Below are 62,143 nucleotides of genomic sequence, written 5' to 3'. Positions count from 1 at the left end.
ACCAATATTTGTTGTTTAGCTTATCTATGTTTTTTTTTTTTTTTGTGTGTGTGGGGGGGGGGAGGCGGAGAAGGTACATTTTCTTGTGCAACATTCTTCGGTTTACATTCTGTTTGCGGTTTGCTATTGTTGTTAGGTAATTTGCAAGACTCTGCGTTGAGGATCATCTTAAATTAATGCTGAGAATATTCCTGACACTACTTGATGTGAAAGAAACAAAGGATCGCGGGTTAAAATTTGGCATTGTACTATATAATAAGCTAGTGACAGAGATAGTGATATTAGTGGCAGTAGTGATAGTAATAATAATAAAATCCATTTTAACCTAAGAGAAAGGAAGACAGGAAGCAACGAAAGATAGGAATAAAGAAAGGAATGAAGAAAATTCAAAGAAAATAAAAGTAAAAAAAATTAAGAGAAGAAGGAAAAAGGGTAGAAAAGAAGGGAAATGAGTGAAAGGAAGGAAGGAAGGAAGGAAGCAACAAAATATAGGAATGAAGAAAGGAAAAAAACGAAGAAAAAAAGTTTAAGGAAACAAAAAGGAAGTAAGAAATTGAAGAGAAGGGAAAAAGGTAGGAAAGGAGGAAAATGAGAGAGAGAGAGAGAGAGAGAGAGAGAGAGAGAGAGAGAGAGAGAGAGAGAGAGAGAGAGTCTTGACCCCTGACCTGTCTTGGATCTATTCATGAAGCATCTCTCTCCTACCCTGAACCCGTGTATTAATTAATGAGATCAAGGTCGATATATATATATATATATATATATATATATATATATATATATATATATATATATATATATATATATATATATATATATATATATATATATATATATATATTATAATTGTCTTTGTTACTATGAGCCGGTTCTTGAGGACGAAAAGAGCGCGTCCCCGTCGCCTAGCTCTTTGTCTCACTTTGAACCTCGAAACTTTCAATCAAGTGGTCTCTTTTGTTTCTGAACCTGTTTCTTTGGGTTGAAAAGTATGTTTTAGTTATGTTTTTAGTTTACCCTGAACACTTTCTTGGGGGTGGGGTGGGTGGTGGGGGGGCTAGAGCGAGACTTGGTTGTGATTAGCGTCTGGTGAAAGAAAAGAAAAAGGCAGGAGGATACATGTGTTGTCTTATATTGGTATATTTTCGTGACGTAGAGACCACCAGGTTCCATAATATTCTCATACATTTCTGGGGTTACACACCCACATTTGCTACGGCTTTAGTAGAAGTTGTGGGTATTTCCATGGGTAGTTTTATGTGGATAGTGATGGTTTGACAAGTCCTCTGCATCTCTGATATGAAAAAAAAAAACATTCATGAGAACCCGACTAATCTCCTTTGTGGCCTTTGAAAAGTTGTTGTGAGAGGCGAAAGCGTCTAAGAATATATGTAGATACAGAGATTCGAGAATGATGTAACCATATTCTTCCCTGAACCTCTTTTCCTGGGATCGAGAGGTCTGAGTGCCGTGTGCTGTGCTCTTGGCCTCTTCTCGAGATGAAGAGCGAGGAAGAAAAGTATGCGGTCTCTTTGTCACGCCCTGAACCCATGTATATACGTTTAGCTATTCTTGGATGGAGGCGGTGTGTGTGTGTGTGTGTGTGTGTGTTGTGCTTGTGGTTATGTGCTGGGCGGGGCTGGGCAAGGGAGGAGGCCCGAGTTGCGTCATGTGTCGGCAAGTGAGAATTAAGAGGGGTAGTGGAGGGAGAAGAGGAGGGTAAGGAGGAGGAGGAACCAACAAGCCCGCAGCTCTCCTCTTGCCACCCTCATCTTTGCTTATTTCCTATTTTTTGTATGTTTATCCCACCTTGCCTTTGTTTGGGGGATTCCTCTGATGGTGCAAGGCGCGTATGACTACCCCTTCATTGGACGGAGGTGGAGTTTCTTTTATCATTTAGCAGAGAGAGATGGTTCGGGGAAGGGGGGGACCACGTGGCCGCCTTTGTGAAGGAGGAGGTACCTTCGAAGTGGACGCCCGAGATATCACTTGTTTTTCCTACTGTGTGTGTTTGTGTGTGTGTGTTTCAACTGCACGTGTCAGCTTGCCTGTTTGGGGGTTTGCGCCTCGGGATATGTTCACACAGGTAATTTTTCCACTCTCTCTCTCTCTCTCTCTCTCTCTCTCTCTCTCTCTCTCTCTAACAACGAGGCATGGGAATATATTGGTCAGGAAGGAATGTTAGCGTGGCCCCACAAGCCCCACTTATAGGCTAGGTGGCGACAGGTGTGTGTGCGGAGACAGCTGTGTGGCGCCAGATGATATGGTGGTTGACGAACGGGGAGTGGAGGTGGCTGAGATGGCAGCACTGGCGCCGCCCTGCTCTGCTCCACCAACACAAAGTCAATTGTTCCTCCTCCTCCACCACCACCACCCGCTTGCTCCACCATGACCACAGCACCGCCGCCTCTGTCAGTCTCCTCCTCTTCCTTCATCGATCGATCGTTGAGGGCACCAAGTTTCTTGCACATCAGCTGTCAAGTCATCGTGAAAGTTGTGCTTCATACAAAGAAACGCGAGTTTGTACTCCGTGTTTCCTTACGTAACCACCCCTGCGCGTCTCCACCCACGTGTTTGGTAGTTGTGTAGGGTTTCTGTTTTCCTATGTTGTCGGCACGGGGTTATTTTGGCGGGAAGTCCTGTGCTAGGTGCAGTCCCGCCTCCCATAGTCACGTGGCTGGCTTTGTTTGTAAACACGTCCGCCCGCGCTCCTCCGTCCGCCCCGCGCGAGGGCGAGTGCTCAGGCCACCACGGCTGACATTCTTATCACTGAGGCGGCCCTTATATACATTTTCCCACGCTGAATCATCGAATTAGGATGTATTTGGTGATATGTTGAGTCGGTAGATAGCAGCAGATGTCGTGTACAAATGAACATTATATCGGTTTCTTTGTCGCGATGGCGTGAGGCAGAGAAAGGCAGAGCGTGGTGGCCTGGCGGACTTCCAAGGCCGGATTTAGCCTCGAGCGGAGTTCGTGGGCCCGAGGCAAAAAATATCTGTATATGCTCGGTGCTCGCTGAGTGGCCTCGGGACGGAGGGTGAACCTTGTGTAAGGTGCTGAACCGATCACTGCTGGTTTTCCACACCCGGTGGCGACACGTGTGTGTGTGTGTGTGTGTGTATGTGTGTGTTAGGGAAGAAAATTAAAAATTCCCAGATAGAAGGAACATCCCACCAAGCTATATTTTCTTTCCTTTATGAAGGCTCCCGAACCCACCCTCGTGTAGATGGGGAGTAATACTGGGTTATGTAATAGTTATGTTATGAACTAGCCTCTCACTTTATCGGTCTAACCCGCAGAATAATGTGCAGGATTCTTAGCTCGCCTCACCTTTCTCTTCTATTGGTGTTTTCTGCCTTCACTAATGATGCTACTACTTGCTAACTCATCCTTTTTTTTCTTAACCTACTACCCATTATTCAGTTTTAGCGGAGAATTCATTTGCTCATCGAAATTCAAAAGATAAACATACATTGTCAATTATATAACTCAGGCATCACGCATTAATACAAACGATATTCATGGAGAGAGAGAGAGAGAATCATTACATCGCCATCACATTATCTCTCTCTCTCTCTCTCTCTCTCTCTCTCTCTCTCACACACACACACACACACACACACACACACACACACACACTTGCTTAATGGAGAGTAAAGTAAAATAATAATAAATAATTGAAAAAAAAAAGAGGAAGCATGGCGTTTGGGTCTTAAATTTAGCTCAAGGTGAGACAATTCTTTCTTTGTTTATTATTTATTGATGTGTTTGTATTGGAGCCATATCCGAGAGAGAGAGAGAGAGAGAGAGAGAGAGAGAGAGAGAGAGAGAGAGCGCACATTGTTGGTCAGGAATGCCACACGAACCATATGATGCAAGCTTCTGATTGTTCCTCTAAAGAATGTAAACAAGGGCTGAGCCGCTGCCCGAGAGAGAGAGAGAGAGAGAGAGAGAGAGAGAGACTCGGGTATGTATTCTTTGTAAAGGGCTTTCTCTCTCTCTCTCTCTCTCTCTCTCTCTCTCTCTCTCTCTCTCTCTAGCTGACAGTGTAAGGTCAAAGTCCGTCAGAAATAGTATTTTATTTTTGTGCTATTTGTTGAACGGTGCCAGCTCTCTCTCTCTCTCTCTCTCTCTCTCTCTCTCTCTCTCTCTGTCACGTGTATACGCCTTCGATCCCTGCTCCTTTTTCCGCCCCCTGCATCTCTCCTCTCATCTCCTCCGAGCTCAAAGCCATTAGCACAAGACTTTTTCTTCCTATCCCTTGCCTTACATAAATCATTTACCTTCTTGAGTATTGAATGTTTTTCGGCGAGTGATTTGGTGTCAGAGGCATCTTCGTATTAATCTTTCCTTCACCTTACTTTCGGAAACTATACATACGGGAAGTAACTCGGCTTGGTCTCGAAAAGCCAGCCATATTAGAACCAGTCATTGACCAGTTGTTCTTCCCATCCATAGATTCATATGTCCTCTTTTGAACTCGCGGTATGCGTATTTGCTTCACAACATTAATTTGTGCCATTCATCTTTTCCCCTATTTGTAAACATGTCGCAAATCTCCTTTCTGCAAGAGCAAGAGTCATAAATATCGTGGTAGACACTATAAATAGAATTCGCCAGTGCTACACACGAGCTGGGGCCATTCACCAGGCCCCTCGAGAGCCTAACGGTGATACAGGCAGCAAAACATAAATGAATAAATAAAGTAAAATAAATCACCAGCACCACCACAGCCGTGAACTTAATGGCAGCACAGGACATCAATGAGGTTTCCTACACACACACACACACACACACACACACACACACACCTTTCTTTCCTTCCGCTTCCCAATCCTGTACACACACACCTATCCAGCCGCTTCCCAATCCTGTACACACACACACACACACACACACACACACACACGATAAGTAACAAAGAAACGGGAACACGAAAAGAAGAAAACAAACCAAAACGAAAGTATAAGAGAAAGTATATAAACGGAAGTACTAATGGGGGAAAATACATGAATGATACTGTATAATGAGAAAAGAAAGTGACACACACACACACACACACACACACACACACACACACCGCCCACCCCGTCCTTGGGCACGTGTGGTACATTTACTCGTACCCTGCCTGCTGCACGATCAATAGGAGGGGGAGTGTGGGAGGGCAGGGCTAGAGGGGGAACTCCTAACGCCACCCCTCCACCTCCTCATCTTCCTCCTACTCCTCATCGAGCGCGGGAACTACAACCCCCCTCGTTCTCCGCCTCTTCCTTCCCTCCCTTCCTCCTCCTCCGCTTTCTCCTCTCCTTCCCTTCCTCCTTCCTTCCTCCTCCCTCCCCTGACTCACTTTTCCCACGTTGCCACACAAATTCCTCCTCCTCCTCCTCACCTTCCTTTCTTTCCTGTTTTCTCCCTCTCCTTTTTTTTTTTTTTTAGCTTTATTCTGCTTTGTGTGTTTCTGTTCTTTGTTCTCTCTCTCTCTCTCTCTCTCTCTCTCTCTCTCTCTCTCTCTCTCTCTCTCTCTCTCTCTCTCTCTCTCTGTGTGTGTGTGTGTGTTCTTCATACTTTCAATTGTCTTTTTTTTTCCCCTCCTTCCTGCTCATCTTACTTCTTCCTCTTCCTGCATATTATTCGTCCCTCCTTCCCTTCCTTTCCTCCCTCTCTCCGCTTCCTCTCTCCTGTTCCTCCTCCACTTCCTGTGTAGCTTCCCAAACACCTTCAATAGTGAGGTCCAAAAAGGAAGGGTTTTTTTGTCCTTGTGAGAATTTGTTGTTGTTGTTGTTGGTGGTGGTGGTGATGGAGATGGTGGTGGTGGTGGTGGTGGTGATTTTATTCTACTCCGTTTTTTTTTTGTTTTGTTTTCTTGTGTTGTCTTTTCTTATTATTATCATCATTACCACTACCACAACCACTACTACTACTACTACTACTACTACTGCTACTGCTACCATTGCTACTACTACTACTACTACTACTATTACTACTACTAATACTAATACTAATACTACTATTACTACTACTGCTACCACTGCTACTACTACTACTACTACTACTACTACTACTACTACTACTACTACTACCATTGCTACTACTACTACTACTACTACTACTACTACTACTACTACTGCTGCTGCTGCTGCTACCAGAACACCGTAACACACACACACAACACACCGCACAAAGAAGAATCTCTCTCTCTCTCTCTCTCTCTCTCTCTCTCTCTCTCTCTCTCTCTCCGCCCCCACGATGGGTACGCTCAGGTCAATACCCTCTCAAGGCCACGTGGAGGGGGGGGGAAAGGGTAGGCTTGGCAAGGATAGGAAGAGTAACAAAGATGGGGTGGGGTGGAGGGAGGGGAGTGTATTGAGGAAGGCTGTAAGTAATGGGGTGAAGGAACCCATATCAGCGGGGAAGTTGAACAAGGGTAGGAAGGGTAACAAAGATGGGGTGGGGTGGAGGGAGGGGAGTGTATTAAGGAAGGTTGTAAGTAGTGGGGTGAAGGAACCTATATCAAGGGGGAAGGGGGAGGTTTCAAAAGGGTAGGAAGGGTAACAAAGGTGGGGTGGGGTGGGGTGGGAGAAGGGGAATGTGTAGGTAATGGGGTGAAGGAACCTATATCAAGGGGGAGGTTGGACAAGACAAGTAAGGATAACAAAGGTGGAGTGGGGTGGAGGGAGGGGTGTGTATTGAGGAAGGCTGTTAGTAATGGGGTGAAGGAAGCCATATCAGCGGGGAGGTTTGACAAGGGTGGGAAGGGTAACAAAGGTGGGGTGGGGTGGAGGGAGGGGAGTGTATTGAGGAAGGTTGTAAGTAATGGGGTGAAGGAAGCTATATCAAGGGGAGGTTTGACAAGGGTAGGAAGGGTAACAAAGATGGGGTGGGGTGGAGGGAGGGGAGTGTATTGCGGAAGGCTGTAAGTAATGGGGTGAAGGAACCTATATCAAGGGGAGGTTTGACAAGGGTGGGAAGGGTAACAAAGGGGGGGTGGGGTGGAGGGAGGGGAGTGTATTGCGGCAGGTTGTAAGTAATGGGGTGAAGGAACCTAGATCATCGGGGCGGTTGGACAAGGGTGGGGGGTAACAAAGGTGGGGTGGGGTGGAGGGAGGAGTGTATTGAGGAAGGTTGTAAGTAATGGGGTGAAGGAAGCTATATCAAGGGAGGTTTGACAAGGGTAGGAAGGGTAACAAAGATGGGGTGGGGTGGAGGGAGGGGAGTGTATTGAGGAAGGTTGTAAGTAATGGGGTGAAGGAACCTATATCATGGGGCGGTGTGTCAAGGGTAGGAAGGGTAACAAAGGTGGGGTGGGGTGGAGGGAGGGGTGTGTATTGAGGAAGGCTGTAAGTAATGGGGTGAAGGAACCCATATCAGCGGGGAGGTTTGACAAGGGTAGGAAGGGTAACAAAGGTGGGGTGGGGTGGAGGGAGGGGAGTGTATTGCGGAAGGTTGTAAGTAATGGGGTGAAGGAACCTATATCAGCGGGGAGGTTGGACAAGGGTGGGGGGGGTGGAGGGAGGGGAGTGTATTGAGGAAGGTTGTAAGTAGTGGGGTGAAGGAACCTATATCAAGGGGGAAGGGGGAGGTTTCACAAGGGTAGGAAGGGTAACAAAGGTGGGGTGGGGTGGAGGGAGGGGAGTGTATTAAGTAAGGCTGCAAGTAATGGGGTGAAGGAACCTATATCAGCGGGGAGGTTGGACAAGGGTGGGAAGGGTAACAAAGGTGGGGTAGGGTGGAGGGAGGGGAGTGTATTGAGGAAGGTTGTAAGTATTGGGGTGAAGGAACCTTGACCTACCATACAACTATACATTCCTACTTACTTCTCTCACCTGTATACCTTCCTTCTCCACCTGCGAGGGATGGTAGAGCCCTAACATAACCTAAGATAATCTAACTTAGCCTAAGCTAACCTAACCTAAGCTAACCTAACCTAACCAAACCAAACCTAACCTAACCTAACCTAAGCTAACCTAACCTAACCTAAGCTAACCTAACATAATCAAACCTAACCTAACCAAACCTAACCTAACCTAACCTAACATAATCAAACCTAACCTAACCAAACCAAACCTAATCTATCCCAATCCAACCTAACATAACAAAACATAATCATACCTAACCCAACCCAACCAAACCTAACGTAACCAAACATAACATAACCAAACATACCCATACTTAACCCAACCCTACCCAACCTAACCTAACCTAACCAGACCTAACCCAATCCAACCCAACCTAACCTAACCTTACCTAACCAAACCTAACCTAACCCGACCTAACCTAACCAAGCCTAACCTAATCAAACCTAACCTGACTTAACATAACCCGTGACTTTTCGCTTAGGAACTGAAAATAACATAAATACCAATGGTCCTCCTTCCATAATTGTAATACTTAGTCATATTTGTTGAGGTGGCTTAAAGAAAAATAAGAGTAACATTATTATTTTACGGTGTGTAGGAAATTATATAAACTACTATTGAGTTAACACATTTAGAAAGAATATTTAGGATGGGGTGAGGATGGAAGCAATATGAGTGATGTTAATGTAGGTAATGAAGGTAGGTAGGTAGGTAGGTCAGGTAAAGGCGCCTAGCTATGGCTCGGAAACTAACCATGAGGTGTTCTGGAAATACTCTCAAGGTGATTCCCACTCAAAATTACAACGTTTTGACGATTAGCGGACTTTTTTTCCTCACTTGTTCTCAATATTACTATTTGTTAATGACCTTTCTTTTGGCCAGCCCTTTACTGCCCTCTTTTAATGGAGCAGCGATTTGCGGAAACCATCGATCTATCTATAAGTTTTTTGTGCAGAGAGGCGTACTTCTGGAATTTTACCGGCCCCGATCGAGGTTATAGGCCTTCCTAAGGGAGGGATAGCCTACCCTTGGGGCGCGGCAAGCAAGGATAAAGGAAGCAAGGTAAAGAAAATGGACAAAGGAAGATTCGCTTATCCTTGGCCGCAATCAAGGCTAAAAGAAGATTCCTTATCCTTGGCCGCAATCAAGGCTAAAAGAAGATTCCTTATCCTTGGCCGCAATCAAGGCTAAAAGAAGATTCCTTATCCTTGGCTGCAAGAATGTGTCTGTCATCACGCGGGTTGTCTCAAGGCAACAGCACATTGCTAAAATATACGCGAGGGGCCTACCGCCACATAGCAGAGAGATAGGGAATACATGGTAGGGTGACTGATTGTAGGGTGATAAAGGGTTCTGGAGGAAGAAATAGGTGGGGAGGTGTAGAGTACAGAGTGGTGGTGGGTGATGAGAGGCTGGGGATGAAGGGAAGAGTGTGATGGACGGTGTGAATCAGAAAAAATGCAGCTTTGATAAGATGTACTCAGAGCATTGCATTCATCGGTGTCAGATCCAAAACTGTCGTACGTACCCACACCAGTAACGATAGTCAATTTAAGTCAAAGTTAAACCCAATATTTATAGATGTTTTTATTTATTTATTATTATTATTTTCTTGCAATAGTCATATGTCAAATCAGAAAATACAATGTGCTGAGTAACGTTGATGTGGATGGGGTGATAAATGGGGTGCTTGAAGGATGAGGGGGGCGACGGGGAGGTTGTTGTGTGGAGAGGAGGGGAGGAAGATGGGGAGGTTGTTGTGTGGAGAGGTGGGGAGGAAGATGGGGAGGGGTTGTGATGAGAAGAGGGGTGGGGAGCAATGTTGCCAGATTGTCGTACTCTGCCTTTTATCTTTGCCGATTTCACACCCAAAAACTGCTTTCCTCACTCAAATAACTGCCTTTAAATATGGTTATCGTTTAAATGGTTGATTATTGGTGCTTCTTGGCAAGCGTTATGGGCCAGAAACCGGTAAATACGCTGCTGAGTACGATAATTTGGTAACTGTGGTGGGGAGGGAATCGGGAGGGTGCCGGAAAGTCATTCATGCAAAGGACACGAGTTTTAAGACAGCAAAGGACAGTGACACCCACGAGAGAGAGAGAGAGAGAGAGAGAGGAAGGGGGTGTGAAGTTATGTAATGCCTAATTTTCTTCACTTAAAATTTCTAACAACACTTGAGTGGCAAGCTTATGTAAACAGATTCTCTCTCTCTCTCTCTCTCTCTCTCTCTCTCACACACACACACACACACACACACACATAACACACACGAAGGCAAGGCAGAGGTGTAGTAGAAATGGCAAAAGTAGAAAATAGGAAAGAAAAACATATTTTGTGAACCTTGAACAATCAGACCCGGCCCTGAACCAAGGAAGATTTTGCCTTGATACCAGTCTAATGATCATTGCATTCTGAGTGTGTGCTGCTCCTGTAGGGTATGACGCAAGATATCCATGAGCAACTTTGTAAGCAGTGATATGATCCATGACCCTCTCGCGTATCCGTGGTACAGTGGTTAACGTTCCCAGCTACGAATCCGCGGTCCGGTTCGAATCCCGGCCATGTCAGTCGGCGCACATCCCACCCAGCTGTTCATTCGCCCTTTTTGACCAACGAAAAAAATATATTTAATACCTAAGGAAATTAAATTGTAGTTATCCGGATGCCACAGTGACCATGTCCCGGGGTAATGGGTTCTCAGTCATCACAGGCTCAAGGACCATTGTGACGAGATGAACACCGATGCCATGTGCAGCTCATTATGTCCCCATATTTACCTTCCTTTATGCAAAGTCCCTTTGCCTTTATGAACAAAGCAGCTTACCGTAGGGAAGAGCGGTGATGATTCGGACAGGGGGATTGGTCCGGACATCGCATTTATTGTAGGACCGAGAGTCGCGAGATCTTCTTGTGTGCATGTACAAAACTTTGTTGCCTTGGACCACGCGGGGGACAACCACGCCCTCAGAGCTGTGCAAAAACTACCGTTAGAGAGACGGGAGGTTGAATTGTTGAACACCTTATCACTGCTCATGCTACTCGTGGCTACTTTATAATGCTGCAGTGCCTCAGTTTGCATCACTGCGGTTATTTATACACGGTTGCGTTTTAGCGAGGAGCAGATCTCTCCAGTATAGAGATTTGAGCTGCAAAGTGACATCTCTGGATAAGGCTAGAACCTCATATCTCACCCAGCCACCCACACACACCCAGGATGCCACATCCAACCTACAAACGGTACTCACTCTCTGTTGAGTGTACAGGGGCACAGGTGACGGATGCCTGCCCATTCGTCTTCACTCCGCCCGGGAATCGAACCTGAGACCTCGCGGTTGTAAGCCGAGCGCGCTACCTACCACGCGAAGGTGTGTTTGTGTGTGTGAGAGAGAGAGAGAGAGAGAGAGAGAGAGAGAGAGAGAGAGAGAGCAGGTTACTTGCATCATGTGTGTGTGTGTGTGTGTGTATTTACAAGAAGGCGTGTTTGTGAAGGTTACTTGCCTCGTGTGTGTGTGTGTGTGTGTGTGTGACACGTGCAGGCTCTAAGCATCGTCGCCATGGTAACCTAAGCCCTTCCCCCTTCCAAGCCGTCCCAAGGAAAAGCTCTCCCCTAACCTCCCCCCTCTCTCTCTCTGAAGGGCCCCAAGTGGATAGGGGTGAGGCAGGCGGGAGTTAGTGAAGGCCAGCGGGATAAAGGGGGGAGGAGCCAGGCCATGCCAGGCGGTGGGGCGAGGGATGGAGGAGGCGAGGGGGGGCAGCAGTGGCGTGATGTAGGGTTGGGGGGGGGGGGGGTCTGTGTTGATTGTGAGGGAGGCCCGCGGTGGGTGGAGGTGTGGTGTGGGGGCTAGCTGTTATTTCCCGAGAACATTCCTTTAAAGTGGGGCTTCTGGACTCCACGACCCCGGGTCCCGCCCACTGCATTCCTGCAACGCTTCTGACAGCAGTGCAGGGACAGTTAAAGCTTTCCTGTGAAGTCTCTAGTAATGGTCAGAGGCTCGTAGGAAATCGTAGGGATATTATTTTCACCATGCAGATGATTATCTACATTCAGTTCCAGGAGTTTGTTCGTTAAGTGCTTGCCTCTATCCTTTTCGCGTCCTTGCTTCACAACGTGTTCCTGAAGCTTATATCGACTTGTGCCGTCCAAGCTCGTAATGCAATTAAGAGCCAGTCAGCGTTTTGACTTTTCATCTCTTTTACCAGTGCTTTTACTGATGAACTCTGAAACAGCCTTCCTTCGCCTGTATTAACTTTTCCCTAGGACAGACTTTCAAGAGGTTGTCAGCATCCTGTCAATATAGATTATTAACTTTAAGCATCTTGCCTCCTGGCCTTGGGCCAGCATGTTCTTATTCTTGTTTTGGTTTTGACCGTAAATGAAAATGGACAATGTGTGAATGAAGGAAATTTCCCGGCTGCCTGGTGCCTGCCTGCGGTAAGTTGACAGGTAGTTATTTTTTTTCCTAGTATCCACACGTGCCGTGTAGTGGCTCGGGCTGACGCAATCCAGTTTCGCGCCTGTGCCAGGTTGTCATGGAGACCCCATTGATTACATAACATAGACCCGTAGTTGTGTGTTGCCTCAACTATTGAAGGCAAACAGTTAGCATTTTCTAATGATCTGTGACATTTTTATATATTGAATCCAAAATAGCCACGGTGGCTGATTGATCGATAGGCGGAGACTTGGCAAGCAGCATGGTTACCTCTCATTGTGTGTTCGTATGTTTGTGTCGACTTGACATTCTTGGAAACGGGGTGGGGGATGGAGAAATTCATTTTCATAACTTATTATTCCCTTATCATTCAGTGCATGATATAAGGCTGACTTTCAGAAATAACTGGTATGTCTTGGTAAGACTGAATGGTGTGTCTGCATGATTTAGTAAGGACATAAATAGCTAAAATAGAGGAAATACAATGCTCGTGGTGCGGCATCACCGACGTAAACATAACACACCCCCGTTAGCCGCCCGCTGATTGGTCGCCGCTGCAGTGCGTCAGCGCCGGCCAATCACGAGGCGCGCCCCGCTGACGTCACGCCCCCCAAGTCTCATGATCAAAACAAGAATCGAGTTAGTAGTGAAAGACGAGGCTGTGAGGTTGGTTCTACGCGCGGATCTTACGTTATTGAAGTGCTCCTACACGCCCACCTCGCCCGCCGCCGTACAGAGGGCCAGTGAAGGGAACAGGAAATCTCTAACAAGACAGAATCGTTACAGTGGCAATGAAATAGAGCAATAGGTGAGAAGTTGGTACTCCTCAATGGCCCTCAAGATACACTTGGGTCCAGCGTTGCCAAACTATCGTACTCTTCGCATTGTATTTTTTCGTAGTTTCCGACCGATAACTACAGCTAAAAACAAAGAAACATCGATGAATAACAGTTTTAACGCTAACTAATTTAATTATCTATCGTTATTTGTGTAGGTTACGAGAGTTTGAGGCTTAAGAATGATGAATCCGATGTCCAGTACAATAGTTTGGCAACGCTGCTTTGGTCCCATACAGCGGTGCCACACGTACGAGACGAGTTTCACCCACCTAACTACAATATTTAGAACTGTTTTGGGTGTCTGTGTTAATGTATTGAGGGAAAAATGCGTCCAGTGCTGTGTGGGTCTTGAGTTTGCTGTGTGTTGGCATGTGTATCTGTGTGCGTGTGTGCGTGTGTTTGAGAAAGTCCCTCATCAAACCAGTTTTTGTCAGTGCAAGTTTGTGAAGGAGAAAAGTACTACGCTGAGCCCTGTGTGTGTGTGTGTGTGTGTGTGTGTACAATAACATCGTCTACTACTACAACCACTACCACCACTTCTACCACAACTGCAACTTTTACTAGTGTTGGCAGTGAGCGCTAAGCGAAGGGAAAGTTGTAGTGGCCCGTTGTTATATAATGGATGAAGGGTTTGTTTGTGTATATTACTACTATGCTACTACTACTAACCCTTCTACTACCACCACCACCCCTACCAATACCACCCCATCACCACCACCACCCCTACCAATACCACCCCACCACCACCACCACCCCTACCAATACCACCCCACCACCACCACCACCACCCCTACCAATACCACCCCATCACCACCACCACCACCCCTACCAATACCACCCCACCACCACCACCACCCCTACCAATACCAATTCACCACCACCACCACCACCCCTACCAATACCACACCACCACCACCACCACCACGACCACCACTACCACAACACCACCACCACCACCCCTACCAATACCACCCCACCACCACCCCTACCAAAACCACCCCCACACCACCCCCACCACCACACCGACCCCCACCACCACCACCACCACCCCTACCACCCCCACCACCACCACCACCAATACCACCCCACCACCACTACCACCACCCCACCATCACCACCCACCACACCACCACCACCACCCCTACCAATACCACCAATCCACCACCAATCCCCACCACCACCACCACCCCTACCAATACCACCCCATCACCACCACCACCACCCCTACCAATACCACCCCACCACCACCCCTACCAATACCACCCCATCACCACCACCACCACTACCAATACCACCCCACCACCACCACCACTACTACTACTACTACTACTACTACTACCACCTCCCTGTACCACCACTACTGCCTCCCCATCAACGCCACCACTACTACTACTTTTATGATAAGTTGACAGTTTTTAAGGAAGGACAAGGTTGGTGTAGTGTTGTTACTGAATACAGAAGCAGGTGATGGTTTACTACCTTGACAAGTGTTGGATTAAGCTTTTATTTTTATTTTTTATTATTATTTTTTTTTTTTGGGGGGGGGGGAGTAGGCTGTATGTGTTAATGGAACCGATTGTTGCTGTTAAATCATAGTATTGTTGTTTGAGTTGGTGTGTGTTTTGTGACCGAGTCTGGGTTTAACTTTCTTTGACCTTTGTTTCCAAGGTTTAAACATATATATACAAGTAAGAATAATAGTTTTTTTTTTTTTTTTTTTTTTGTAATTTTACTGGTTTCTGGGTCTTGTTATTAGAGACAGTCAGGGCAGAACACACACTAATGGGTTTAACTTAGAGGTTGAATAATGATAGGCAAGATTTTGTTTACTATTACAGTGGTATGGATAAGTAAAAGAAAGTTAGTAGTCATTGTGTGTCAAGAATGATAGACACTTTCTGGAAATAGTTGGATATGTTTATGGCTGAGGGGGGAGGAAATATTGTGTTAGGCTTCCAGGGGCTGTGATGTGTGAGCTGACTGGTGCATGGTGTACCATTGACAGAGTCCAAGGTGAACTACTTAATACTGTCACAGCTCAGTGTGTGCACGCTTACATTTGTGGATAGATTCACATACTTGGTTCATGTTGTCAGCCTAAAAATTACTCATGACGCTGACATCAAGAAACAAATCAGTAAGCTCACAGTCACTGGCATCACTTTACTGAAGTCCTTCTGCAGACAAGATATGAAGGTGGAGTTATTCAGAAGTCACTGTTAGTCTCTACTGCAACTCTGTGTGTTCATGGGCCAGGGCTGCCTCCCTGAACCATCTTAGGGCCTGACATAAAGAGGCTTCTTGGGCTACTCAGCTCATTCCAGGTCTTCACCGGGCTCAGGATGGCTATATTGCGGCAACATGCCGTGTACAGTATGAAGACTAGGGTGGAGAGATCTGAGAACTCCTTTGGGAAGGCAGTGGCCGAGTGGTCAGCATGTAGGTGCGGTGTCCCAGAGACCCCGAGTTCAAGCCTGGCCGTCACTGCAACTGACAATTTTCAGTCTTTGTTGAGTGGCCTAAGGTTACTTATATGCTTTCCAGATCATGACCAACCTGGACTCCAGGGTTGGCAAAAACCAATGGTTAAAAAAAAAAAAAAGTTTTTTGGGGGGAGGGTTAAAGCATTTTTTTATTTTTTTTTTTAAACCTTTTTTTTTTTTTTTTTTTGTTTAAACCATGTTTGTTTGTTTTTGTTTTTTTCAGTATGTTTATTCCAGTAATTCTATCCGTATATACATATATGAGTTTGAAAAGGAATTATAGATAGATTTAGAGATGGATTTAGCAAAATATTCATTTGATCTTCATACAATCTGTAAAAGAGGCAAAATGTAGCTTCTCTAACATGCTTTTTCATTGCAATGTCAAAGAGTAGTAAAACATGAATGACCTCTTCTAATTTTCCAGTTGCATGCTACAAAAACAGTTGTAAGAGAGAGAGAGAGAGAGAGAGAGGTGGGTGGGTGGGGAGGTGCTTTCCTGTTTTTTTTATTTTTTTTTTTACAAGTTATCTGCTTTTTAGTGAAGTGGCAAATATATATATATAGATATATATATATATATATATATATATATATATATATATATATATATATATATATATATATATATATGTAATATACCAAAATTATGTTTTCAGTTACTCTTGAGTTACAGCATTTGACTGGAGATTTGGGTTTACCAACTGACGTTTTCTTCCTGGTATTAGTAAAATGACTGTGCATAATAAAAAATAATAAAACCACATATAATTAAAACCACAATACCTGATGAAACTAAAAAAGATTCACAAAAAACACTTTTTTTTTTTTTTTTTTTTTTTTTAACGAGGGGTGTCAAACTCATGGCCCGTGGTATCACGGTACCTTCAATCTTGTCAATGTATTTTCTACCCTTGTTGGCCCCCATGATGGCACTTCAGAGCATGAATTGGCCCTCCAAGGGTTTTGAGTTTGACACCCCTGGTTTAAACCGCCAACCCTGCTGTACATAATTAAAATCTTACATATAGTTAAAACCACAATACTGATGAAACTAACAAAGATACACACAAAAGAAAAAAAATTGTTTTATTAGTTGCTTTAAACCAGTTTTTTTTTTTTTTTTTTTTTTTTTAAACCATTTGTTTAAACCGCCAACCCTGCTGGACTCTATTGAAACTTAAAGTGGATCAAGTAGAACTCCAGGGGACAGCAAGAGCTAAGTGGGAATGGCACCACTTTAAAACACTTGCCTGCACCACTGGAGCTGGGCTGATCAACGGGCCCCGTGATGGAGGTCATCCAACGCTATAAATAGTGTGCACAGATTTTCGCAATAGATACGTACTGTTCATGTCTGGATGTCAGGCAATCAGTCGTGTAAAAATATGAATATGAAAGAAAATGATATGGAACTTTTCAGCATACATCTTAGTGGATGGCAAAGAGACTCAGTAAAGTGCTGGAAACTTTTGCTCTGTCGGTGGAGGGAAGCCTGCACCCTTGTCTAACTATTGTGGTGTTTTGCAGCATTTAACATTACTATACAGTATACTTCCTTTGATTTAGGAATGTGTCTGAGCCCCTTGTGTGTGCTCATGATGGAATGTGCAAATTAGACTCTGGGCGCCATATAGTTATGTAAAGAGTGAAGATGACAAAGTGTTGTGTTGCACTAGAATGTTCAAATCAGCAAGGACGAAACAATATATCATTTTATATATTTCCATCTAAAAAGTATGAGGAACAGAAAAAGCAAGCAGTAGATGATGAACAACAGAAGCGGAAGATGGATAGCAGCAGTCAAGCTAGTTGTATCAGGGACATCAACGTCAGAGAGAAGCTGGGAACCTTCTCCTTATGTCAGATGGAACAGTTCATAGACATACCAACAAGGCTTACTAATAAAATCCACTTCATATCAGCTTGCAGTACACCTCCCTTTTTTCCTTTACAATATCCCTTTATACCTCTCAACTTCCCTAACCTTGAGAGACTTCCTCAGGGCACATCTTTTTACCCTGATGTACCCCCAAGTAGTAGGTTTAGTTAGGTGCGCCGGGGCGGTTCTGATGTATGACTCGCCCAATTTATTTTCAATGTTAAACGTGTATGACATTACATATTTACCTGATTTTACTTTGATTTGGCTAGGCTGTGTTGGCCTAGCAAGTAATTAACCATTTCTGTGTAAAACCTGGCATACAAATCTTCTCTGATACGAAGCATGCACTGCAGAGTCTGTCACAAGGAGAAGGTTCCCATCTACTTGCTGATGTTGATGTTCCTGTTAAAACTTGATGTTTTCCTGTTTTATATGCATTAAAGCAAACTATTATTATTACTTATTTCCAATGTAGTTTTCAGAGTGACTATAGTGTAAGTGTTGGTTTGAGTGACATGTGAAGAATGTAAGCATGACTAACTCCAAACTTTTCCTGTTTAAGGGCCTGAAGAGGAGCTCCTTGCGTGTTTGCAGTTCAGTGGAAATCATCACAAGATGGTGAGTGATATGTGGCTTATGAATTGTTTAAAAGGTTAATTTATTTCATTACTATTAATATTACTATTTTTTTCACAGTATATGAAATATTATTATTTACAATACAGGAAACAGGTCAAGGGCAATATTAAACATTTATAAATCTGCATCATCTCCATGAAAGAGGAGAGAAATAAAAGCCAAGAGACAGTGATTACATTGAGTTCCCAAGACACACAGAACCAAATTTGTCACTCATCTCCATGGAGTCTCCTTTTCTTGAAGCAGCATGTTGCATTTCTCTTAGGTCAGCCTTCAGTAGTTGAATGGAAGTAAGCAACACTCACATGAAAAATTCTCTTGGTGAGGGGAGTAAAGTTGTAATCTAATCAGCATCTTATCAGCAGACAGTTGCATCTACATAAGGAAAACTGGGGCTCAATCATAGTGATCATGAATGGAGGGTCAGAACATTATGCACCAGGCAGTCTTGGGTTGTTGCCGTACATATTTTTTTTCTAGTGAAATGTTAGAGAAGCAGAAGGAGTTGGTGTGACATTGTACTGGGAGGAAGAAGTGGATGGTAATTTTTAGGAAAGTCAAGGTGAAGGAGAGTTACTTTGATGCTGCCCTGAAATGAAAAAGAACACTTGCCTTTTGTCACTCATGTCACCCCTAAAACAGGCAATAATTTACCTCCCTGATAGACTCTGATGTACCATAGTTTTATGTACTTGTGTAAAACACTATTTTTGAAAGAGTTTGTAAGATACAGTTTAGGGGTTGACGTTTGCACGGATATTATTTTCCTTGTAACATGAATATATTCCTCCTTAGAACATTTAGTCTTCAACATGAGACATTTGCCAAAGATGACTTTCACAAGGTTGGCTTAACATGAGTAGTTCATTAAAACTGCTCATATAGGAAAACAGTTGGAAATCATTACTCATGTCACTCCTAAAATTTCCAACAATTTGCTGCCCTGACAGTCTTATGCATAAACCATAACCAGTCAACTTCCCTTGAGCAGTGTGTCAAATGCCAACAGAAGTCATAGTCCTCTGCCCCCTTGATGATAGCCTGTTTTTTGCACGCACTCAGTGGGCTGCCACTGCCCCATAAAATTTGCCACATAGATTTCCAGAAGTAGTATATTTTGTTTATTTTTTGTAGGAGATCAACTCATGGTGGCAGCCAGAGGTGAGTAGCTGCTGCTGCTGCTGCTGAGAGTTGAAGCCAGTCAGCCCCCTCTCATCCTAAACTGTGTGTGTGTGTGTGTGTGTGTGTGTGTGTGTGTGTGTGTGTGTGTGTGTGTGTGTATTTACTTGTATTTACCTATTTGTAGTCAACAGGGCCTGGCTAAACTGTAATAGTCCGCCTCCATATCTACATTCATCCAGCCTTTCCTTCATTTGTTGGACACTGCTCGCCTCCACCACCTCTTCCCACAAGCTGTTCCATGTGTTAACACTTCTATGTGGAAAACTATACTTCTTCAAGTCACTCAAACAGGTTCCTTTATTAAGTTTCTTTCCATGTCCTCTCAACCCCTGCATTCTCGCAGTTGAGAACTGATCATCTCTACCTACCTCATCAAACTTATTTTCCAACTTATACAGCATGATCAGATCTCCTCTCCCTTCTTTGTTCCAGTGTCGTCAAGTCCATCTCCTTCAATCTGTCTTCATACGTCGTATTCGAGAGTTCTGGGACCATTTTAGTTGCAGTTCTTTGTATCCTTTCCAACTTTCTGATAGTCTTCTTTTTGTGAGGCAACCATACAACTGCAGCCTCTTCAAGTTTTGGTCTTACCAATGTTGTTATTATTTTTTTCATCATTTCTTTGTCCATAAAATGCATCATCTTGTAGGTTTCTCCAAATAGCTTGTTTATTTGCGTTTCTGGGGATAGTGTGTCTTGCATTGTTACTCCCAAATCTTTTTCTTCATGTACTACCTTTAAGTTCTCTTCTCCCATCCTGTATGTTTTCTTCGGTCTTTTTTTTTTTACTTTTCCCCATTTCCATAACATGGCATTTGTTTGCATTAAATTCCATCTCCCACAACTGGCTCCATCTGTACACTATCCAGGTCTTCTTGCAGTTCTTCAGTCTTCCTCCATCCTCATTTTTTTATTAACTGTGCATCGTCTGCAAAAAGGCTCATATAACTTTTTATACCCTTCGCTGTCATTTATATATATTATGAACATTATTGGTGCCAGAACTGAGCCTTGAGGAACTCCACTCTCTACTCTCCTCCAATTTGATTTCTCTTCCCTAATCACCGTCCTCATTTCTCTTTCTGTTAAGTAATCCTTCATCCACTTGATAACCTTTCCGCCCATTCCTCCCCACTGCTGTAGTTTCCAGATTAACCTTTTGTGCGGAACCTTTTCCAAAGCTTTTTTCAAATCAAGATATACGCAATCAGCCCACCCTTTTCTCTCTTGCACTACGTCTGTTACTCTTGAGTAGAAACATAGTAAGTTGGTGACATAGATATCCCTTTTCTAAATCCAAACTGTCCATTTATCATGTTTTCATTTTCTAAATGATCAACCCATTGTTTTTTATTATACTTTCACAAATCTTGCACATTACACTTGTCAAAGAGACTGGTCTATAATTTAGTGGTTCAGTTTTGTCTCCACTTTTATAAATTGGTTCACTCTTTCATTCTAAGGGCACTTTTTCCTGTATTTATAGAGCATGCTATTATGTCATAAAGTGGCTCCAATACACTACACTCTTTTAGCACTTGTCCCTAGATTTCATCCGGTCCCATAGCTTTCCTTCCATCTAAGGTTTTCATCAGCTGTATCAGTTCTCCTTTCTCAACCTTTTCATGATTTACTTTCCCTTCATTGCAATTTTCGAGACCCCAGTCATAGTCGGTTTCTTTCGTAAATACTTTATGAGAAATTTTATTTAATATTTCTGCAATTTCTTTGTCCTTTTCATAAAATAATTTTTTTCTTTTAGCCTTTCCACTCCATTTTTTTAACTTCCCATTTACGAATTTATAAAACATTTTTGGTTCTTCTTTACATTTAAAAACTATTCTTCCTTCACATGTAGCTTCCTCCTCTCTCCTCATTTTCACATATTCATTTCTTGCTTTTTTATATTTGTCCCTGTTGTTTTATTTCATCTTTTCTTTGAATTCCTCAATGCCTTATTTCTATTTCTTCTTGCTGTTTCACACCTCCATCCAAAGTATGTTTTCTCTCCTTTAGTTTTATTGTAAGTCAATTAAATTGTTTATCCGGTCCATTTTCTCTCCTCTGCTCGGCCACACAGTCCCAACACCTATTTTTTCCTATCATATGTTACCTTTACTTTACATATGAGAGGAAGAGATAGGTGTTGGGACTGTGTGGCAGAGCAGAGGGGAGAAATGGACCCGCGGGAGCCTCCGCCCAAACAGACTCGACAATTTGGTTGGACTATAGTATGGAACATATATCTCTATTCCTCTGTTGTAAATAGTCATAAAAAAGTAATATTTCTCTTGTATATTAATACTCCTCTTCATATCAGTCCAGTCTAGCCCACCGAAGAAAGTCTTGAGTCCAACATAATTTGCCTTTGCGTAGTGTTTCCTCTTTTCCTTATAAGCCTCATCTCAATATTCACATCCTTCCAAAGTTTTCATCAATAGTTCACGGTCGCTCATTCCTAAGGGGCACTCATGACTGACTCCTTTATCTAACGTTTTTTGTGAAAATTAGGTCAAGTCTTGATGGTTCGTCATCCCCTCTCAGTCTTGTTTCTCCTTGCACCCACTGCGTCATCAAGTTATTTGTTACCAGCTTCAATAGTTTACTTCCCCAAGTATTTTCACCACCCTCAGTTGTATACTCTTCCTATTTCACCTCTTTGCAATTGAAATCTGTTAATATTATCTTTTCATTATTTTTTATTTCGTCTGTCAGTGCCCGTGTTGTATTTTCCAGCATAGCGTTATATCTTACTTCATTCCAACTTTTAGTTTTAGGGGGAACATAGGCTGTTATCATGTTATATTTCTCTCCACCTTTTACCAGTACCTGCACAGCCATCACCTCCACACTGTCATTTCCATATTTCACTTCAGTCACTTTCAAGTTTTGTTTCGTCATTATCATCACTCCTCCTCCCTTTCCTTCTTTCCTGTCTTTTCTCCAAATGTACTTGCTCTTTCCCTCCAGCACAAGTTCCAGTTCTTTTACAAGTTTTGTTTCAACTATACATGTAATATCCAGATCACTCCCTTAAATAATCAATTAGTTCAATTTTCTTTGATACAAGACAATCTATGTTTGTACGCAATATTTAAACCTTTCTTCCCTTCTCCCTTTCTTTCCCTTCCTTCTATCAACACCATTACTCCCTCCTTTCGCCTCCTATCCACCACTTCATCAGTTTTTCGTTCTTCATTCTTCCCTAAAAATTCTTTTCTTATGATCTTTCTTCATTTCTTTTTTTCACTTCATTTATCATTTCCTCTACTTTCATTCTTTCATCCTCTGACATATTTCTCCTCACATATATTTGCTTGTGTTCTTCAGAGTTGTTTAGTTTCCATGACCTATTTAGTATGGTTTCTGTTGCCATTTGGGACCTTAGCTTAATCTTTAATGACCTGTTTTTTCCCTTCTCGTATCTTCCCAATCTAGATATTTCATCTACTTCTTCCTCAAACTTTTCCTCCTCTTCAGTATTCATATTTCTCAATATACTTCTTACCTTACTCCTCTCATAACTCTCCCTCTGGGTCTTCACATTTTTTTTTTTTTTTTTTTTTTTTTTTTTTTTTTTTTATCCCAAACACCATGACACATTTTTTCTTTTCTGCCATGTCCCTCACCATTGTTTCTCTATTTTTTAGTACATTCACAACTTTTTTCTGTGTGTGTGTGTGTGTGTGTGTGTGTGTGTGTGTGTGTGTGTGTGTGTGTGTGTGCATTTACCTAGTTGTGATATACAGGAAATGAACTGAGCTACACTTGTGATGTCCTGTCTCTGAGTCAAACTTAACCCCTTCACTACGGCTGGGCCAAAACAGCGCCCCACGCCGTATCCAGGATCGCCGCGCACGCCAAATTTCAAATGTCGCTATTGAATCTAACAAGTTTTAAGCCATAAACTCAACATAATCATTATGTATTATATATGAAAACATGCAGAATTAAATGGTGCACATAAAGAAACTCATTACGGCTGGGCCAAAACAGCACCCCGCGCCGTATCCGGGTTTACTGTGCAAGCCAAATTTCAAATGTCGCTATTGAATAAAACAAGTTTTCTGCCATAAACTCAACATAATCATCATGTATTATATATGAAAACATGCAGAATTAAATGGTGCACATAAAGAAATGAATTAATTGATAATTTTGAGATGTAACCATATATAATATAGAGACAAAATAACTCGTATATTGGCTAAAGCGAGACAGGACGCAGTATGCGCGTCCTCGGATATGGTACGGGGCACGCAAGGACACAGTATACGCGTCCTCATGTCGAAGGGGTTAAATCAACTTGACTAAACTCATTAAGCTTTTGGATTGAGCAAACTCCTTGTCCAGGCTGTTTCATTGTTCAGTGCATCCATTAGGAAAGTTGTCTATTGGATAGCTTTCAAGCATCTCGTCTTCTCCAACGTCCCTTCATGCCCTCTAGCTCCTCCCTTGTCCCAAACAAATGGATCCTCTCTCTCAACTCTGCCTACTCACTTCACTGTTCTGATCAGTCACGTCACCTCTTTTGTCTTCAAGGATGCCTGCCCAAACTTTTCAAGTCTTTTCCTCTATGTTAAATGTCAGGTTTGTGATCGTCTTACTACTCTTTGTATTCTCTCTTGTTTTTTATTCATGATCCTTCACATGCGTATATTGTAGCCTTGGGTGAATCAGTGACACTATCAGTTTCTTTATCATCTCATCCATATGCCACACTCATGTTAGTCTACAACTGATAAGTCTGTCAGTCTTGTCAGTGTGATTTTCAGGTGACAAATTAGCTTGGATCAACACACTCAGGTCATTCTCCTTCTTTGTTTATTTATTTATTTATTTATTATTATTATTATTATTATTATTTTTAATCTCTTCAGATATTTCAGTGACAATTTAGAAGTGCTGTCACCCATTTTCCACAGCTTGCATTTTTTTGGCTTTGAATTTCATATCCCATTCATGGCTCCTCATCAATCTTGTTCACATCATCTTTCAGCCTCTTACAGTCCTCAGTGTTACTCTTCTCGTGATCTTGGCATTAGCTGTAAACAGACTTGCATAATGTTTGCTCCTTCTATCACGTCATTTATTTAAATCAAACATTACCAGCACTGGCACCAAACTCAATGAAACTCCGCTTGTTACCTCCCTCCACCCTGACCTTATGGCCATTATTACTGTCCTTATCTCTTGATCTCTCAGGAAGCCTTGTCCTCCCCATAGGGCTCCCTTTCTGTCCTTTTATATCCCAAGCTTCCATATTTGTTGCTTGTGTGATGTGTACCTTGCTGAAGGCATTCTCCAGGTCTTTGTACACACAGTCAACCCAACTGCCTCTGCTACAACACTTCACTCGCCCTTGAGTCGGAGCTTGAAAAATTAGTGACATGATTTTCCATTTCCGTATTCAAATTGGCTCTCGTCAAAACTTCCTGTCTCTTCAAGATATTCTATCCATCTGTCTTTCACTATTCTCTCAGTTTTAGTTAGCACTCATTAGGCACTGACTGGTCTACAGTTCAGCTTTTCCTAATTCCGTTCTTTGTAGATTGGCATCACATTAGCCTTCTTTCACTCCTGATGCACCTCCCCCTCTTGCAGTGAACACTACTGTGTGAGTCTTAGCTGCCAGTTGGTCCCCACATTCTTTTGTCATCCAGTTACACACACCGTGAGGCTCAAGGCCCTTCCTTGCTTACATCTTGAGACTCCAGTAGCTTATTCACTTTTTTTTTTTTTTTTTTTCCCTCAGCACTTGAGTTTCTAGTAATTCCTTTCTGCTCTTTAAAATTACTTTGTGTGAAAACAGATTGAAATCTCTTGTTCGTTATTTCAACTTGCATTGCTGCAGCTTCATAGACCCTTCCACTTCCAGTTTGCCTATTCCTTCTTTTTCTTTCAATTTGCTATTGATATACCTAGAGAACAGTTTATGTTCCTCCTTAATCATGTCAATTATTCGTTTTTCTAAATTTTCCTTCCTCTCGGGATTCTTACACATCCATTCTTAGTTCTTTTGTGCTCTTTGTTTGTACTTTCTTTGTTCTGTTGTGGGATCCTGTCTTCAAACATCAGTTTTTTTATCATATTTGCCATAAATTCATGAATAGTTTTAGCTTGAACTACTTTTTGAGTTCATACCAGGTGTTAAGGCATCTATAAGGAAAGCTTTGTTTCTTGATATCTCTCAGGCACCTTGTCTTCCTGAGTTTCTTTCCATGGCCTTGTATTTCTAGTATCCCATATAAACAGGTTGATTACTTCCATTTCCTTCATTGCCCTGTATATCATGCATCTTTTTCTCTCCTCCAAGGTAGGCAGACCCAATTGTTCCAGTCTCTCCCTATGTCCGGTCTCCCAAGCTGGCCCCATTTATATTGCTGCTTTCTTGATTCTTTCTGTTTTCCTAATATTTTTTATCTCTTGTGTGAAGACCACACCACCACTAACTACATATATATAAATATGTGTGTGTGTGTGTGTGTCCCTGGATGGCGAGGGGGCTGGTGCACCCATAAGGGCCTAGAGTTAAGGGTTGTGTCAGTTGTGACTGTGAGTGAGGGCTGAGTGTTTATAATAAGGAGTTAAGGAGTGGTGTGTCCATGTGTGGTGAGGTGGTTGTGTCTTCCACAGAGTGACTTTCTGCTGGAGTTCTGTGACAACATGAACACAGACAACAGGAAGGGTGGCGGCATGCCCATCCCTCGTGGGCCAGGCAACCGGGCCATGCAGACCCACCACTTCCCTGGCCTGTCCAGCAAGGTTCTGCAGATGGAGGACCACGGCCTGATGCCCGGCCAGTCCACCAATCAGCAGTGGGACACTCAGGCTGGCTCTACATCCTCCCTCTACCAGGACACCGGCAGCAGCCTGTCGCCGCTGGGTCCCAACTCCCCATCGCTGTGGCCGCCACACACAATGGACCTGGACATTGACATCAAGATGGAGCCCCTTGAGCCCCTGGACGAGCTGCTGTCCATGGACGACCTGCTTCCAGGCAGTTCCCTGGGCCTGAACCCCACCGAGGATGTCTACCTCGACGATGTCAACCTGGATGACCTTCTGATGCCAGAGCCACTGAACGGGCCGGGCCTCGACCAGCCCCAGTCCCCCAATGCCATGATGGTTGTGGCTCCAGATGAGGTGATGGGGAACCACCGCAGCTTTTCCTCCCCCTCACCAGCACCCCCACCAGTGCAGCGCCACAGCCAACCCATTAAGGCCGAGGGTACATCTCTCTTCTCCCTGCTGGCCTACTCATTCCCTCCCCAGGGAGGGGGCTGGAGGGATCCCCTCCTGACGGCCTCTTCCCTCTCCAGCCAGTCCGCAGGCCCTCACCTGGGCAGCATTGAGGAGTGTCCTACAAGTGATCAGCACCAGCACAGCATGGTGCAGCCCCAACACCAGCAGCAGCAACATCATCAACAACAACAGCAACAAAAGCAACAGCAACAGCAACAGCAGCAGCAGCAGCAGTGTTCACCCCAGGCTTCAGAGCCCACTTCAGCCCTTCAGGAGTTGCTTCTACGCTCCCCCTCAGCCCCAATGTCGCCTCACAGTGTTTCTTCTCCCCAGGGGGCATCTTCACCCCAAGAGCCTCCTTTGGGACAGTCTGTGCCGAGGCCCACCTCCCTCTCGGCTGCCAATCCCCTCCTGTCCGCACGCCTCTCTTCCTCAGCACCGAGCCACAACTTCTCGCTTGAGCAGGCCTGGCAGCGCCGTGAGCCCCGCCAGCACCTGCTCTCCACTGGCTCACTTGCCGAGGAACTTGGCGGCTCGGCATCGTCTCTCAGCACAATGGGTGGCATCCTCTCGCCAAGCGGCCATGACCTGTCCATTGACGAGGGCATCGACTCCACCAAGAGTCAGACAACGAACACTACGACTCAGAATCAGACAATGGTGAGTTAAAAGATCCCTTAAGTCAGGCCAAGTCGATGGTAATTGCTATAGTTCAGGAGCCACGGCCTTTTTCCACATGTTTACCATACTCATTCCAGCAATCGCCAGTATAGTACAGTCATACCTCGGTTTACGAGTTTAATTCGTTCCAGAATTTTGCTCGCACACCAAAACACTCATAAGCCAAAATGAATTTCCCCATTGAAATTAATGTAAATCCCATTAATGCATCCCATTTCTCAAAAAAAATATTTACATAAAAATCATTTTACATGTTATTTTATCCAAAATTAAAGTAATTTTACTAACTAATAGTTATAATAAGTAATATAAAATACAAATCAACATGTTACGGTTGTTACAAGACTTCTGTAACCGCCAATTACGCTCGATGTGTAGGCTTCACACCGTGTTTAGAAGCTGCAGTTTCTATTCTTGAGGCACTGAACTACATTCAACCACCAACGTGAAGCTAACCCGATGTATCGTCCAAGATGGAGGGTGAACAGGAGTCACAGTCCCGTCCAGGAGGTCATACAAGTCGCCGAGGCTGGCACCCCATTCCTGTTGCGAGCATAGTATCCGCCATTCCTGTTTTCTTTGCAGCACCATCCCTTTAATCACCTTTCTTGGGGACATTGTTGAAGTATAAAGAATGCACACTGTAGTGCTGAAAACGCAAAAATCATACGCCAGAGCACAAATGCAGTTGGACACGAGTGCACGGATATTATCTCACGAGTTTACAAAGCGGCTGAGACTTGCTGCTAACATGCCACACTTTCTAAAATACGGAACACATTTTGTTCCAGATTTGGTTGTCTTAATGTTTTTTGGTGAACCACAAAACCAGTTCATAAAATTAAGTTTGTCAAGTGTCGCCCTGAAATACGTGTAAAATACGTGACATAACGCCCCTCCTCCTTCCTTGCCTTCACCAGCAGTGGCTGTCAGTCATGGCATGCTAGAGAAATCCGCCTTAAAAATATGGATTCCTTCTGTATTGGAGAATGGGAGGTTATGCTCCTTATTTTTTTAGCTCAAGATGGCAACCCTAACTGAGACTATTCCCATTGTTTTCCTCTTTGAAGACTTGTCTTGGGGCTAACACGGGAACCCACGCTCATGTCTTTGACTCAAACAAAAATACACGCCAGTCTTCATCGAAAGACTGGCATTGACGTCAGCTGATAGAGTTGGTCTATCAGCATCCTCTCCTCCCGTTCCCTTCATGAAAAGTCACCCAGCAAGGGTCTGTGGTCCTTCTTCGGAGGGATGTACGCCTTTGACCCTCCATATAGACCGTGTCCTCACCCTTGAAGTGGCTATGTTAAAAAAGAAAAAAAATACTCTTACAGACAGGATGTTTGTATACTAAGTCACCGCTCATAAACCAAGACATGTTTTGTGATTTTTTTTGCTCGTAAATCAAAACACTCGTTAACGAAGGCACTCGTAAACTGAGGTTTGACTGTACCTGCCTCGGACTTTTACCACACTTTGTCCAGCACATTTAAGAAAGATAAATTAAAACAAGTTATTTGCACTACACTTCAATAAAGGACACACCATTAGCGGCAATCATGAAGTGGCTGCCCTTTTCCTTTCACTGCAGGAGCTCAAGCATGTCATCTTGCTGCAAATTATGTCCTGATCGATTTTCCTTTCTTTAAAAATCAGGTAATGAAAATATCTAATGTTTAAAAAAAAAAGGATCATAACTGCAAGAAGCTGCTCAGCTGATGCATGTAAACAAAGAGATGCAGGAGGTGGCGGCGGCAATGCAGTGGTCACCATTTTCTTTTAAACTCCGGGTGGTTAGAAATATTATTCTACTGCAAATTATTTAGGTATATGCTTGTTTCCAGTACATCTGTATTTACATGCTAATGTAAGGGCACAGTAAAGCTGCTTAACAGTTCAAGAGGACTATGAACAAATATGCCTGACACGCACACAGCCACCTAGCGGGCGTTGGGGACACTGACCGGGGTCTAAGAGGTGTCGAAGGAGTGGCCAGACTTCTGGATCATTACCCATACTTGGCCAAGCATTTATCTGACAACTGCTAGACATTGCTGGACCCAGATTTTTGCCCCAGACTTGACTGGGCACATGTCTGCCAGTTGCTAACCCAGGATTTTGTCTGTAGAATCTAATATCCAGGAAATCGAGGGTCTAGTGTACAGTTGTCTCTCAAATAGTACGATTTCCAATAGTACAGTTTTGGTTTTATACGGATTGTCGTAGAAGAATTTTTAGGATTTTTAAATTTCCCGTGCGTCGCACCAAGTAGCCACGGCGTGAGTGGCAACACTGATCTGCCAGACTGCCACCCATGCGCATCCCTTCAGTCTGTGTGTGCACAATTTCGAGAACACTGATCTGCCAGACTGCCACCCATGCGCATCCCTTCAGTCTGTGTGTGCACAATTTCGAGAACACTGTTCTGCCAGATTGACACCTATGCACTTTCCCTCACTCTGAGTGTGTGCACAACTTCAGCTACGCTTCTCCATTACCACATAACATGAACATGGGACCCAAGAGACAAGCCAAAACACCTTCTGAAAGCACCCCAAAGTGTTCGAAAAAGGTGTTCACCTTGCAGAAGAAATCAGATTTAGGAGAAGTTACGTTTCGGTATGAGTTACGTTGCAGTAGGGAGAGCCTACCAAGTGATTTTTTTTTATTTTTTTTTTATTTATTTTTTTTTTTATTTTTTTTTTTTTTTACGTCGTTGCCTGTTGCGCCAGTAGGCATCTTCCTGGTGGGGCCTGATGGTCGGCCCAAGGCTTCTTCCAGGTGGGGCCTGATGGTCAGCCCAGCCCGTTCTGGCGCAGGCGAGTGTTTATAGTGGCGCCATCTTGCATTGGCTCATGCTGCCCCCCGGAACTCGTTCTTGATTCGCTTGGACGGCTTCCTCGGGAGTCCGGGTTGATGGGTGGTCTTCAGGACAGCATGTGGGTAGTTTTAAGCCACTCGGCGGTGGCTGAAAAATCCGAGTGGTAGCGTGGGGATTCGAACCCGTGTCGTCCATCATGCGGTGAATGTGGGCCCAGTACACTACCAGTTCAGCCACCGCTGTATTAATTGTAGTGAAAAAGAAATTCTTGTTGCAGTAACTGCCAGTGCTCCAAGAGTGGAGATGAAGGCCGTTCTTTTCTGTTTACTCATAAATTAACCTATTATAAACACATAAATAGGCATTTTTTTACCTTAAACAAGAAATTGGTAGGCAGGAGTGTTTCTAGGGGTGGGCACTAATATCATACGGATTTACGAATAGTACGGGGGTCCTGGGCCCCTAACCCCCGTACTATTTGAGGGACGACTGTACTATGATCATTTTACTTCAAAAATATTTGTGAAATATGAGGTATTTTTGCTTTTAGACCAGCCTCTAAGGTGTCCATTCACTTGGCCTTGAAGTACAGTCCAGTATTCTCTCAAGCACAGCACAGAAGACTACGAGGAGTCAGTTGATAAAGCAGTATCCTTTGTTGATCGTCAGTCATCATTAACCTCATATGAACCACATAATTTTACCCTCATAGATTCATCACCATTTCCCATTGATGTCACTTCTCATAATCCATCTAATCTCCACACCTGAACAGCTGTCCATGCCTCATAAAGTCTCGTGACATCTTGAGATGTACTGTCCACCCATATTCAATAGCGCTAATATAGATGACTTGAAAATGAGTAGTATATTTTAATAAGATTACAAATTTATCACATATTCTCTCATCAGATTCAGTGGTTAGTGAGGACACAGGGAGCATCTCTGGCTCCCTCGGCAAGAAGGAGCGTTACTTCTGGCAGTACAACGTGCAGGCCAAAGGTCCCAAGGGGCAGCGTGTCACCATCAACCAGCAGCAGCGTGACCCCCACAGCCTGCCCTCCGTCATGGACCCGGTGTTCTCACCACTCTGCTCCATCCAGGGCATCAAGCACAGGTGTGTGTTTTCCCACGACAGTGGAGATGGCTCAAACATGAAAAAGTAATTATAAGCCTGCCAAGCGCTGCCTCCATAGAGAAAAAAGTGATTGTGATCAAACTGTCAAAATCAGCTAGTGAGGTGTCTTTATACTCCCCTCCTGAAAGTGTTCAAGTCATAGGCAGGAGGAAGTGCAGACAAAGGATGATTCCAGAATTTACCAGCAAAAGGGATGAAAGATTAAGATGATGCTCCATTTGCATAAGGGATTTGGGTAGTGTAAGGATGAGGTAGAATATAAGTTTTGTGCAGTGGGAATGTGGAAGGGGGAGGCATACAATAAGTAATTTCAGGAGAGTAGTCAGCATGAAAATATTGAGTATAGATATCTTGATATAAGATAGAAAGAGAGGCAATAATGCAGCAGAATTAAAGAGGGAATAGAAGATTGTCACAAAGAGGAGGGGAGCTGATGAGATGAAAACCTTTGATTCTGCTCTACTGTGTGTGGACTCCTCCCTCCCAATACACACATAAGATACATACTCCATACAAATGCAGACAAGGCCCTTGTGTATGGACAGTGTATGGGAAGGAAAAAATATTGAGAAGATACAGAATGCTTAACTTTAGGAAGCTAATTGTTAGAGATGAGATATGAAATATTTAAATAAGGTTTTGAGTTAAGGATAGGCCAAAATGTTAGGTGTAGAAGGAGACAAGTGAGGTCATCAAAGGATAGGGACAGATGTCTGGACTGTATGTTTAATTTTGAGGTGGATGAATTGGTGCATAGAGCACTCCAATTCTTGCATCATGCTCAGTAGAAAACTTCAGTTATTTTATGCTGATACTGTTCGCTGTATAGTCAATATTGGACACTTTAATTTTCTTCCACCAGTGGCAAGGCTCGGCATGGGATGGCAATGATCTCACCCCAAACCCTCAAGCTGGTCAGCATTGGACGTGAGCTGGAGAAACTCAACAAGGTGGGTGTCTCCTGGGTAACACACCAAAGTCTAATTGCACGAAGTTTTTGAGAATGTTTACCATCACTTGAGTACAACTCTTTATCTTGTATGGAGCCAAGGTGTGTGTATTGTGCTCCCCCTTTTTCAATCCTGTAAATTCTCCCACATAAATTAGTTTAGTGTTGCATTAAATTTATATTCTTTGGTTGGTGTCTTGCACTCTGTTGCATTTCTCCCACAGACAATAACCATATGACACCTGTGTCCGAAGCTGCCCTTCACCGTATGTGCCAAAGTCACGCAAGGAGAAGAACAAGCTGGCATCCAGGTATGGAACATTGTTTCTGCATCCACTTTATTTATATAAAATTTGAAAAAAAATAAGGTTTATACAGAAGAAAATGATAATACAGACCTCTTAAGTCTGAAAGAATTGAATACCTTTTAATCTTGAAAACAGGACCTGAAGGGAAAGTATACAACCCTGGACCAACATTCTGAACATTCCAGTGACGAGGTTTTAAAGTTCTTCTCATTCAAGGGAGGATTTACAGAACTATGTTAATTTCAATCCAAAAGACAGAGCATTAAATGGTTCCAAACACTATTTCCTTTCACAAACTAGACATGAATGAAGAGTGCACATCCCAGCTCACAGATCTTTGACTATCTGGTGATAAGGTTTCACATTCCCTTTATCTGATGTGGATTGCACAAATAGATTTTAAAATACAGATTTCAGAACAAAATGGTTTTAAATACCATATCTTTTTAAGATTGGACTAGACTAGGAAGTGTTCAGTTCTATACTGATTATACAGCCCAAGTCTGAACATTTTGATGGTGTAAAACTTACAATACTTGATTATTAAATTATAGATTTTAAAACAGAAAACAATTATTCAGAACTGAAAAGTTCTTGGCAAACAACACAGTTTGTCATGCTGAACATCCTGGTGACAAACTTGTACACCTGGCAGGGCGTGTCGTCTGAAGAAGAAGGCGCAGCACGAGGCCAACAAGATAAAGCTGTATGGGCTGGAGCAAGAGCACAAAGGAATGTTGAACATTATTGAGGATGCCCGTTCAGTCCTCCTTAAGAAGGTAGATTTGGGACCCAATGGCATCATCACCCCCTCACCACCACATGTGCTCCAGTCCTCTCCCAACACCAACCTGTCAACCCAGGGTTCCATCACACAGCACCTTGAGAAGATGGGCAAAATGATAAACAGTGAGTCCTCATTATCTTTATTGTGATCACAGGATAAAGCTAAATGTAAAGGACATACTATGCTGTCCAAACTTCTTCCAAATTAACCAGGGGTGTGGAGTCAGATATAGAAAATTCCGATTGATTCTGACTGATTCCAGAAAATTTCAAGGTTGCAACTCTGATTCCGATTCCACCCCCCTCCCTATCCTCCTCTTCTGCATTACAGTGGTAGGCAAATCAAACCCATCAAACAAACAAACCACACACTACACCACACATTACACCCAACCGTACCACACATCATACCTAGCTACACCACACCATACATCACATTCAGGTACACCACACCACAAATCACACAGCCACATAAACACCACATACGACACCACACATTACACCCTACAACACATCACCACACTACACCACACCACACCATACATCACTCCAAAACACACTACACTCAGCCACACCACACCACCCATCACACCCAATCACACCACACAACACATCACATCACATCCAGTCACACTGCACCACACATCACACTCTGCCACATCTCAGCACACGCTACTCAGCCGTGCAGTGCCAAGCTGCTCTGCATTAGCTACACTCAGTCAGTTTGCACTACTCTACGATTCACACCACGACCCCAGATTCAGCCTGACCTGAAAGTGAGTGCATGGTGGATGGATGAGATAAAAGAGGCAATTGAGGAGAAAAAAACTACAAGTAAATGTTGCAGAAACTTGTGATGGAGGAGGTGAGAGAGAGAGATGGGAGAGTAAGATGTTGTTAGGGAAAGTAAAGAGTAGGGTTGTGAAGGGTGGGAAAGTTTTTTTAAATTTGGTGGTTTCACATTTTTCATGTGCATTTGTATTAATAAATAACCCAATTTAGGTTAACATAACCTATTTAAAATTTCCATGCCATCACCAAAGCATGGTATTCTTCATGTATGTATGTTTTTAATTATTGGCAATACATTGATTTTTTAATCATAGTTTTCTGCTGGCGTGGCTTCAGAAAAGTAACATTGTTGATCATCATCTCTTTCCAGAGCACAGAATTGCTGGACACACGACAGACTTTGTCAACAAAGTCATTGAGAACTGTCAGAATGGTAACTCAACAGGTGGCCTGGAGGAGGTGACCAAGATCTTCAGCAACACCAACCTGGCCACCAGCCCTCCCTCCTCCAGGGGCGGCTCTGGATTCTCGCCCCACTGAGCCTCTGGCTGGCAGAGTCACATGGTGCACACCTAAGGTGCTGGAGGCTTATTGGCTTATTTTTTGAGCACTGTTTGTTCGTAAGGAGACGTGTTCAACCCTGAAAAACAAGTTAGCCGCTAGTAATGATATCCATGACTTATGAAGTATAGGCTATATCATGCTACACACTTGTTATACACCCCTTTGGTGACCTCAATCTTCCTCACCTGAACTATAAGTTGATGTACTGTGTGAGTAATTTGCTTCTAAGAAGAGTTTTATGATCAGTGATTACAACATAGCTGACACGACACTGCAAGTGTTGTGTCTGTGATGGAGGCAGGTAGGGGGAACAGCCAGGCTGGGCTCCCACACCACACATTGGCTGTGACTGTTTGAGGAGCGACTGATTTGCTACAAAACACATGACGTGTTGTTACTGTAGATCTTAGGATACCTGAAGGGCACTGCTGTGTACGAAGCCTCTCATCAGGCCACCCAAACATAGTCATAACATTTATCAGTAGATGCTTTGAGGCTTACCTCATCTTCCTCACAAGTCAACGGGTTTCCTAAAGTTTGGACAGTTGGGATAAGCTGACTCTGTTTTAACTTTAATATCGCTAGTTATCTTTGATTTGTGAGTCATTGATATATATATATATATATATATATATATATATATATATATATATATATATATATATATATATATATATATATATATATCAATTTTAACTTATGACAATAAGTTGGTGCATGGACTCTTGGATGAGTCAGTCAAGGAGGAAGAGGGTTGGAGTTAGTTCTTATATTCTAAACAGTACCCAATACTTAACTCATGAAACATTAATTCGTCCGCTTCGCTAACTTGAAGCAATGAGTGGCTGAGAACGGCTAAATATGACCCAATTATGAGATTAGTGAAACAGCTTGAAATACTTCAGCACGCTCCTCTCACAACAATGCAGCCACTAGTATTTTGTTTTTCAATCAAATATCATGTGGTTTGGGTTACAAAATACACCTACTTGCATAGCTGGCATCTAGCCCTGACCAAACCTCCCCAAGAATAATGGAATTATTGAACGGCCAAATCTGTTGCACATTACACTTTTCCATCTCTACCGCCACACACTGGGGGAGAGAAACAGAGAGAGGATAAACTATACTGTCCAGTTTTTAGACCAGTGTCATGAATGGTGGGTTTCACATCACCACGACCTGAGTTTACTTCATCTCTGTTGTGGGTCACCGACACAGGTGGCTGTCCTGGAGCAGTGACACCACCCACGCCGGGAAACTGGCGGCCACACCGAAGCGGATGGGTTACACACGAGCCCTGCTAAGGAAACCTTCAGTATCAGTAGAGTAACCTGCCCTGAGGTCCACCAATGCTTGTTCATTACTCAATTTTTTGTTGTTGTTGTGAAAATATTGTTGTATAAAAGTGTTAGTCATCGCTGGGGATGAATGACCTATATATTGCATATTGTACAGATATTTTTGCAGCTTTGTGTCTTACTATAGGATGTAATAATATATTCAATTGAAGGTGGTCTGTAGCATTCCTGCTGGTTGGTATTTATATAGCAAATATCCTTAAGACCATAGCAAAAAGGAAAAAAAAAACATCTTTATAGTGCAGTGTTTAGTGCTGGGGGAAGGACTTGCCATACATCGTGTCCAGCAGACAAATTAATAAGCTTGTAGTCAATAAGGAAAGGAAATCAATTATGTTTACAAAGATTACTATGTAGATTACTTTTGGTGGCCTCAAATAATCACCATGGCCCAGTCCTTGGGCCTGGACCCACTATTTCCGTGGTCACTTAGGGCCTCGACAGATATATTTTTAACAGTTTTAAAAGTAAGGTTAAGGAGAAAACAGATATAGAAGAAATAGTGCCAGAACTTCCTGGCGAAAGTTACTCCCCATTTTTGCTCATCTTGGCCCTGCCTGCCCTGACTGTACTGTAGCCCAGCCATTCAGTGGAGGCCCAGCCTGCCTTGCCACCTGTATAGCTACTAGCAGCTCAAGAAACTAATGCAAGGTTACCACAGCCTGTCATTCCCATAGTATCAAAAACATTTATATTCGTTCTCAAGGTGGTGGAACCTGCATTAACTCTGGCCTGATAACAACTATCTTGGCAATATCACTAGTTGAGCTGAAGTATGAAATGCTTTCAAGACAATTTTAACAGAGCTGTTGTAAACATATAAATGAGAACTTCCAGCCTTTCCTCCAGACAATTTTGGGGTGGCAACATGCAGTAGGGCTTGCCTTAGGCTAGTTAAGAATAGTATTATCATGCTGTCCTGGAACACTTAAAGACATTTTGTAGTAGCCTCTGTTATAATAGCCTTGAATGGATTATCTACTGCAGAAAGATTTCTATGTATTCCAATGGAGTGTTATAACACATCCCTGAGCCAAAGAATTTTCATCACATGATCACATTAAGAACAGTTTTGTCAGCCCTGCCAGCCATGTCAGCCCCACACATGCACAGCTCCGCCAGCACGGATGACAACTGGCCTGGCAGGCACAAACTGAGGCATCTACTCAACTACATTTTTGGTTACTATGTTTACAGTGCCCAAATTGATGTGTGCATCATCATGTTCTGGCAACCTGCTGTCACATGGCATGTCTGATTTTATGGATAGTAATGATAGCTCACATAGGAAATAGTTATCAGTATCAATACTATCCAGGCAGCAGTGATGAATACCATCAGTTATAGTTCATTTTAAGTTTCAAATTATCAATGATGTTGAAGACAGCAGTTTTATTATACTTTTATCTGCAGAGCTATTTAATAATTATAATCAGTAAGCTTATAAATTAACAAAGCAGCTGTCTGCAACAATATTAATAATTTACAACTCTAAATCAACTGTAATTGACAGTGTTCATCATTGTTGCCTGCATTTTATTTATACTAATAACTTTCCCATGTGCAGTTTATTACATAATTATTGAACACCCCATGTGACAGCAGGTTGCCAGAGCATGATAATGCACACCTTCACCTTGGACTAGGGTGCCATTAGTTTAGGCCTTCCTTTGTATAATGAAAGTAGTGTGTAGGTAAGAAAATTAATGGTGGGAGGAATGACACATGCCTGTTTAGCCTGCTAAACAAAATACACTTGACCTTTGATTTCCCGGACAAAATCCTGGGCTCAGCAGTTGTCGGACATATGCCTAGCAGGAACTGATAGAACTGAGGTAAAAAGTCGGGTTCAGATAAGGCTGAAATTTGCTGAACATATGCCTAGCCTAGTCTGGGTATGGAAGCAGAAGGCTGGCCATACAACAGATTTCCTCCCCCAGTTCATGTCTGCAACACTCGCTGCTCCCCTGGGTGGCCACATATTTGTTATGGTGGCAGTGATGGTCATGGTTGTTTCTACAAAAGGTCCACGAAATCACTAAGCTTCTCGCTCTCCTTGTTCAGAGTTGTTGAACCTTTGATTATATTTGCTATTTCTGTATTAACACTCATTCATTGGGGTGGCGGTGGCCTAGGACGACATGGGTTCACGCCTGCCTGGTGCCCTCAGTCACCAACAAGTAGCCCAAGAATACCCACATGTCCAAAAGACCACCTATCAACCCAGGCTCTGGATTCTCTCTAAAAGAGAGGGTCGTTGATGAGCTCGGAGGGGGGGGGGTTCTTCAGTGAAATATCTACCACAGGTTCGGTAAACTGCTTCTTTTGACATTAGCCATTTGCCATTAGAGTAGCCAATGAGGCCAAGAGCAATCCCAAGGGCTTATTTAAATTGAACAAAATGAAAACAAGGGAGAGAATTGGACCGTTGAAAACAAACACAGGTGAGCTCGTTGAGAATGGAGAAAATATGGGTCAAATGTTGAATGACTACTTTCAGTTTTCATGCAGCCTATGGAATGTGATACCGATTTTCAAAAATGGAGACAAGCCAGCCACTTCAAATTATCGCCCAATTAGCTTAACATCAGTTGGAGTCAATTATAGCCAGGAACATTCAGGACCATCTAGAAAAGCATAGTTTAATTCATGACTCACAGCATGGGTTCACGAAGGGTAGGTCTTGCCTTACTAACCTGTTGTCCTTCTACACTAAAGTAATAGAGGTGGTTGACAAGGATGTAAACTATGACATACTATATCTAGATTTCAGTAAAGCATTCGACAAAGTCCCTCATCACTGGCTGTTACTAAATTTACAGGCTCACAGCATAGATGGGAAACTCTTGAACTGGATCAGGGCTTGGTTTAGTGGTAGGAAACAGAGAGTGCAAATCAATGGCAAAAAATCTGAATGGGGCAGTGTTATGAGTGGAGTCCCACAGGGGTCAGTGCTAGGTCCGCTGCTTTTTTTTTTCATTCACATCAATGATTTGGACACAGGAATTAACAGTCCTGTCAGTAAGTTCACAGTTGATACCAAGATTGGTAGAGTAATCCAATCAGACCTGAATGCTAATGTTCTCCAGGATGAGCTAGACATTATCTGATTGGGAGGGTAAGTGGCAGATGGAATTCAATGTTGGGAAGTGTAGCATTCTGAGTGTAGGTAGGAATAACCCCTCACACAATTACTCCTTAAACAACACTGCTGAGCAATTCTGGGTGTGAGAGAGACTTAAGGAGTCTTAGTGTGCACTTACCTCCATCCTAGGCTCAATGCATTCAAGCTAAGAATTGTGCAAACAGGGTACTGGATTTCATCTCGAGGATCGAAGTAATAGGAGCGCTTGAAGTCATCCTCAAACTTTACTTAGCATTAGTTAGATCTCATCTTAATTATGCGGTTCAGTTTTGGTCCCTTATTATAAAATGGATATCAAGATGTTAGAATCTATATGGGCGGAGGAAAATAATGATTTAAGAGATGAGAAACTTGCCTTATGAGGATAGACTGAAGCATTTAAAACTACACTCTGGAAAGAAGGTTATGAGGAGACTTGATCGAGGTTTATAAATGGATGGAGGGCTTTGATTAGGGATGTTAATATAATTTTGGTTGTAAAAGAGCCAGGCAGAACATGTAGCAAACGGTTTAAAGCTAGATAAATTTAGATCCAACAAACACAGAGGCAAGAATTGGCTTACCAATAGAGTGTTGGATGATGGAAAAGGCTTGGCAGTCATGTTGTGTCAATACCATAGATACATTCAAGAAATTCATGGATAGTGGGGTTAGGATTACAAGAGCTGCCTTGTACAGGCCAACCGCCCCTTGCAGACTTTTACGCTCTTATGTTCTTATACATTCTTGTTCATTCGGTACTATTATCCGCTGAGCAGCTGCTTATCGATATGATAATTTTTATATCATTTTCATATATTTATAACCTGATATTTATAAAAAGAAGCATTTAATATTAAATAATTTGGATGGTATGATATACTTATCCACCTCAAAATGGCGAACACTTCTTGACTGCCACCAAACAGCATGTCCTTTGTTGACGTGTACTGCAAGTCTTCACATGACTTGTTTTAGTTACTCTCCTAGATTACCGATTACTGATTCCCAGACTTCTGTGGTTTCCAGGCAGGTGCTCCCCTTAGTAGTCTGGGAAATCAAGGGTCAAGTGTAATGTAGTGCCTTATGTTAAGAATGTTGTGCATTCTGAATTAGCTTCAGAGACACAATAATAAACAAAATTTCCCGCACGCAAACAGACGCCTGGCAGGCATTGCAGACATTGGCCAGACCTTTGTCTCGATGTCTGGACTTGACCAGGCATGTGTCTGGCAGTAACCAGACTTAGCCAAACCCCAGACTCTTTACCTTGATTCTAATTCAGTTACCGTACTTGACCGGGCATATGTCCGGCGACCACCAGACCCGGGATTTTGTCCAAGAAATCCAATATCCAGGAAGCCAAGTGTCGAGTGTATTGTGAAAAACTTAAAAGACCTGAGGTTTAGTGTGTTTCCTCCACTAATGGTTCTTTAATTTATCTTATTTTTTCTTTTAAAACTGTACACACTTACAATAATGTAACTTCCCATTCCATATTATTCATATATATTAAGAGATAATTTACGTCAGTCTTTTAAGGTTACAAGTTCTACTTTTGGGATTTTACCACTTCTTTAGGCAGTGGTGACACTTTTGAGCATTATTAATGGATCAGACTCTTCAGTAATGACAAACTAATGGCTGTATCTCACACGTTCTTTACCAAGGCTGCCTAGCGGTGTTGTTTCTATGCATCCCTCCTAAACTTATCATCACGCCCATCATCTCAACTTTCATCCTCAGAGAACGCCACTTTACTTGGTTCATGGCATGTCAAACTGATGAATTCTATACCAACGCATAAGGTAATGGCATGTCGGCCTCAGTCAGAGTTTTAGCTGTCCATCCTTCGTTGTGGCAGGATTTGTGTTTTCAGCTTTGCATTTAATGACTTGTGACCTACTTAACCCGGTAGCAGCGGGGATCATGTTTCTTAATGGTCCCTCTAAGCGAGAAAAATGAAAAAAAAATATCACTCACACAAACCATTTCATTATATATATCAAAGCATTTGTGATCAGTTTATGCATCATCTATTTTGGGGGCAGAAATTTGGCCCGTCGCTGCTACAGGGTAAAGCCACAAATTTGGCCCGTCACTGCTAACGGGTTAAGCTTCAGCATATATTCAGACGAACTAAAATTATTCACATGCAAAGTTATTTCAGAATATTGCTTCTCCAGTTGCAATTTGATAGTTTTCAGTGGATGCCACCACCAACCTATTTCATGTGAGGCCATGTCAAAAATCACACTAACCATTATATGAAGTAGTTCTGCATTGCTCATTTATTTTGTGCATAAGAATCCCTCAAATGAAGTAAGAGCACAACAAGTCTGCTTGCATAGGCAGCTCCCTTTAACTTTAGCAGCTGTCATTCCCATCTGAATCCATCCCACCTACCTTATGACCCATGTTAGCAGAAAGAAAAGGCTGCTGAGTTTGTTCCACTTGTCCTGCAATTTACAATCTGGTGTGATGATTCTGAATGCCTTGCCTTGGGGCACAGAACTGAATGTGTGGCAGTCCTTGTCGACAGACTGACTTGGTCGGCTTGGCTGATGCCAGCCGACAGAGTTGGTCTGTTGGCACCCTGCTACAGGCCACCATTTGCAAAAGCCCCTGTGCTCCCCCCTTTTAGGAGGGAGTAAATTTTTAACAACAACAACCAAATGTGACATTGTAGTCAGTTTACCTTTCCCGGGCTTCCCCTGGGTGCTCAGTTTCTGACTGGTTCACCCAAAAACTGTGGCTTGGCTGCTCCAGCCCAGATTTAGTATTCATAACATTTAAGTCTTTCAAACACTTGAAAGGGTTTTAGTTTTCATCAGGTCTTCTTCTTTGTTTAATGTCCTTATTTCCTTCTTTCATAAGATCAGTGTTAAGAAAAAGTGTTGAAGGAGCAAGTGAGCCAGTGATATAACTGTTCATTTTCTGTTTGCTTGAAGGATATTTTCCAGACCAGTAAAACTCATTAGATCAGTAAGTTTTGAAAATGTCTGAAAAAATATCCTTTAAGCAAACAGAAAATGAACAGATGTACCATTGGCATGACCCGGCTCCTCCAACACAAACTCATTCACCAGATATCCATTCTTCATTCTATAGATGCTATAAAGAATATTTACCTACAATGGAATATCTCATTTACATATATGTGGTTTCATTAAAGTGTGGCATGCTTGTAAATTTGTTCACTGATAAAATAGCTACAGTGACAAGATTAGACAGCAATGGGGTAGTACTTAGGACATGGGACAGAGTATGGCAAGTCTGAACCGGCACACAAGGATGAGTTTGTGTACCTGAAACTGTAGGTTAGGTTGCCTGGTGCCTATCTAGTCGCACTAATTCTTCACAGCATTTGTAGTGAGGTTGTCTTGTGTAGCTCAAGAGTAATTTGTAATTAAAACAGACATGATGGTGCCGATAAACTCGGCTGGAGTATGTTTTGCAGGAATATTTTGTCGAGTCTTTTCATAAAACTTTACCTCAAGGAAAAAAAAAAAATTAATTTTTACTCTTCCAGTTTTCTTACTGCACCTGCAGACTGTACTGGTGGCAGCATGAGGGTAGAGGGTGGCTTGCATTACACTGAAAGACTCCTTTCATGCTATGCAGGGACATGACAAGACTGGCCACCACACCAACAGGTTCTACTAATGGGATTCACACAGTATGAAAAGTTTTCTTGCATATATCACAGTAAATTTTGCTCCATAAGATTCTCCTCATCAGAACCTCTTCACTGGTTGAGTGCTGTTTAGCTGGATTGTGTACACACATGTATCAACTATGGTCCAGTAAGCTTCAGTATGCACTTGAGGATATAGAGTGTAATGGTGTGCCCTAATTGTGATATGCCAGCACCAGCTCCCTTCTTAGCAAGTCAGGCCTGGGCATGCAGCACAAGCTCTCTGTGCTTATTGTCTGTACCAGGAACATGACTTCAGAAGCAGACCATTATATCCCTGGAACACTGAGTACACTAAAAGCATCATGGACAAGGTTTTATGCCCCTTTCCAGAATAATCCACTAGAGGAGGTTCAGCTGTACTCAGCTTCTGTTCACTGGAACATGTTGCACTGCGAGAAGTATACATGCTACTTTCATCAGGTCATTAACATGTGGCAATCCTCTCATGAGATAGTTCTCCAAAGTGTAATATTCTATGCTACCCTTGTTCCAAGCATAATTTTCCCTAACATATTAAATGGCCTTTATGTATGTAACTTTGAGGGTATATGACAAAATTTAGAGTGACAGATTATTCTCCCTATAATATGTGGTCATTTCCATGTATCTTCCATGTAAGCAAGTTTTTTAATATGGCTGGGATCCTCACTATTTAGTGTTGCCAGGCTGATAGGTCATCCATTTAGTTGTGCATCATTCTTGCTTTAGTGAAAGTTGAATGAAGCTTCCCTCCTCCAAATACTTTAATCTGGACCTCAAGCATCAGACACTGAAAACCACATACCTCCGCTCTTCCTGGCTCCCCGTCTACTGTTAGTCATTTACAGATCAATCATCTGTGATACGAATTCAGGCTTAATATATGTCCCATTGAAGAAAAACCTAAAAATAGTATAAAATAGATAAAAAATAAAAAAAGTAATGGATGAAAACAGAGAAAGAAATTCATAATCAGCTTCTGATGTTGTGTTGTGAAATGACCCACATTTAACTGTTAACTGTTAATCAAATACTACTGATATTGATACTATAAATATATATATATATATATATATATATATATATATATATATATAACTGTATATGTATATATATATAACTATATATATATATATATATATATATATATATATATATATATATATATATATATATATATATATATATATATATATATATATATATATATATATATATAATATTATGTTATATATATATATATATATATATATATATATATATATATATATATATATATATATATATATATATATATATATATATATATATATATATATATATATATATATATATATATATATATATATATATATATATATATATATATATATATATATATATATACATATATCATATATATATATAAGATAGTATTGTTGTATAATATGTATATGTATATATATATGTATATGTATGTATATATATATATGTTATATATTATATTATATATATATATATATATATATATATATATATATATATATATATATATATATATATATATATATATATATATATATATATATATATATATATATGTATTTATATATTATTATATTTTATATATATATATATGCATATGTCTTTGTATAACCATTTGATTTTCAGCATAGTATATAGCTGAGAGCATTTAAGGTTGTAGGTTCCCAAGAAGGCTTCCTGGACTCTTTGTACATCTCTTGAACTCTTATAATTCAAAGTGAATTCTCCTCCTAGGTCCAAAGATAAAGTTGTTTACTTTGTAGTTGTATGTACAAAGTTGGTGCTGAAATTTAAATTTGATGCCAAGTTGTGTCCCAGCGTGTCAATGGTGTGGAACTTGTTTTTGCTCCAGTTTGCTGCATCGTGATAGGAGAAATGTGTTGGTCTACACAGAAGTCTGACAACTTGCCCACCTGATGTGATTTAAAACGTACTGGCATTTATATTACTTTCATGTTATAAACCACTGTCTAGCGGCTATTACTGTTAATGGTAAAATTTGTATATATTATTTTATATAGCTTTCACTTCTTCAGAGCCTCTTGAAAATATGAATGCATAGCATCTTATATTTTAGTGAGGGCCAACATGTGTTGAGTTTGGTTCAATTCACATTTCAAAGTTTAATTAATTCACTTTGTTACTTATAATATATATACTAAAAAGATCTTGAGCCGCTTTCTCGCCCAAATGGCCTTGTATTTTAGCACTTTCAGTTTCCGATAATGTAGGTAGGAAATTTTGAGTAAGTGACTGACATTTTGTTCTCCAGAGCTACATTCCTTCCACAGGCAAGGGAGTGTGAGGTAACAGCCTGTAGTAATTTCATATCATTGACTCATTCCTGCTTTGTCTAGGAAAAATTAAGCCACAGAGTTTGTATATTTAAATAAAATAATTAGAGCAAGTTGTAATTTTTCTAACATTCCAATATGGATTTGAGACAAGAGGTTAACCCCTTCACACCGCAAGCAGTGCTGTTTTGATTTATGGCATGCCGTGAACGCCGTGGTGGAAACGACCTCGGTACTTTAAGAGCAAAACCAGTGGTACACAAGTACCTCACTAATTTGTATATATTATTTTTGGCCATGTTCGGCCAGACAAGCCGGAAATGTAGATCTTGGCTTTCAAACCCCACATGGTGGCAATATTCTCCAAGAAACATAAATAAATGTGAACCATTACATGCTGCTTCACCCACCTCATAAAGGAAGGCCAATCAGTTACGCATGTCCATTTCTCCGATGGAAGTAGGATAATACACACCCTGGCCTTCCAAGATCCTCTATTTTTCCCATAATCCCTCAACAACTGGAGTGACTGATATGTGGCTGCTTGCTGGAGATAATGGCATCTCACTCCTCAGATGGCAATGGTAAAGATAAAACCATATGAGACAGATAGTGGGGAGTTATTAGAGACTCAGATGTGATCACGACTCAGATTATGACCCTGGAGTCAGAGGTGTGCAGACAGTGGAACTAATAGACAGTGTTACCAGTGCAGACACACTAGCTTCTGTCACCAGTGTAAGGAAGAAGCAGTCTTGTAAAAATAACTTACATGAGGCATGGAGAATGATCTGCTGATCTGCAGGAGGACGTTTTGTTTACATCATTGGGGGTCACAGTAAAGAAAGAGGTTAAGAGTACGTATCACTGTATTTGTGTTGAAAGAGGCAAACATAAATAATAGCCTCTATGGTTCACCGATATCAGCAACAGGGCTTCCTATCAACAGTGGCCAGTGGCGTTGGAGCACGGCAGTATGGTGGTCGTGGATATCTGGTTCAAGTCATCTGCCAGCTTGAAATTTTCAGTCATTGCCGGAAGTAGCAGATCACCCAGCCGTCCCCACTGACCACCTATTAACCCGCAACTCTAATGGTAAACTTTCAAGAGAATCAAGTGAAACTCCGAGGGCAGCATGAGTCCGAAAGCAGGAATATCATCACTACTAACCCAGCACAAATATCACCACAACAATAAGGTAGTGGCCAGGCTGAGGTAAATCAACAGAACCTCTCAAAAAGCATATACCAGCACTCTTCAGAAGGGTCAATCTAGTTTCTTGACACCTGACCCTGCCTTTACAGTAAAATGGTCACTGATAGCTTTTGCAATACAAACTGTTTCAGAAATCACTGGTGACATGATCATCACAGCCATTTCTGAACAGAAATACAGCTTTCATAATCCTAACCAAAAGACTTCTGTTTAGAACCACTGATCAGCTTCTAGCTCATTGGTCGGGGACCTCAGAAACTGGATTGGATTCTTGCTCTGTGAAAATAGAACTTTCCGAGACAGGTTGGCAGATCCTGTCCCTTTGTTGGTGCAACAATACTTGTATTATTATTTTTTTTACAAGAGACGGCTCAAGGGTAACAAAAGTGTGTAGAAAAAAGTTCGCTACTCACCACCCACAACAGACACAAAAAGACGGAGTGGCCAAAGAGAGGTCAATTTCAGGTGGAGAGGTAATCTGATACACTCTTCTTTTAGTGAGGTCAAGTCATAGAGTAGGAGGAAATCATGATTTATGAAGAAGGCTGTTCCAGAGTTTACCAGTGAAAAGGGATGAAGAGTGAAAGATGCTAAGGTTACAATCTCTTGCATAAGTGGTTTGGACAGCATGGGGATGAGCTAGAGAGGGACAATGTCCAGTGCAGCGGGCTTTACGGGAGGAGGGGAGGCAAGCATGCAGCGCCAAGTTCAGAAGAGCAGTCAGCAATGAAAATATCGATAGAAGATAAAGAGATGCACATGGCAGAATTCGATGAGGAAACTATCAGTAAGAGGAGAAAGCTGATAAGATTGAGCCTTAGACTCCACTCTGTCCAGGAGAGCTGTGAGGGAGCCCCCCACCACGTGAGATGAATACTCCAGCATACGAGGGCGGACACAGGCCTCTGTATATGGATAGCAACTGCTATTAATGGGGAGAAGAACAAGCGGAGACGATACAGAACGCCAACCTTGAGGAAGCTGATTTAGTGAGAGAGAGGTGATATGAAGTTTCCAGTTAAGATTTTGGGTTAAAGATAGACTAAGGATGTTTAGTGTTGAGGAAGTGACAGCTGAGTGTTGTTGGAAGATTGGGAATAGCCTCCCTCCAATAGGTGTTTGGAAGATTGTGTCGAGTTGATAGGTGGAAAATTGGGTTTTTGAGGTATTGAAGGACACAAGGTTCCTTTTACCCCAATTGGAAATGAGATGAAAGCAAGGTCTGAGCTTTAGCGCTCTGCAGCCTCCAGTCTGGAGTTTTGTAATTCCTGTTGAGAAGGTCTTCTGTTGAAAGAAGTTGAATAATGCAGAGGAATCGTCATGCAAGGAGTGGACAGGACAGTTTGTTATGGAAAAAGATAATTGATGAATAACAGGAAGAGTGGGTGATAAACAGAGCCCTGTGGAACACCACTGTTGATAGGTTTAGGGAAGAACAGTGACCATCTATCACAGCGAGATAGAACAGCCTGAAAGGAAACTGGATATAAAGGAACAGAGAGAAGGATAGAAGCCGTAAGAGGGCAGTTTAGAAAATACAGACTTATGCCAGGCTCTATCGAAGGCTTTTATGTCTAGCGCAACTAAGAAAGTTTCACCGAAACGGCTAAGAGAGGATGACCAAGAGTCAGAAGAGAGGAAGATCACCAGTAGAACGCCACTTATGGAAACCCATACTGGCATCAGATAGAAGGTTAGAAGTGGAAAGGTGCTTTGAATCTTCTGGTTAAGAATTGATTCAAAACTTCAGATAGACAGGAAAGTAAAGCTATAGGTGGTAGTTTGAAGGATTGGAACGGTCACCTTCTAGACATAGGCTGTATGAAGGCGCATCAGCAGGAAGGAAAGATAGATGTTGATAGACAGAGACAAAAGAGTTTGAACAGGCAGGGTGTCAGAACGGAGGCACAGTTTTTAAGGACAATAGGAGGCACTCCATCAGGTCCATAAGCCCTCTGAGAGTTGAGGCCAGAGAGGGTAACATCGTTCTTAAGAATCTTAATAACAGGCATAAAGGAGTCAGAGGGGGGATGAGTAGGTGGAATATGCCCAGAATCGTCCAGAATGAAGTTTTTACAGCAATTTTTAGAGAAGAGTTCAGCCAAAGAGGTAGATGAGACGGCGGTGCTGCCATCAGGTTTAAGGAGAGGAGGGAAAGATGAAAATGTGAAATTGGAGGAGACATTTTATACCAGGTGCCAGAAGTCCAGGGAAGAATTAGAAAAAGCAAGGTTTTGACATTTCTTAATGATGAAAGAGATTTTGGTAAGTCAAAGAATATATTTGGCGTTCCCGAAATCGATTTAACGAAGGAGTGCAAGGCTCTGGTACCTTTTGTGGATAGTATGAGAACAAGCGTGATTAAACCAAGGTTTTAGTATGAGGAGCAGAGAAAGCATGTGAATGTGTACCTCATTCCAGAGACAATCACCTCTGTAATGCGCTGGGCAAACACACGAGGGTCTCTCTCTGGAAGCAGTAATCATTCCACGGGAAATGGAAAAGTACATCCTCAGGTCGTTCCACCAAGCTGAAGCAATGCCAGAAGCATCGCCTCCTCAGTGGGTCCAGAGGGTACAGGGCTGACAGGACAGAATACAGAAATAAGGTTGTGATTGGAGGAGCCCAATGGAGAGAACAGTTTGACAGATGTTTGTAAGCAGAAGGGTTAGAGGTAAGGAAGAGGTCTAGTATGTTGGGCCTGTCTCAAGACAGTTGGGAATATGTAGGAAGTGCTGAACCAACTGCTCTAGATCAATGAGGAGAGCAACGTTGTAGGCTTGTTCACCAGGCTGGTCAGTGAAAGAGAATGAAAGCCAAAGCTGGGGGTGAACATTGAAATCTCCTAAGGTGGAGATTTCAGCGAAGGGAGAGTGGATCAAGATGTGTTCCATTTTTAGTTCAAATAGTCAAAGAATTTTACATAGTTAGTAGAGTTAGGTGGAGAGATAAACAGCACAGATGTATTTAAAGGGGTAATAGAATGATAATGAAGTCTTAGCCAGATGTTGGAAAATTCTAAAGAGTCAAGGTCGTGGGCACGAGAGCAAGTGATGTCGTTACACGTAGGCGCAACATCCAGCTTTGGATTAAAATATAGGATAGAGATGGTAGGAAGGAACAGAGTAGAGATTGTTGTCGGTAGCCGTAGACACCTGTGTTTCAAGAGGAAGAGAAGAGTGAGGTTTAGAGGAGAGATGGTGTTCCACAGAATGGTAAAATTAGAACGAAGACTGCCTTGAATGTTGCAAGAAATTGATAAGAAAAGAGATTGAGGTGTACGGGCAGCCAGAAGGGGGAATCCTCCTAGGGAATTAAATATTTATATTATTTTTTTTCTATTTTATCATATTTTTACTAACAATCAGGGTCCCTGTTGGTGTCTTAAGGGTCCCAAGTGGTAAATACTGGTAGTTTGTTAATTGTTGGGGATGTAGACGCGGTGTTCTAAAAAAATGCAAAAATAGGCTAAAATGGTACGATGGTGAGTGAGGGAGGAAGAGGAATTTGAACACCCACTGACTCAATGTGCAATCTTTCACACAGGTCACACAGTGGTTGTCCATACATACAACCGCATACAAAGATGTGGGCAGCCATCTTTACCACGTAGCCAGGACTACAGAAGCACAGTTCCAAGCACCAACACAAAACCCCAGCCACAGGACAGCCACAGTGCAGCTGGAGGACTATGCGGTGTCATCTGCACAAACCACCAACGGTCTCTGATTCGACAGATCATGATCAGTTCAGCAATCTGGTAAAGGATGGGTTCTTTCTGCTGAAAGTCCTGGTGGATTGCCAGCCATGGCTAACGAGCCCCACCTGCGCCGGGTTTGTAGTCTTGAGTTGCCCTCTCCTGTGTGGATTGCCTACCATGGTTACACAAGCTCCACCTGCTCAGGTTTGTAGCCAGAGTGCTGCCAGTCAGAGTTGCCTCTCTCCTAGATGGATTGCCAATCCTAGCTAATGAGCCCCACCTGCCTGGGTTGGATTGGTTAGGAAGTGGCAGGATGTGTCCAAACGTTGGTGGGACCATGCACAACACCTCTGGGAAGCCCAACCTGCTCTGAGATCCTCCAAGATTTAGACTGGGACCACAAGGTCCCAGCTACCAAAGTGGGGCAGCAAGGAGGAGGCACTCTGAAGGTCTTGGACAAGGGAGAGGCTGTGTACTGGCAGGAAGGACTTACACACTCTGCCTTCTTTTTTTGCTGGAGCTGTCCGGGGCTGCAGCTGAAAGCAAGAGATGGCAAGCCCAGTTTTCTACCTCACTACAGCACTAGCCACATTTCCTGTCCTGCTGTGAGCTGACCTAAAAAGTTCTCTGCAGAATCTATCAACTTCTAACCTTCTCATTGGTCACCAGTTATGGATAGTACAGTTGTTCTTACCACTGGTGATCTTCTTGCCTTCCAAGTGATTCCTGGTCAGTCCTTTTCTGAACTTCATTTCAGTGAAAGGCTTTTTGTTGTTGTCTTGGACCCTCTTGAAAGCTTTTTTGATATTAAGAATGGTGGCACAATCATTGCTTTAAAACTATCCTCCAAACAGTTCTATCCCTTTCTGTACTTCTCCATTTGTAATTTCCTTTTTTTTTTCTCAGGCTGATCTATTTTCACCATGGTAGACAGATCACTATCTTACCACTTAAACTTGTCAACAGTGGTGTTCTGTCTGAACTCTTTTCTATTCTCCATTTGTTCATTAATGATCTTTCCAAAATTAACTTCTCTCCAGTCCAATGCTGGATGACTCTACCTGGGCCATTACTACTCAACATCTTTTAACAACATTTAGCTGAAAAAGAAAAAAAAAAATCTTTTAACATGAGACACTTCCTACACACCTCTGTAGATTTTGGGGAAGCATAAGATAAATCCTTCATTACTCAATGATTTTTCTGCAAATAAGTGGGCAATATAGCAAAGGACCTGTGGGCTATTGCTGTTTTTCAGAGTCAGGTCAACTCTCTTGAAATCACTGATCTCAGTCATGCCAAATATGTGATGAGGTCCAAAATCTAAATAAAATGCACTGTCCTCTGCCAGACGTTCAAGGGCTGCAGAGATGCTATTCAAAATTATTTGAACAGAATTTTAAGCAAATTTGTGCTCATAAATGAATCAATAAATTATTTTAATATTATTAGCTCATAACGAAACATTCTGTATAAGCGTTCTAACATTGCCCACTATAGAATGTATTTTCTAGCAAAATTTTTTAAAATGGTGGTCTGTTACACCTTCTATCAAAACAGAGCATTTACTGTGGGAGGAATGATTGTGTAAAGTCCTAGTATATGCTCCTTTACAGCTACGTGTGGCCTCGGTGCTCATCTCTGGTCACTTTGGCCCTTGAGCCTGTGGTGGGAAGAACCCATTACTCTGGGACACAAGGACCAATGTGACATCCAGGTTATCCCACAGTAACTATTAATCTTCCCAAGTTTCTATAGGTACCCATTTCTGGGCCAGTTCGAAAGGGAGGATTAACAGCTAAGGTGAGCAAAGCATGCCAAGCTGCCCAGGCTGGGAATTCTGAACCCAAGTCCAAGGATTCGTAGCCAGCGGCACACTAACCATTAGGGAAGCAATGCACTATATTGCGTCTGAAGGTGGCGTTAACTACTGGCGAGCCATGACGCACCAATGTGCAGGTTAAACACTTGTATGGACTGGGTACCTAGGCAGAGCTGTAGATCAGGTCATTGTGGAGCATCTGTTGGCAATACCAGGTTCACTAACCTTGTTTTTTATCGATGAGGGACAGTAATCCTTGCAGAGTCGCTGGAGTTCTTGGTGATGGCTCTCGAGGCACTGCATGCGAAGCAAAAACCTTGAGGCTCAAAGGGTCTCCTGGGCCAAGACCAAGGTACAGGTGTTTGGAGGCTTGCTAAGATGAAAAAGTGGATTTGTTCATGCATGTGGCAAGGACATTTGAGATCTTGGAAAATTTCACATAGGCACTTTTTGGTAGCGTAGTTCGTAGAAGAACAGTAGATTAGGAAGTCTTGTATTGAGATTGGCTCCTTCCATGCATGGTGTTAAGTGGCTTGTTCAGCTTTGAGTATATGGATTTTGTTGGATACCTGTGCAGAAGGACAAAGATCCGGATCTCCATGTCGCATTGTGCTCCTGTCTTACTTTACAACTGTGAATGGGCAAGAATTTTTCTTCTTAGGATTAATGGGTACATGTTGTTTGAACTGGCTGAGCCAGAACCTCTCACTACCCATCAGGCTCTCAGTACCCCACATCTGACTGAGTGACTGGCCCCTGCCACACACTTGTCACTCTGCACTGCCTCCAGACCACCTGCTGAGACCAGCAGCATATCCTCACACCAGACTCTGTGCATGACTCAATCTTGCCCCCACATCTGGGTTGTCAATGAAGTGCAATGTGTGCATGGCTGACCGCAGAGGGACACTGGGTTCATCCAAGTATTTGGCTGTAAGATGCTATACTAAGAAAGGAGCAACCACACTCAGAATAAAGGGGCTCTGACTCCAACCCGTGGATTACAGGGGCACCCGCCCTTAGGGGAAGGAGTTACTACTCCCTTTGTTGGAGTGCAACAAAGGACACTGTATCCTGAGGGAAACCCTGTGTGTGTGTGTATATGTGTGTGTGTGTGTGTGAGTATGTGTGTGTGTGTGTGTGTGTGTATTTACCTAAGTTGTGAAATACAGGAAAAGAGCTCTTGCATTACTAGGCTTGTGCTTGTCCCGATCTCCATAACAGCTTATTATCCAGTTTGACTTTAAATTCATGAATCGCTTTTTAAATAACATAGTCTCCTCGTCAAGTCCATTCCATGTTGTTGTGCTTCTGTATGGAAAACGCTGTATTTCTTGGATGTCTCCTCCTACAGTTGCTCTTCTTCAATTTCTTACCATTGCCTCTTGTCACACTTCTGTCATGTCTTCCTGTCCAATTTCTCCAATCCCTCTTGTATCCTGGTACAATGCTATTAGGTCCCCTCTCTCTCTTCTTCTCCTTAGTGTTGTTACAATCCCAATTCTCTCCAGTTCTTTCTTCTTCCTAAAGTACGTTCTCTCAGAGTTTCCGGTGAATTTAGTCGCTGCTCTTTTGTATTCTTTCCAACTTTCTCTAATTTCTTTCTTCAGTCTAGGTCTAACCACACTAATCGTTGTATATATCTAGTCTTGGACGTATCATCCCCAGTTATCCGATCTATATGTTTCTAAAGGCTGATAACTCTGTTCTGTTATGATCACTCCAGATCTTTTTTTTCTTCAGTTTTTTCATGATTCTTTCATTACTCAGAGAGTAGTTCCCTATATTCGTCTACTGCTCTTACCAAACTCCATCACGCCTACACTTCTCTGTATTGAATGTCATTTCCCATTTAACGTGACCATTAACGCTTATTCTATCGAGATCTTGGCTCAGGGCTACTGATCTTCTTCATTAGCCACCCTCCTCATTATTTTAGCATCATCAGCAAGCACATATTCATATAGCTTGTCACCCCTTCTGCCATGTCATTAATATATATTAAAAACATAATCGAGCCATACACCGGATCCTTGGGGGTGCCTCCACTAGTCACTTTCCATCCAGCTTGATTTATTATTCCTAATTCCCATCATGATTAAGTTTCCATATTAATAAGCTTGCGTGGTACTCTTATCAAACACCTTCTTTCAGTCCAGATACACACAATCTGCCAAACTGTCCCTTTCACTGTATTATATCAATTACTCTTTGAATAGAAGCTGATCAGATTAGTTACACGTTAGCCGTCCTCCTCTGAATCTGAATTGGCCATTTGCTAATATACTGTTTTCTTCTAAATACTCACAATCTGTTTTTTATAAATTTTCTTCACATCTTTGCTACTACACTTGTTAATGACACTGGCCTACAAATTCTTGTGGATCTTTCCTTACTTCCTCCTTTATATATTGGAGACGATGTTAGCCCTCTTCCAGTCTCTTGGTACTTTCCCTTGTGCTAGTGAGACTAATCAAGTTGCTCAACTTTTCAGCTATTTGCTGGTTACACTCTTCTAGCACCCAATTTAATATACCATCCAGTCCTGCTGGATTTCCCTCGCCATTCAATTCTTCCAATAATTTTCTAACTTCATCTGCTGATGTTTGTATTCTCTCCAGACCCACTCTATTCCCTCTGGCACTGCATCTACACCTCTCAATTCACTCTCCCTTGTGAACACTGTTTGGAAACAATTATTCATCACTTCTACTACTTCACTTATACATATCAAAGATTCCACCATTAATTTTAACTTTCTGAATCTCATTTCTATTTTTTTCAACTTTCCATTTATGAATTCATAAAACATTTTTTTCTCAAAATTCCTTTCTTCTCTTCTTACTTTTGACATAAGCATTCCTCTTCCTTTTTTACTCATTCCATATAGATCCATTCTCCTATTTTTCTCCATTTTGTTCCATGCCTTCTCCTTATCCTGCTTGGCATCTACACACTTTCTATTATACCACCTTCTCTCTTGATTTCTGACCTTCTTTCATCCTTGGTACCCACTTTTCCACTCCTTCATTTGTAAATCCGTAAAAAGAAAGCCCATTTTTCCTTCACACTACACTTCCAGTTTTGATGACAGGTTGGTGATTAAGTGGGAACATGCAATCATGGCACTTTCTAGGAACAACAACACAGCAGTCATGTGGTGCTGGAGACAGACTAGTGAGCACTTGTTAGTAGTAATAGGAGTCTTGGATGGAGCCATGGTAGTACGGCCATTCTCATGGCCTAATCAGAGTAGGGCAGTGTGGAGAGTGTGAGGCACACACACCAGAAAAGCACCAGCTGGTGGGCAGGCCAATGTAAGAAAACTAATATTGAGGCAGGGAATTTGGAAAAATAATTGTCAAAGTGGAAGGGTTGCATGTCAAAACAATGAAAAAAGGGTAGGCATTTTGAAATGTCAAAAGAGCAAAATGTCTAATAACATTCAGATGAATAATGGAGGTTGCTTGTTTATTTTAAAAGCAGCTTGATAATTCAGTGAAAGAAATCAGCAAGGAACAAAAAGTGGTACAAACACTTTTGATTTCATCTGATTTCAACTTACATAAAGAGTAAAGTTGGGAGCTTGCAGCATAGCTGCAGCGGTGCTCATCTTGCTGGTCCTTTGAGCCTGCGGTTGAAGAGAACCCATTAACCCAACACAGGGCCGGTAACTGTATTCCTGTTACCTTAGTTTGCCTTCCTCAGGTGGCCATTACTTACTGACCATCCCAAAAGGAAGGATGAACAGCTGCGGGAAGGGCTGCACACTAGACTGCCCAGGCCGGGACTCAATCTCCCTGGCGTGCAGTCATGCAGTTAGGAGACTCAAACCACTGAAAAAACTGTGATATGGATTGATACAGTGCAGTGGAGACAGGCTGCCCAATCCAAGCGTTGACCTTAAAAAAGCATCTTCAAGTACAATGGGGGACTTTCTAAAGCTGAATTTTTGTAGAAACTGACACTGTGCCAGTCCCCATCACTGAGACGCAAATGCAATACAGGTAACTCAATTTACGCAGTATTGTGTCCTTGAAGGTCGCGTAAATCAAAAAGTGCTTTGAAAATCTAGTAAGAGGTGAGTTTCTATCGAAAATAAATATTCGCCATTCAGTGGAGAGAGAGAGACATCACCGAGATATCCACTCAGGCACTCAGTCTCAGCCTCACTCGTGGGGAAGAAATGAGGGACACGATGAGCAACTGGCTAGTACTGGTACCGGTACCGTGCCATATAGCTGAACGCCGTTAGTACCGGCCCACTGGTACCAGTACTGCCCACACCTGTGTGTTGAGTAGCATGGCAGCATGGGTACTGTAGTGTATTGTTGTTAAGTGGCACCGGGAAGAACTGAGCTCAACTGTGTGGCCGCAGCGCCATGTGAGTCAGTTGCATGATACATACTCCATAAATATCGCGTAGAAAAAAATCTCACAACACAGGATTGACAATTGAGTGGGTTTCCACTAAATTTGGTGGAAATCATATCAACCCAACGCGGAAATCTACGGACGAGTATGGTGGATGTTCTTGTCCAATATAGCTGCACTGCATAGCTTCACCTATCCACCTAACTGATTCTTTGATTTCCTCTTCCTCCTCTCCTTAACCCTGACGGCAGCACTGCCGTCTCATCTGTCTCTAAGGCTGAACTCTTCGCTCAAACTTTCTGTAAGAACTCCACCTTGGACGATTCTGGGCATATTCCTCCTACTCATCCCCCCTCTGACTCCTTTATGCCTGTTAGTAAGATTCTTCCTAATGATGTTTTCTATGCCCTCTATGGCCTCAACTCTCAGAAGGCCTATGGACATGATGGAGTGCCTCCTATTGTCCTTAAAAACTGTGCTTCTGTGCTGACACCCTGCCTGGTCAAACTCTTTCGTCTCTGCCTATCAACATCTATCTTTCCTTCCTGCTGGAAGTATGCCTTTGTACAGCCTGTTCCTAAGAAGGGTGACCGTTCCTATCCCTCAAACTACCGCCCAATAGCTTTAGTTTCATGTCTATCTAAAGCTTTTGAATCAATCCTTAACCGAAATATTCAAAAGCACCTTGCCACTTCTAATCTTCTATCTGATCGCCAGTATGGATTCCACAAGGGGCGTTCTACTGGCGATCTTCTTGCTCTCTTAACTGACTCTTGGTCATCCTCTCTTAGCAGTTTCGGTGAAACTTTCTCTGTTGCGCTAGACATATCGAAAGCCTTCGATAGAGTCTGGCACCAGTCTTTGCTTTCTAAACTGCCCTCTTTCGGATTCTATCCCTCTCTCTGTTCCTTTATCTCCAGTTTCCTTTCCGGCCGTTCTATCTCTGCGGTGGTAGACGGTCACTGCTCTTCCCCTAAACCTATCAACAGTGGCGTTCCACAGGGCTCTGTCCTATCACCCACTCTCTTCCTGTTATTCATCAATGATCTTCTTTCTATAACAAACTGTCCTGTCCACTCGTACGCCGACGACTCCACTCTGCATTATTCAACTTCTTTCAAAAGAAGACTATCAAAATAGGAAGTACACAACTCCAGACTGGAGGCTGCAGAACGCTTAACCTCAGACCTTGCTATCATTTCCGACTGGGGCAGAAGGAACCTTGTGTCCTTCAATGTCTCAAAAACTCAATTTCTCCACCTATCAACTCGACACAATCTTCTAAACACCTATCCCCTATTCTTCGACAACACTCAGCTGTCACCTTCTTCAACACTAAACATCCTCGGTCTATCCTTAACTCAAAATCTCAACTGGAAACTTCATATCTCCTCTCTCGCTAAATCAGCTTCTTCGAAGTTGGGCGTTCTGTATCGTCTCCGCTAGTTCTTCTCCCCCGCGCAGTTGCTATCCATATACAGGGGCCTTGTCCGCCCTCGTATGGAGTATGCATCTCACGTGTGGGGGGGCTCCACCCACACAGCTCTTCTGGACAGAGTGGAGGCTAAGGCTCTTCGTCTCATCAGCTCTCCTCCTCCTACTGATAGTCTTTTACCTCTTAAATTCCGCCGCAATGTTGCCTCTCTTTCTATCTTCTATCGATATTTCCAAGCTGACTGCTCTTTTAACTTGCTAACTGCATGCCTCCCCCCCTCCCGCGGCCCCGCTGCACACGACTTTCTACTCATGCTCATCCCTATACTGTCCAAACCCCTTATGCAAGAGTTAACCAGCATCTTCACTCTTTCATCCCTCACGCTGGTAAACTCTGGAACAATCTTCCTTCATCTGTATTTCCTCCTGCCTACGACTTAAACTCTTTCAAGAGGAGGGTATCAGGACACCTTTCCTCCCGAATTAGACCATGCTTTTGGTCACCTCTTCTGATTCTTGTATGGGAGCAGCGATTAGCGGGCTTTTTTATTATTGTGTTTTTTTGTGTGTGCCCTTGAGTTGCCTCCTTTGTTGTAAAAAAAAAAAAAAAACTCAAATATGCCTAAAGATACACTGCCGTTACGGCCCAAGCCGGCTGATCCTTGTTCTTTGCAACAACAGAACAGCCTTCCATGACCAAGGCTTCATTAACCAACGCGCCCACACGACTGCCACCCAATAAAAACTAAACTAAATCAAAGCGAACTTCTGAACACACGCAAGAACGAGAGAAATAAACACAAAGAAAACTTGATAACTGTTACCATTAGGAAATGAACGGGGCTCCTTTATTTTAACTCTCAATACTGTATAATCTAGTCCGATATGGGTTTTAAAAAGTTCTGACGCCAGGGATTAAACCTGCGACCAGCCAGGTGGGAAGGCACGGCTTTACAATTCATTTATTACTCTCCTGCTGATATACACATTAAACCATATTCTCGGCAGCAGGGGCGGGATGGGGGAGGGGCGTTAGGCTAGTGCTGACTGGGGCAGAGAAGGGAGGGTGGGCAGGGAGGAAGGAAAGCCAGAAAACCGGCAGTATGAAGGGTGGTGAGGGCTGTAGAAAGGACAGGGGGAGAAAAATGAGAGGGTAGACAGGGAGGATAGGAGGGGAACCAATACTGGAGGGAAGGGGGATAAGAACAAGGAGGGGGAGAGACGGTGACATAGGTTAAGTAGGAGAACGGGTAGGGCCAGCGCGGAGAGAGGACATGTGCCCCAGGCGCTCCGAGGTGCCCGGCCAGTGCCACCGCCCGCCGCCTCCCATGCCACCCACCTAATAAAATCAATCGTACACTATACCCTTGCCCAGTACACTGCCCAGCGCACTATAACCTCTTGATTGCTTCCGCCACTACCCGTACTGTGAGGTGAACAGCCCCTGAGGTCTTCAAAACCTTCACTCACCGTATCGGGGGCAATCTATACCCGGCCCTGTTTCTCGCCGGCTTAGGACTGTGCAGGAAGCTACCTATGCCTAGTTAGGCTCATCACGCTCCACCATGGCCACCCTCCACAGGGTGAAGGTGATATATGAACTCGAAGATAAAGCAGAAAAGCCAACCATAGAAAGAAAACTCCATGAATGTCTAGTCAGTCAGAATATCTTGGGGGCAGACATTAAGGAGAGTTATGGGGGCTTGTCCTTGTGTGTGACAGATGACAAGTCATATGACCATATATTTCTGGACACAACAGCCGAAGTCCTCAGCGACGCGGGCTTCACCCTGTACACCCCGCCAGAGGTTAAATGCCGCAAGAGCATTATCATAAAGAATGTACGGGGCTTGGTAGACCAGGACATGGTTCATATCAAAGAAGATATTAAAAGCATACAGCCCTGGGCATCAGCCACGGAGGTCATTCGCTTCCCGAAAGGCCACACAAATAAAGTCATGTTCAGAACACAAGATATGGCTGCCACGGCATACAGACTGGGACTGAAAGTCCTAAATCTCAGCCTTACGCCAGCCCAGCTGGAGGTGGAACAGTTTATTCCACCCGCCAGACTGTCCAGCTCGGTCACGATAACCATCCGACAAATTACTACCAGACAAAAACTACTGTTGCCCGCCTAAACGATAATTATGCTCTTGTTACCATTCACTGCAGCTCACATGAAAACGCGCTTGTGTGTATGTGTGTGTGTGTGTGTGTAAGATGTCAAACCCACGGGCAGAACTCAGCGGGAAGAGTATGTTCGACTGCCATTAGGAAGAAACTCGGTGCCAGAAAAGGATCACGTTTTGATTCGTCCCTACTACCTCTCCCTCGCTCTCATTCCTCCGCCCTGCAAAGGCCCGCACACACACACACACACACACACACACACACACACACACACACACATTTAAATTTTAACTTCTCACTTGGATCACTGGTAAAGCAAAGTAATGGTTGTGAGGTAACGAAAAACAATGAATATGAGATAAAAAAAAAATACAGCAATGGCCACCACCGCCGCCACCTCGATACGACACTAGTCAAGCCGGCCACACCGCCGCCAACCAACCTGACCGCCACCACCACTTTTCCAGCAACAATCAAACACTCACCACAATCTGACGCCTCCACCCTAGCCTGGCTCACCCATCGCCCCTCACACGGACGCCTCGCAGCTACAGCACTCACTGGAAAAGGAGGACAACGTCAAATTCACGCTCACAACAGAAAAGACTCGCACGCGCCGGCTGCCGCGACGGAGAAAGGGACACTGAAGGGAGAAGCTACGTCATCGCCCACAGAGTTATCCGTATTCAGTTTTCTTCCTACTGTATTAACCGATAAGCCGCCTGTTTAACTCTCCTCTCGCCTTTCCTCCCCTCTCTTTCCTCTCCCTTTATGCTTCCTCTCTCTCTTTATGCTCCCCCTCTCCCTTCCCTCTCCTGGGTAACCCGTCCCCTTCTCCATTACTCCTGTTATTTTGTCTCTCCAATATACACATGGCTTCCAAAGACAACTCATGAAGGAAACCAGAGATGCAACCACGACAATCAGTGAATCTAAATTTAAATAATCTTTTAAGTCATTCTCAACTGACAACTCCAGCGAGACACAAATGAGACGAGTCTCATTCAGGAATTCGAGTCAAGTTGCAGTAAAAAGGCATCTGATATACAGTCTCAAGAGCTTTGTTCATTTACTACTTTTCCCTCTCATTCATTCGCTGCTCCGTCATTACCAGCCGACCAGAGAGAGAGAGAGAGAGAGAGAGAGAGAGAGAGTCAGCGGCTCGTCTCGAAGCAGGTGTCGGTCGAGTCACTGCGTGACGTCACACGGCGGTTCATTTGAGACTGATGGATTTGCCTTGGAGGAATAATAAATGAATGTATTCTTCCTCCAAGGGAATTACATTACATTTTTCAGCCACACTCAGCAGACCTGCTGGCCACTCTTATTACAGTCGAATGCTGGCTGGCTGCTCTACGAGCCTATCTCATGAAGATACGGGCCTATTACGCGAGAACGATACGACCCTGTCACCTGAGAGCGCTATTGCTTTGAAATTTGATGACAGCAGTTTTGAACGCCCCAAGCACAACCAGGCCTACTGCCCTCCCGCCCCGTCCCCGCAGATTGGGTTTCAGAGAACGATCGACAGATGCGTAGGTGTAAGCCCTTTTGTCTCTCTCCATCACTAATTGTTTTGATTTGGTGGAAAATCATGTAGTGTGTAATGATTCACATACGAACGCTGGCAAGCAAGCAATAACCAGAGAAAGAGATGGAAACACGTTTCACAAAGGAAAAAATAAAACAGGAAAGTCATTGATGATAACGCTCAGTGATATGATGATGATAATAAGAAAAAGATCAAGAAAAAAACAAGATGTGGAATGATAATAATAATAATGATATTAATTACTATGTTAAATCAACCGCGTATTCTTTCGTGTGAAGTGCTTGGTAACAAAAATTGAAGCAAATAGATTAAATAAATAAATAAAAATAAAACAGACAGTAACATTCCTGGGAAAAACACGGACAACCACTTTGAAAAATAGTGTATATATCGTTTCCTCTCTCGTTCTGGCGCTTGAGTGGCAGCAGCCATGACGGTGCGGCGGTGGGAGAGGCAGTGAGTCGACAAGACTGTCGCGGAGTCCAGGAACGATCGCCACTGTGTAGAACAAGGAAGGAGAGAGAGAGAGAGAGAGAGAGAGAGAGAGAGAGAGAGAGAGAGAGAGAGAGAGAGAGAGAGAGGCCGCCTGATAATGAAGAAATAAAGATACAGTTACGCTAAGCTGCGCGTGGCCTCGGTGCTCGTTTCCTTCTAATGGCCTCTGGCGCCAACGCTGGGTAAGAAAGATCCATTATCCCGGGGACATAGGCAAGTACAACATCCGGATTACAACAGCTTGCCTTCCCCAGGTTTCTCCATCGACCTGCCCGAAAGGAAGGATGAACAACTGCTGCAGACTGCCTTGGCCGGGATTCGAACCCGGGGTC

The 62,143-nt window shown here is 43.0% G+C and overlaps 1 pseudogene; it reads left to right on the top strand.

Moving 5' to 3' along the window:
- The first annotated feature begins 12,910 nt into the window (after positions 1-12,910).
- Positions 12,911-35,160, top strand: LOC126995865 (protein CREBRF homolog; annotated as a pseudogene).
- Positions 35,161-62,143: the final 26,983 nt, after the last annotated feature.

Source organism: Eriocheir sinensis, chromosome 9, assembly GCF_024679095.1.
Source record: "Eriocheir sinensis breed Jianghai 21 chromosome 9, ASM2467909v1, whole genome shotgun sequence".
Taxonomy (NCBI): Eukaryota; Metazoa; Arthropoda; class Malacostraca; order Decapoda; family Varunidae; genus Eriocheir; species Eriocheir sinensis.
The sequence above is the reverse complement of the archived record's forward strand: the minus strand, read 5'-3'. Positions and strand labels throughout refer to the sequence as shown.